The sequence below is a fragment of the Drosophila persimilis genome, unplaced genomic scaffold (assembly GCF_003286085.1).
Source record: "Drosophila persimilis strain 14011-0111.01,24,50 unplaced genomic scaffold, DperRS2 tig00000191-arrow-pilon, whole genome shotgun sequence".
NCBI lineage: Eukaryota > Metazoa > Arthropoda > Insecta > Diptera > Drosophilidae > Drosophila > Drosophila persimilis.
Genome location: NW_020825298.1, coordinates 2,287,149 through 2,352,449, shown reverse-complemented (window position 1 = coordinate 2,352,449; position 65,301 = coordinate 2,287,149). Strand labels below are relative to the sequence as shown.

Genomic DNA, 65,301 nt, shown 5'->3' with positions numbered 1-65,301 from the left:
CTTTTGGAAGGACTTTCCAGAGCAGAGGAAAAGCCATTAATGCCCGCAATAACAATTAAAATCATTTAAGCCTTGTACAGTCCCGCACATAAGCATATACACATGTATTTGCAACTGCAATAACCATAAACTATTTGCACAAAAGTTTTCTCGTCGCGGCATCGTTAAAGGGACAGTCCGTGGAGTGGATGTTCAAGTGTTTCCCCCTTCCCCCCAAACCCCCCTCGAACCGCACAAACTTTCAAAAGTCCTGCACTAATCGTCTGACACACACACACACACACACACACAAAGAGACAACTTTTTAGGTGTAGTTGAACACAAAATACAAAATACAAGTTTTGCTCCCCTTTTTTTATTGTTTGAGAATTATTTTTCGACTCCAAGTGCTCGGCGATGCCCTTCCCAAAAGGGGGGCTAGAGATCCCTAGAAGGAAGTCCTTCCAGGCCCCGAAAAGGTTTACCTTCGATCTGCAAGAGTATCCACTGCTTCGGTAGTGCCTGTCCCTGCCTCCTCCCTTTGTTCCCTTTTTTTGGCGCCATTCTGCGCATAACATCTCCAAGCCCCCTCCCCCCCCTTCCTGGCTTTTCTGTTGTTTATATCTGGAGTTTTTACGAGGGCTCCCAGCGAGCGCAAGACAACATTTTATTATTTTGTAGCATTTTATTTCCGTTTACACTCAGTTTTTTATGCCAAACTTTTTCTAAGTTTAAAAGAATTTAAAAATGTTTGTTTCTTTGGCTTTGCTTTGGCCCACGTTTCGTGCCTAAACGTTTTATTGTTCCATAAATACCTAAAATGTGTTGTAATTGCTTTTAAGGGTTTAATGGGGGGTCCTCCCTGGGATTCTCCTTCCCCCCTTGTGGCTGACCCAAACATATGTCTGGCGTGGCAACCAAAGTGTGAATTTAATTAGAATTCAACTGATGGCAGATTAGTTTTTGGGTCTCGGCCAACTTTCAAGTGGGTTAATAAGGTGGAAAAGGGGCTGCCATTGCCGGAGAAGGGGTTCCAAGGGGCGGGAGGAGGGTAAGCTCCCCAATACATCCCAAATCCCCTTCAATTACGACTTGTTCTCCCTTCAAAAAATATATATATATTCCTGTGCTGTGATGTGGCTATAAAGTTGCCATTTCATGGCCAAGGCAATTGTCGCAATCCCATAAACTCCCGCCCTACCACAACATACACATACATATATGTATCTAGAGTATATGTGCGACAAAAGATAGCCCCTGCAGGACATACCATGGCACGTACGTGGCTGTAGCTGGAGCTGGAGGGCAGTCTGCAGTAAGCTAACAATATACAAAAGGCGACAAATGCCAACAAGAGTAAAAAGTGGCCAAATAAAATCCATAAATCGCCAGACAATGCAACAGAAGAAGAGGCAAATGTACCCGGGGTTCGGGGGCGGAGGGGAGGGGAGGGGAGGGGAGGGGTGCCACAGTTTGGACTTCATTTTTACAATTGCCAGAGAACGTGGCGAGAAATGCATCTTGTTGTGGCAATTTTCGTACTATATTCCATGTCCATCCATCGTTCAGCTCGTTTTTAATAAAATGTTCCAACCTTCTCTCGGCTCTCTACTCTCAGCTCTCAGCTCTCGACGCTCAAAATCAAGTCAGGTCGTGTCGGCCAGGCTTAGATTCAAAGCCCAGTCAACTGTAGTTATTGCTATTCGAGAATGAGAGTGGAGGAGAGAGTGGGGTGGGGATTCTGGATTGTCCAGGGACAGGGCAATATCAAAAGCTGTCGAATCGTTCTGGTTTTGGTCCTGGCCCTGGCCCTGGCTCTGGTTCTGGCCACAGCTCTGGACACACATGCGGAGCCGGCTAAGAGGACAGCAGCAGCAGCAGCAGCACTTGACCACATTTGAAAAGAGTTATGAATATTACAGCCAAGGTCTAGATGGGGGTTTGGGGGATCCTCCCTCCCTCCCCCCCCTGCCAGTATTTATTGCACTATGTGCATGTGTGTGTGTGTGTGTGCGTGTGTGTGCTGTAGAAATTGTTATTTTCCTTATTTATTTCAATTTATGAGATCTTTTATATGCGCACTTTTGTGGCTTGAGCTCCGCATGCAGGTCTGCCGTGTGTATTGCCTTCCAAATAAAGAGCTTTTTCCTCTATCAAATTTGTTTGTTAATAACAATGGAGGGAGGGGCTGCTGGAGGGGGGTGCTGGCCCCCAGATATTGATCAAAGGTATGCGACCCGTTGAGACAATGTCCCACATTTCAGATGCTCGATAGAGAACCCTCTGAAATCTGGTTCTAACTTTTAATGAACTGGTTGCCAGCTGCTGCTGGGTTTTCGCAGCAAATTATCACATCCATTACTTGGCAGCCGGCTAAACCATTCGAAGATTAGGAAGCCCAACTGCCAATGCCACTAATTCAATTTCAAAGACAAAAAGGAGCAAAAAGGAAAGCACAGCGAAAATCGAGGACGAAGGAGAAATGCAACTCGGTCACGAACTGCCATAAAAAGCGCAGTGAAAATGGGCAAAAACCCGAGTATCCGAACGCGAATGTGGTCTGTGGGAGTCCTGCGAGTCCGGGGAGTCCTGCGAGTCCTGCGAGTCCTGCGAGTGTGTATTGGAGTTGATATTTGCGCATCAGTGCGCACATTGAACTGTCAATGACAGAAAGAAGCTCCAGCAAAAGAACTAGAATAAGTAGAAGTGGGGATGGGGATGGGAATGGGGATGGGAATGGAGCATCGCTCCTTGCCTCTCCATTGCCAATTTATCAATTGCACTTGGCAATTGACAAAGATGCAGCCATTGGCATTTGACCTGCGAAGAGGAGAGCGGGGAGCACGGAGGGCAGTCCCTTATCAAGTGCGTGTTGAAAAAGTAATTACATCGCTGACTTGCAACAATAAATAACCTTAAAACGGGTACACCGAAGACACTCGGGTTTTATTGCAACTTTAAAGTGTCACTTTTGGGGCATAAATTTCCCCACAAAAAGTATGCTCCCGGCTACAGGCTCCCGGCTACAGGCTCCCCGTTACAGGCTCCTCTTTCCACAGACTCTTTTCTCAGTCGGCATAAATCAACGTAAATGAATGCTATTTAGTTGATGGCACAGGCCAGGAAATGCGCCGCTTAGCCAAGACAGACACACACACACACACAGATACGCACGCACACTCCCACAGATACAGATACAGATACAGAGGGAGAGTTACAGTTACAGTTACAAATGCAGTCAGTGGCTGGCATTTTCCACATGCATTTCTCAAATGTGTACGGAAACCGAAGCCAAGTGCAGCCAAAGCGATGTTGCCAGCTCAAGCTCAAGATGTATGGCCCAAAGAACGAAAGAGATGCAGATACATGCCTGTCTCTGTCTCTGTGTGGTTGTGTTTGGCACTTCCGTTTGATATTAGCCCGGACTCTCTCTCTCACTCTCTTATATATGAATTTAGTCAACATCCACAAACATTGGCGAAAACTTAAGCTCCTCTTCTCTCTTCGCAACACTTTCTGGGGGGCGGGGGGGGGGGGCGTAATGCATTTCTGCGGTTTCTGCCAGACATGGGGCGGGGGCAAGATGTTTTGCCTGCCAGCAAAATGCCACAGCAGAGGCGGACCAAGAGGCAGGCCATGAATCCATTGCGGAAATGTATGATACACCGACCGACTGGCAGGTTCCATCGAATCGAAATGATTTGTGCCCCCCCCCCCGCGACGCTCAATTGCTGGCCGTGTTCGATCATAATGGCCCGGTGCTGGGTGCCAGGCAGAGCCTTTGGGCCGGGTCTGAACTAGTTGGACTTCCAGTTGTTTGTCTTGCGAAAATCTATGACATAATTCTGCATAAATCTGTATTCCGTATTTTCATTGAACGAAAGACAAACACGAATTTCATAATTAAATCTGTTTATCTGTATCTTTTTTTTTGCAGGTAAGTGGCATATCGTTGAATACAATATTCAGAGATTCGGGGAAGCGTAAGTAAAGGCAAAAACAATACAAGAAAAACCATTTCAGCATCTGCTTTTGTTTACACCGATTCAAAAAGCCAATGCAATGCGCAAAGCAAATAATCAACAAAAAAAAGGCAACCAATACGCACAAAATAAATAATTTTTATGGGATTACACACACTCTCGTGCACTATTTTTCGCTTTCGTTAAGTGAAAGCTTGTTTCTGACTTTCGACAGGCCTGCACAGCGATGGCCACGTTTTTTAAGGGCTCCGGCCGTATAATGCCTTTGACGGGGACAGCAGAAACACTCAGGTTGGGGCGTCGACAACATTGTTTTATTAAATACAAAGTAATGGCGAGTCCCAGGCACGCACACACCACACACACACACACCACACACCACACACACGTGCAGACAGGCCTGGACCTGGGACCCTGACTCCGGAACGGCTTAAATCATTTTCCAACTTTCCAGGCTTTTTTTACCTTTTTTGTTGTTGTTGTGCGGCACTTAAATTATGCAACAATCGTCACACACACACACACGTACGTACATGAGTTATGGGGACATTTTCCAAGTCGGCCTGGGCGTCAGGCGGCAGCCTTTAAGGCTTAAATCGCCAGCTTAAAAGTATAATTTTATTGAATAATATCCACTGCTGAAATAATTAAAAATTTCTTCACCCAAAAATACGTAGGTCGAAGATTTACTGAAAATAATTTAATTTACTTTTCTTGGAATTCTGAATTGGGCATTGGATTATACAGTAAATGCTAGCCGTTGAGCGGCTTAACAGCGAAAGTGAGGCTGTTAGAGAGAGTCATGACTGCGACTGTTAAAGAGATTACAGAGCCATAGCTATGCATAGGAGCTGCTTAACAGACGAGAGAATGGCAGCAGCTGTTAACAGGAGTAACAGCGGATGGCAGAATTAAGAGTGTAATGCTGTTAGGGATATTTTAAATGGGCAGCAATGTTAATGTTAGCAAACTTATGTTAAGCTTAACTTAACAGCAAACTGCTCTCTGCTTTGGCTGTTATACAAAAGGCATTACTTTATTCGACTAAGGCGATTATTTCTCAACGAAATACAAATTATTTCGAACTGAAATTTTTATAAGAAAATACTAGTATTTGTTAGCGAATTTTGGGAATATATTTTAACATTTTAGCCGTAATTTGTTACTTATGGTTTCCTTAGGACTGTTGTCGGTCTTTTTCTTAAGAAATATGTATCTTTCTTTTGTTCGTTGGACACACACATAAATCCTAGACCCCCCAAAGGCACTACAATTCCCACCAAATGTGTGAAGTACATGGACTTGTTGAGTGGACATCTCCGCCGTGGGAAGCAGTGCTACCAACTTCTGATTAACATCGCTGTGGGGGCGCTAACAGCAGCCGGCTTTCTCTGGCCAAGAGTAAATTTCCCTCCAGAGGCCGGCAGGCGGCAACCTACTAACCTACTGAAGAAGAGCCGTAAGAGACTGCACTGCTTGTTATCGCATTAGGAAGCGTAGCAGCGGCAGGGGCTGGGGCTTAGCAGTAACTGCTACTGTTAGAGCTACTGTTATGGCTACTGTTATGGCTACTGCTGTACTGTCCAGCATCCGTGGAGCCTTTGGATGGGCTGTGGATGTGGCAGTCAGTACTTTCTGAGTTGTTGACGGCGGAGTGCGCGTTCTCGGCATCCGTGTGTCGTGTATCGTGTGTGCTTGGGGCATGTCCAAGTGTATGTGTGTGTGTGTGTTCGTGTGCGTGTGCGTCTCTGTTCGTGCCTGAGAAATTACACCCGAAATGTAAAGTTAGACGAGGGCCAATCAAGAGTGTCCTCCTGGAGTGTCACACATCCACGGCACAGCTGTAACATCCACAAATAACGCAAGAAGATAAATTATTTTAATGTGATATGATAGCCGAGAATTTATGTGCTGCCTGCCGCCTGCTGCCTGCCGCTTGCTGCCTGATGCCCGATAGAGCACCCAACATTTTCACGGCAATCATTTTTGATCGAAATAAATAACGCAAAGAATTAAATTAAAAAAAAATAAAAAAAATAGAAACCAGATAAAGCTGTAATGTGTGTGTGTGTGTGCTGGTGTGTGTGTGTGTGTGTGTGGTGCCGCTTAAATGCCAGTTTATCATAATCAAAGTGTTCGTGCGAATGCTTTAATTAATATACAGCCCCCGCCCCCCACTCCACCCTCCCCCCCCACTGATTAATGGAATATGCAATCAATTAACTGAAAGCGATTGAAAAAGAATCGTGTCAAACTATCTATGGAATGTGCGTGCAAATTAATTAAGTAATGTTTTGCGGTGCGAAAAGTTGAAAGCGGAAAAAAAAGAGAATTTGGAACCTAATGGACTCGCTTGCCTGGCAGCAACGATGCGGAATACTATTTAAATTTTAATCAATTTATTGGAAAATAAACAGCATAACTGATTGCACGCTTGCCACGAAGCGTGGCATCCAAATAAAGATAAACGGGGCCCAAATTTAAAGCCCAATTCTAGCCCAAGAAACCCTCAAACAAAGGACTTTTATCGGGTTATTCGTATGAAAGGCATCCTGCCCCTGCCTTCGGGGGGGTGGGGGGTGTGTGTGGGGCCCAAACAAATTTAAGCACTAAATTGTGCGCATAAACCAGGAACAATTATTGACAATGCAATGCACTGTCGCCAAAGCAAAAGCCGCTTAAGTGCCGGCCATGTCGGACAATGTCAGTGCCCCAAATGCCCATCAGAAGCATGATTAATCTCCATTTATGACATCAGCAGCGGCCAGTGGGGGGGGGAAACTCTGAGCCTTTTTGTTTATTTTTGATTGCTCCTAACGATCAAACTAGCCGGCAATCAATCAATCAATCAATCAGTCAATTTATCAATCAACACTTTCGCGATAAACTTTGTGTTTGCTCTAAGCCCCAGCCAGAGCCCTAATTGACTTTTATGGGGCTGATGATCCACAGCCACAGACTCGTATGTGGAGGGGCACTGAGGGGGGGAGGGGGGGCAGGCTCTCATCATCATACATCAATAAAGACAATATGATTTATGCAGGACGATAATTAGTCGATGGCTGTGCTGGAGCTGGAGTACCCGTAGCATTGGCCGTGCCCCCCCCCCCTATGCTCGTGCCGCAAATCGCTTGATAAAATAATAATATTCACCGAAAATTATGCTTTAGCTAATTAGTTGCATAAATCAAGCCATAAACCGGATGGCCCCACGCTCCCTGCCCCCCTCCGCCCCCCTCTCTATGCTCATTTCCTGCCGCTGTCGCTGCTAATTGATTTGAGCTGTAATCGTACGAGTACTCCCGTTTTCCGGCTGGATAGACAGGACTTTTGCATTTGTATTTGCATAATTAACTGCCGCCGACATATGCCAAGTTTATTCGCAATAAACAGCAGCCCCCCCCGGCCCAATCCCTCCGCTCATGTCCAAGGAAAGTGACACCAAATCTCAGTTACTTCACACCTGAGCCACAGATTCTGCTCCCATTTGAACTTTCACTTCCGCTCCACTGGCGCCTGCAAGTGACTTGTTTGTTGGCGGCAGACCCCCCCCCTGTGTCCCTGCGCCCCTCTGGTGGCTCTTAATTTATCATTTGGGGTTCATTTGTTCCCCCTCCTCCCCCCCTCAGTGCTGTTTTGTGGCTCTCTTCTTGGGTTGCGGCACATAAAAAGTGATGCGTGGCATTATGATTAGGGTCCTACGTGTGTCGGCATTGTCGGGCATAATGGAGTCGCAGGCGCTGAGAGGCGGAAAATGTTAAGCCAGCTTTAACAAAGGGAAGCCCTCGGCCCGACAATAATCCTCGAGTAAATGGTAGTAAATCCATCTGCCCCCCACCCCCCTGCACTAGCATTAAACGGTGGCATGTGCGCCTCCCTGGGAGGTGGCCCTGCACCAGGGAGGGAGGGGGGCCCATATCCTCAAGTGGCGGCCCGCAGACCACTGCGAGACCCAACGAGATAAGCAGCCCTGATTTATTGCATCTAATTGCTCACGAGCCGATTCGCGAACGTGCCCCAATAACATTTTCGGGGGCATTCACACCTCAGCAGATTCATGGAGCATCCATGCTCAATGCTGGATGCCACAAATATCACAGAGAGCGCCATTCCGCCGCCGCCCTCTGCCGCACGCCAATCAATTTAAAGCCAAGAAGCGGCCTGGGCCACGCTTCATTAAAACCAATTTCGGCTGCACAGCCGCAGTTTGAGCCGCAGAAAAATATGGGATTTGATTTATGTTCAGAGAGCCAGAAAATGCTCCAAAAATATGGCAGAAATTGATTCGAACTCTTGGGAGTCGCCAACAAAGCGGATACTCGCCCAAATCCAAGGGGAAGACCTTCAAAATATGTCCAAAAAGATACCCTCCAAAAGGCAGTTCATTGTTCAAGTAATGAAAATTATCTTCCTCAGGGATTGGGAAATTCCTGCAAGTATTTCTCATTAAATTTCCATCAAGACACATGCTTCGAACTTTTTGCCAGAGACACAAGATTAATTATTCAGAAATGTTTGGCTAAAGCAAATGAATAAGCGATGACTTCGTGACAACAATTTAATCAACTGCGAAGGAATTTCAAACCTAATTAGCCGCCCCCTGGCACGCCCCTGTGAACTGTCGGCGAATGAATAACTTTACAACTTGTATAACTTATTTCGTGCCACTTGAACGCCTTGCACCTGCCCCGAATGCCCCCAATGAGCCCCACTCATCGATGGAGCCCCCGAAAACTTTCGTGGGAAAATATCAAACAGCTGGCTGAAATACTTTAATCTCTCTGAGATTTGTAGCCATTCCACCTGTCTGTCAATCATTTATAGCCCCCCCTCGCCGTCTATTGCCCCTGGCAACCTTTCAGGCTGTTGAAAAATGTCCATCGCGTGCCATCCTTCGTTTCTAATTAGGGAACCATCGAAAATTGACAGCCAGAAATCTAAGCAATTTTCCAGGGGGTTTTCATAAATGTTATAGTTCCAAAAAACAGAAATAGAAACAGAAACCCTGAAAGGACTCGAAAGTTTGCTCCCAACTTTTGGGCTGTTGTTCAAAAAACTTTGCAAAAAAACCATAAAAATGGCAGAAAACAGAAAACTCAAAAGAATGGATGGCTCGTTGTTTTTGTGGGGTCGACTAGGACCGACAGCGCGTATTATTTCTATGGTTCAAAATTTGCACCCCAAAAATAAAGTTGTAGAAAAAAACCGGAATTTAATTTCAACATTTTGGTCGTTGTCGTCGGACGAAAACAAAAGCAAAAAAGAACGAATTAAAGTGGGTCAATAAAATGCAAGTAATGCATAAATTTGTAACTGAAACAGAAATGGCAAAACTGTAACTGGAAAGTGGGAGAAAGTGGGGGGGAAATGGGAACTGTGCTATGCCCCCAGAGAGAGAGGGAGTGAAAGAGAGACCAGCATTAAAATAAATAAAAATTAATTGGTATGTTACCAGAGCCCTGGCGGAGAGGAGGAATAAATGCGAGAGGTGCTCGGTGCTCGGTGGTCGGTGCTCGGCAAAAGGTGCACAACACAATCCACGTCCTCGTCCTCGTCCACTGGGCAGCTGAGTCAACTGCTCTCGAGAGTATGCTATGGCCAGGGTCCATGCATATGCATGAGTGGGTCCTGGGCGTGGCTCTGGCCGTGGGTTATAGACAGACTGGTTGAGTGGCCTCCCCGCCGACTCTGCCGGGTGGCCGGCCAACACTTTCAAGTTTATTAACATGCCAAATAAAGCAAGAAAACATTACACGGAAATGGAGCGATGCGAGTGGAACCCTTTGCACCAATTTGGGGGCTAATTCGTGGGCCAGCTGCCACCCGGGAGTGTCCAAGGCCCAATGAAACGTGACGGGGCGAGCCCGGGGCGGAATATTCTATGGAATGGATTAATAAGTACAAAAGAGGCATATCTTAAGGTGGTATTGAGTGTCCCTTCGCCAGTTTCCTTCTTCCAAAGTCCCCTTTAAAGTCCCCCCTTTTGCCCTGCTTTTGCCACGAACTTTTGGGGCAACTTCTTGCCAATAATCTGCTGTACTTATGGGGCCATTCTTGGCTAGCTCTTCCTCGGTTTAAACCTGCTCAAAATGCAACTTCTGCTCAACCTTTGGGGCATATGAAATTGTGTGCTGGGAGCTCTTTCCTCAAATCATTTTATGCGAGGCAGATGCCTGCCACAAATAGTTGCAACTCATTTTTTTCCAGAAACTCGCAGAGATTGGGGGCAGGATGGGAGTGGGGATGGGGCGGTGACTTGGCTAAATGGGTCACACGGCTCAGTGCATTTTTGGGCGCGTCAAAGACGTCGACGTGCAGCAGGCAGGGAGAAAGGCAGGGAGAAAGGCACGGAGAAAGGCACGGAGAAAGGGAAAGGGTGGCCGCCTATGAAATATGCTAATGATCAACTTGAGACCTGTTCAAATTATTGCCGCCCCCCCGTCCGCCCCCTTGCTCGCTGGCCAACTTGTTGGACTCTTTTCGGGGTATCCTTGCCGGTGTCGTTACTCTTTAAAACTGCAAACTTTGGCCCCAAGTTTGGGCAACTTTTTGGAAACCACCCTGGGAAGAGGCCTCCAGACGGCTCTTTCTGCTAATTAAGTCGCTGGCTGCCTGCTTTATTACTGGCGTCACATTTTTACTTTTCCCTCATTTTCCTTCACTGTTTTCACTGTTTTCCCTGCTTTTCCTGCTCCACCGTTTCAATGTCGCGCTGTTTTCGCGCTTTCTGTATTTTTCTGTTTTTTCCCGTATTTTTCGCGCTGTTGCTGGTGGCAACGTTTTGGCACTTTTGTCTCTTGCCGCGCAAATTGCTCGCAAATTAATTCTTATAAATTTAATTAGCACTGCACGCCGGCCCATACAGCGGCTCGAGGCAATTTGATAAACTCGCAGACAATTGAGCCAGCGGCGGGGAGGGAGGAAGTATCTGGTGGGTCTCGAGACAAAAAGATATCCCCATCTATCCGCCGAAAACGAAACACACCGTGTTGGAGGCTGAATCCAGTGCCAGCCTCTTAAATCCTAGAAAATCCTAGACGGCAGACATGTGGGGGTGGGGGGGTGCCTCCAGCGCGTATCCGATTTTTGACTAATTGGCAAACAAATCTATGGCGTCCTAAAGAGCCATCAAATGGGAGACTGATATTCCCCAGAATTTAGTGGGGAAAGTGATACCGAATGCAGGATTCAGGGACCTCCACTGGCCACCATTGATAGACACTCGAATTGATGGGCATTTCCATCAATAATTGCAGGCGAGTGGATGCTTTTCCAGTCGACGGATTAGTCAAAGATTATTTATTTGCCAGAAATCTCTCAGAGCAATGTCCCCAATCTGTTGGTGTGCCCTTTTTAAAGCTTTCCTTTTGCTCCATTTTAATTTCCATGCTGTTGCTTTTGTGCTCGAGGTTTTCCTCGGGCTGTTGCTGTTGCTATTGTCCTGCTCCTCGCTCCTCGCTGCTCCTCGCTGGCGTTTCAGCCAACTAAGGCGCCACAGCGGAATGGATTTGGGGGTGGGGCGGGGGCGGGGTAGGGCGGAAAAGAAAAACAGAGCTGCACATTCACATTTTCCCCATTTGCCACTTGGCGAGCGCCGAAGGGGAGGAGGGAAGCCCTCCCCGGGTTCCAATGTGTGATTGTAGCCGCTGCAAGGACGAGTGCACAGGATCCTGCATTAGTTCCCCGCACGGTTCAGTGCTTCCAACTTAATCCCTGCCCCCCTCCGCCCCCCTCTGCCCCTGTCGCCCGCGTGTATGTGCGAATCGTTAGTATATAATTTTAAAGTTGGATTAAGCCAAGGGGCGGAGGGGGGAGCACGCAGGAGTGCGCTGTGCTGTGCTGCGGGGAAAATCAGGTCAACTGTATGTGTCACTTTTACAGCTTATTATGGCAAACGGAATGGCCTCCCTGCCACGCCCACCGCTGCACTATCAGTTTGTCACCCGGCAGCCTTTTATGGGGCAACATTATCGCATAATGTAATCATTGGCCCCAAATGATGGCATGTCCCCAAGACTAATTCTTTGTTATATTAGCCCGGCTCAAAGACAGCGGCACGTTCCTGTAGTTGGCCATAAAAAGGACACCGCAACGGAGGTTTCGTTTCCCCCGTTGGCAAGGAACAAGGAAGCCAATAAAATAATAAAACTAACTTTAGTTGAGCGCTGTCTCCGCTCTATCTGTGGACCATTAAATATCCTATTAATTGGATGCCCAGAGAGCCGCGAATCAAGTGAAAAGTCTCGACTCGGGATGGATGAATTTTTAATCCGTTTCTGCCTGGCAGGAAACATGACGAGGGTCCAGTCATCAAGTGCTTAACCCAATCACTTTTCGAGGAGGAGAAGAAAACTCCTCAGAAACAATGAAACGGAGTCCTTTTTTCATTTGCTGCTGAAGAAGGAAGAAACTAATGAGTTTCCGCAAAAGATTTGCACTTGTTCCGCGTCCGAGTCCAAGTGCCTTCCCCTCCAGCCCCGACGACGATGAGTGGTCAGCCCCCCTCCCCCCTCCCGCCTCTTCGAATCCCTCTCAAGTGTCCAATAATGCAGTTTTATGAGTTTTTCAGTTTTTATTTATTTGTATTCTTTTGACAGAGAGAGAGAGAGAATTATTTGTTTATTACTTTCTTTTATTTTTGTGGCGCAAAGGCGGAACAGAATTTGCATATTTATGGGTGAGTTTTGGTAAGTCGTGGAAATCGAGGCAAATAAATCCGCAAGGACATCATGTAAATAAGGTCCGGTCGTAAAAAGTAACCCCCCCCCCCCCCCACCCCCCCTCCACCACTCTCTCTCCCACTTGAGCTATCCGGCTTATTGATCTCTCTCTCTCTCTCTCTTTTCCTCTATTTTCCTCATATATTAAAAAATTTGTTTACTTTGCGACAGCAATTTGGCAATTTGATTTTGAGTCGCAGATACCAGCAGAAAACTGACAAATTTATGGATGTCTTTTGGCCGATAAGTGCCTGAAATCGCAGCAATCCTTTGTAACTTTTTAATGATCCCCATCGCCCCCCTCCCCTTCGCCCTCCCCCGCCACAAAAGTGCTCAACAAACAGCAATTTGTCAGGCAGCAATATAATGCGAAACTTTTGTTCCTTCCACCATAATTGATTTACTTGCGAGTCCTGCTCTGCCCTGCTCTGCTCTGCCCTCCCCCCATCTAGGGTCTGTCTGTGTCTCGGTGTCGCTCTGGTTCATGTCGTCAATCAATTGACGTTGCCAACACTCATACGCCACGTGGTGCCCACACAGCAGCCACAGTGCCACTCTCAGCTCCAATCCAAGTTCAAGCCCTGCTATAACGAGCAAACAACAGCAAAGGCACACTGGCAGAGGCAGAGGCATCGGCACCGCCATTACATGCTCCATTGCTGATAACGGGCGAGCATGAGGCACGATTGTGTGTGTGTGTGTGTGTGCACGAGTATCTGTGCGCGTATGAGTGGCTGAGTATGTGTGTGAACGCATTAGGGGCGTGGCATGGCGCATTGATTGATGTCACTTTAACTGTCAGCCCAGCAGCAGGAGCTCAACGATACTCTCCTTCGCGCTGGCATTACCACTCTGCCACCATCGATGGCGAAAGCTCTGAGCGCGATCTGCCGATTGAGTGATGGGGCAATGGAATTGGTTAAAGGGAAGAGGGGATATTCAGTCCAGAGATCACTCCAGTACGGCTCCTTTCCTTCTCTGCTCCGAAGCACTCCCAATTTCCCTCTCACTTTGCCATCTCTAAGCGGAAGTACAGTCTCCCCCAGATGAGTTTCTCTGTGGGAGGGGGGGAAAACTGTCGGCACGTGACAAAGGGCTGAGGGCTGAGGGCGTGGCTCCATCTTCCCTGTCGGCCGCAAAACTGGCAAGCAGAAATAATGACGCTTATATTTATGAAATTTATGCGTGACACCCACTTGAATGAGCGAATGAGACTGCGAATGAGGGAGTGCTTGGTGGCAGGGGAGTGGGGGGGGGGGGTGCTGTGTCCTTGACGCTTATCAGCAGGCCGCCAAAAAGCATGAACTCCAGCCCAAAGCCCCCCACCCTTCATATACTCCCGCCCCAATATTGCGCTTTTGTCATTTTTAATCTTAATAAAGGAAAACTTTCCTTTTTTTGGTGCAGGACGAGGGGTTTTTATTGCGCCTACCCTCCACTATCGGCGGGGGGGGGGCACGAAAATGTTTATGTCACATGACAAAATGCTGTAAGGGGCGCGTCATTATTATCAATGCATGCTGTTCGCGTAGGGCGTCTGGAAGGAAGGAAGGACCAAGTTTTCGGGCAAAACTTTCATATGAAATAAAATCAAAATATCATAAACACTTGAGCCAGCGAGGGTCCACGGTCCACGTCCTCCGCTCTGCAGATGGATATATTTATTTATTTTCTTATGCCCGACGACAAATGCCATTAGATAAATAATACCCAAAAAAGAAATGGCATCAAAAAAGTTTTCCACACTTGTAGACGTCCGCCTGCCCCTCCCCCTCCCCCTCCCCATCGTTTGCTTAGTGTCAGTTTTCGGATTTCACTTTCAGGATTCTGCCAACACAGAAATAAAGCCAATAAATGGCTTGAAAATTGATGAGGTTTCCCGTTGAAACGTTTTCCACGTTTTCCACACGTTGGCCTTGAAACCTTCAGGGCTTTGATGTGCGTCCAAAAATACGCCAATTAGGCAATTTTTAGGGCACTTATTTGGAGAAATACAAATAAATATATATTTGGTAATATTTCGTCTGGGGAATTTTGATGAAATCCGACGCTTTTAATTCCATTTGGCAGCCGTCACTCCGCCAGTCCAGGCCTGTCGAAATATTTCCCCGATATTCGATTGGCCTTTAACGTGTGTGAGAGGGGGGGGGGGGGGAAAAAAAGAACCCCCCGTAGAATATACACTGCAATTTTTATTGACTGTCGCAGGGCAAATGCAGTGCTGGCACACGCGAAAAAAAAGGGCAGCAGAAATCAGAAAGGAAATCAAATAAACATTGCGCATAAAATAAATTCTCAGGCCGGGCTGGGGTGCCACCGAAAAACGATTCTGAGCAAATACAATACAATTTTCATGTAGGTTTCATGTAGGGGGCGGGGGCGTGGCGGGGGGGATTGGATTGGATTGCTGCAATACGGCAAAAGAAAATGTTGGGCAGCGGTGGGGGGTGGGTGGTGTGGGGGGGGGGGGGGTTAAAGCAAATGCCGAAAATCAAATAAATCAAATGCTCGTAAATAAATCATTTGAATTTATTTTCATTTGGCCAGAAACGAGAGAAATGTTGACAAAATAAATGCACGATAAATACTCGACAAAAAAAAAAAAAAAAAAAACGTACCAACAACATTGCACAAGGAGCTCAAGTAGCAGCAAAAAAATATATTTATATATAAGATACCAAAGACCAGGACTCGGAGTGACAGGCGACAGGCAGATGAGAGTGGATGGGGATTGGGATGGGGAATGGCAACTCGTGAGCCTGTCACGAGTCCAGAGTCCTAGGAAAAGCTAAAATGTTATTTTCTCACTTACTGTTCCATTGTCGAGGGTCCTGCACGCCCCCCTCTAGCCTGTAGCCTCTAGTGTCCTGCCTGGAACCACTGTTTGTGTGTGCCTTCCACTTGTGGTTAGTTATTTGGTCGTTGCCCCCCCCAAAGCACCCCCAAAACGGAACCTCTATGGTATTTTCGCCATATAAATATATAGCCGCCTTTTTAGTATATTTTTTGTATTCTTTTTGAGGGACACGTCCCGTCGACACGTCGCTGTAATACGATACTCGATTACGGGTCACTCTATCAACGATCCGGCAAACGTTGGCAAATCATTTGATTGCTGCTGGGCATATAAATTGGAGTCTCTAAATTGGAGTCCTCTGTGGAAATTAATATCAATTCATTGATTGGCCAGAACAATGATATCCCTAACTGATTAATAAATTCATTAGAGCATGGCTTTTGGCTTTTGCCACAATTACGGAGAGGATTTCCGACTTTCGACAGAGTTTTAGACAAATTAACAAACGGAGCTGCCGCACTCGACAGAGATTGCACTTTTGAGCCTTTCAACAGGAGAATGTGGGGGGGAAATCCCCCTTAAGCCTGACCAATTTCAACAAATCGTTGCCACAGTTCCCTGCGGTCTGGCTGCAGGACGGCAGGAGCCTAAGCCCCGGGCTCTGGGCCAGCAGTTTAATATTGGTTTTCGGGCAACTTTCCGAAACTCTTGAGACGGCTCGAAAACGAAGACAAGCGAATGTAATTAATTACATTTTATTCGAGTCCTTGGATTCCCGATTGATTATTTGGTGTGCGCGCATATTTGGCGCTTCATTTGTTTTCCCGCGCTGCAAGTTCTGCAAAACTTTCCACTTTTCCCCGCTTTTCCTGCGGTAATCCGAGGCCGCAGGGACGGGGCGGGGGCGGGGTGCGGTGGTGTGCTCCATCCAGACTTTCTGCTCGTCTGGCACGTCTTACAATGTTTCGCTAATTGAATTGTTGAGCGCATTTGATGCGTTTGCCAAGTTGTTCTTAAGATGCAATTTTGTTGAAGATTTACCTCCCTTCGGCCCTTCGGCCCCTGCCAGCAGCTGCTGGAATCCAGCTTGATTTGCAAACATTTTGCAGCGTGAAGCACGTTGCCGTGGCAACACAACAAGCAGCAGCACAACGGAGTTGGGGCATGCCTCTTGAGGGTGCGCAAGGTAGCGCAGAGTGGGAGCCACCCAGAGATTATCCGCAAGGAAGCTTCTTCGGCGGGGATTTTAGATCGGAACCCATGGATCCTTCGACCCTTCGAGGAGTACCCATTGCCTGCTAGTCTGCTGGTTATAATTGTTTCCCCCCCCCCCCCCCCCTCTCCAGGCTCCAGGCTCCAGGATCCTTCAACAACAACAGGATATACATATGTTGCCTGCTTGTTTGGGGCCCGGGCTTCGCTCGTGTTTTTACAACTTGCTATTTTTCATGTTTCCCCCCCCCCCCTCCACCCTCCCCCCGGTTTGTAGCTGTTTGCCAGCTGTTGTGGGGCCGGCGATGTGGGTCACTCACTTTTTGCGCTGTTAACTCATTTGAATTGCACGTCAACAATTGTGAAAACAAAGCGAAAACTTTTGCCATTTGTTGGGGCAACAACTGCGAAACAAACAGGCAACACCCCCCCCACCCCCTCGCCCGCTCACGCCTTTCTCCGGAGAAAGCTGAGCAGGGCAGCGCTTAGGGACTCGAGCTTTATCTACTAATTCCTGGGATCATCCGCTGGATGGATGGAATAAAGATTGTCCAACAAAAGTTGGGAATTTGGCTGGGGAAAAAGATTTACCAAAGACTGGGAATCATTTGAAGGAAGGATTAAGGCAGATACGTGGCAAGAGCCTTCTCTGGGGCCCACCACTTTTCCTCTCCCTCGAGAAACAAGCGATCTACTTACGGTAAACGCTCTGTAGTTCTGTGGCGGCGCCCCAGGTGTCCAACTGATTTTCCAGCAACCATTTTCCCCAGATAAACATTGCGGCATCCCGCGCCGTGCCGCAGGACCCCGCCCCCCCGTGGCAGCCCCTCATAAAGTTGTCATCCAACTTACATTTGCGGATATCATATTTCGTTCTTTCTTTCATTTCATTTCGTTTCGTTTCGTTCCTTCTTTCATTTTCTTGGGAGTAAACTCAACTAATTTACTTGTTTCCTCCCCACACCCCTCCTCCTTTTGGGGGCTGCTTTTGTGGGGATCGAGCAAGTTTATATTCATTAAACTTCCGCCACATTTTGCGCTTTATATTTTGGCGCTTTCAAATGTCGGGGGGGGGCCGCCACTCGAGGCTCCACCCAAGAGGCTGCGGCGCGGCGCGGTTTCTTGGTTTCTTGGCCGGAAAGTTTATGCTTTTCCGTATTTCCGCCGGGGCTGGGCAACAGTTTCTCCTCCATCCTCCATCCTCCTTCCGTATAGTTTTTTCCTTTCCTTCCTTCGTTCTTTCTTTCTTTCTTATTCCGCAAGTCCTCATCTGTGGGCGGAAAAGTGCAATTTCAAAATTTGTGCCTGCATTGGGCCCGGCCGGGTCCGTCTTTGGCTCGACTCAAAGAAAGAACAAGTTAAGAAATGAGCATGTTTAACTTTCTGGCAGGCAAAAGGCACAAAACGCCGTTTGCCGACTTAAATTATCTCGAGTTACATGGATCAAGGCAGCAGCTGGCAGTCGTTGGCCAGAGTTGCATAAATTTGCATAAATTGCGTGGAAAGGGGGGCGGATTAGGGGGAGGGGGGACTGACGCTAATTTCTCTGACCTCGATTCCCCCTAAGCGCGGTATTCTTCTGCAGCAGCTCCTCCCTCCCTCGACATTTATTCATATCTGAAGACGCCAGTTGGCTGCCAATTGATTTGGCCAGCTTGTGCCGGGCTTGCGGGTCGGGTCGGGTCTATGGGTTGGGGTTGGGTTTATGACAAAACCACCAATAACCCATCAAAGTCGGAAGCAGGCCATTTGTATGCGCGGCTCTCAGCGCCAGAGCGAAGCAATTGAGTCACTAATTACTTGGCCGCGGCTTTAATCGTTTCGGCCACACAAAAGTACGCACTTCCGGCTCCACGGCCATCTCCGAGATGGAGACGGCTATGGCTGTCCATTAAAAAGTCTCTTCCCAAATTGTTTAAGTACACTTAGAGCGAGAGAGGGGGGCAGGGGGCAGGGGGGGGACTAAGCCATTACCCCTTATGGCATAAACAATTAAATATTTAGGGGGGCCACAGCCACGGCAACGGCAACGGCAACAAGGAGTTTGTCTACGCCTCCGGATAAAGGTCAAGGCTGTGGCCGCCCTACCGCCCTGCCGCCCTCTCCCCGTGTCGCCTTGGGCACAGCGGCGCTCGGGAGTCCCGAGGATCGCGAACTGTGTGCGTTAATTGGCGCTGCTTGGACAGCCTTTTGTTTGGGCCCGGTCCAAAGTTGCCTAATGGCTGTTAACTGTTGTAGCTGGGCCCACTTGACGGCCAACTGTTTGAAGAGCGTTTGAGAATTTCTAAATGGCCAACCAAAGGGGGGGCGGGGGCGCGGTGGAAGTTTGCATCTAATTGCTAAGATTTGGGCCCTACCTTGCCCGAGGCTCACTCAAAACTAGAGCAGGGCCTTGGTACCTGCTTAACAGGGATTTCATCTCTAAGCCAAATCCTTTTTGATTATATCACAAACAGACAGAGGAGGAGGCCTGCCGTCTCGACCAAAGGGATGTCCCAGGTGGTCTGTGGGGCGCATTATGGGTATCCTCGACTTCGTATCTCTGCCATCCCTTTACCCTTCCACCCTGCAAATAAACTGCATTTAATTGTAATCCCCAACAAAAGTGTTTACATAAAACTAAATCCAATTTAATGCCAGCCAAAAAGCATCAACTGCACACGCAATTAGTGCCTGGTCTGGGCCTGGTTTAGGGTCTCTGTTCTCTCTGTCACAAGTTTTTAATAACCCCCCGATTACGATCGCACAACCCCGATAATGATAATGATAGCGATAACGACGAAGTGCGTGTGCGCGTGTCCGCGTGTGTTTGTGACATAAATAAACGAAAAATTTTAATTACCATGCCACCAAAAGCGGAGACAAGGACGACGCCAAGAGCGATTTTAATTACCGAAAACAAAAACTCAAACAAAAACAGAAACAGAGGCGGACGTGGAGGCGGAGTGGCAGCTCTGTGTCAAGGGCGTGAAAGTGATGGAAAGTGAAGGAAAAGTTCGTTCAATTTGTATAATATTTTGTGGCTTTTGTAGTGAATTATGCAATGAGCAATGCGCAGTGTTCGGATTCAGATTTATGCAAATGCCGTAAAAGTGCACAACGAAAGATACCTCAAAGGCAAGGACCAAGGACCACCGCAGCAACTCATTAAAAATAGTGCAAATCAACAAAGGAAGGGAAAAGTAAACTGAAATATAAACTGGAGCTAGAAGAGCCCACAGCCGGAGGGAAGCCGAGGACTGCCTGGAAGAATCCTTGGAACATTGACAGCAGCTAAAGGAAATACAGCTACAGCTCTCCCTGCCTACTGCCTACTGCCGACCGCCTAGCCCTGGTCTGGTCTGCGTAGTTATGGTCGATCCATTAAAAATCTTTTGGGTTTTGACAAATAGCACCTATTTGGGTAAGTGTGTACAGCCGTACAGCCGCGTACGGCCATTTGCCTGTGCCTCTGCGTACGAACTAAGTAGTTAGATGTGCATATGATTATTTCCAGCCCCCTGAAGCCCCCCCCCTGGCTTTGCCTTTGCCTTCGCCTTCGCCTTCCGTCTTTATGCTTATGTAAATGGTCTTGTGAAAATTTCATGAAGTGTAATTTGTGGGGCTTCCACAAAGCAGTCGCTGGCTTCGCTGGCTGCGGGGGGGGGGGGGGGGGGGGGGGGGACTCGTGTGGGATCCAGGCTAACGACACCTTAGGGTTTTCGGGGTGCGCCTCCTCCTTCATGCATTTTAAATATGTTTGCATTTGTATTTCCGGTGCCGCCTTCTGCTGTAATTCTCTTAGTAGATTTCTTGAGGCCATAATGAAGAGGGTTGTCCTCCGCATTTGTCGAGAAAACAAAGGAAATCCCCCACAGTAGAGCTCAACAAATATTTACCGAAATGTTTACCCACTAAGAAGTGATATTTTCTTCTAGCAAGTCGCTGTTGATTGGCCACACCCCCCGCCCACCCAAAATTAATTCAATTTTCTGTGTAAATTAATTTCTAATTGCAGTGACTTTCTCTTTTTCACACACACATGGACTTGAACTGATAGAAATGCAATTTCTATGCGAGAGAAAGTTTTTAATTGCGGCCCAGCCCTGCCCCTCCGGCCCTCCGCCCTCCACCGGATGTAGGTCGTAATTAACACGCCACTGGACCAGCATCTAACCCTGAATATACCACCCCCCCCATCCCCCGTGCGCCCCTTGGTTAATGAACAGCAGCGAAACAGTCCCATAAACAAGGTCCTTGCCAGGGTCCAGGCCTCCCTCACCTTCTGTCGCCTTCGCACGGACTCATTATGACAGACAAAATATTTGTCAACTCATCAACGCCGTCGTCCCTCTCCCTGTCCCTGTCGCCATATTTTTTATATTGGTGCCCGAGCAGCATCTTGTTTCTCATTTTCCTACACTTTTCAGTGTTTTCAGTGCTTTTTGTGATGTGTTTTGTGATTTTGGGCTTTGTTTTGTGGCCCTGGCACACACTTTTTAATTAGTCGTGGGAGGCGCGGCGGTGGCCAGCGGCTGCAAGGGTGAATAAAAAACTACCTTTCTAAACATTTCATAAGTTTAATTAACAATTTTTTGTTTCGTTGTTGGAAAAGTTGAAGTGCAGGTCACTTCCGGCATCGGATGTTGGATTTACGCTAATGCCAAACGCCATCGCCAAAGCCAACACTAATGATGATGATGATGATCTTCTGTAATGAATACAAATATCCATAGGACTCGGACCGAGGGGTTTTAATTGAAATTTCTCTGCAAAAGTCCAAGTAGAACCCCGCACTCTTTGTGCATCATCAAAGTTAATGAGCTGCAAGGCTCAAAGGCCTCCCAAGTCCAAAGTCCGAAGTCCCGCGTTGAATACATGCCCGCGGCCCGAAAAGGTTATTATTTGGAATCCGTGGGGTTCAACGAGTTCATTAAATGGATTTAATTGTAATTTTTTCCTTCGGCTCACAGCGAACGGTAATGTGAGAAGGGTTCTTCCCCCCAGTGGGATTGGATTTGGGCTTATGCCGAATCAGAAAGGGATTTGGCCAATACCAATACCAGTTCATAAATCATGCCTCAAGTGCGGCAGGAATTATAAGTGGATTTCCTAGAATAGTAATCGGAGTCCAGGCATTTGTTTGCTTATTTATTCGCAATATTAAAGGTTGAACCCATAGATTGTATTACTTACCTATGTATAAAAACTCATGGCTCCTACGGATGTATCGAAACTAGTCAAATTCTGGCAATAAGAAGAGCCTCTGCTCTGTCCAATAGGACAATATTCCAGAGACTGCTCTTTCCAAGATAAATCCACTAAACTCCCGCCTTTAAAACCCATCGGACCAACGAGAGTCCCGCAATATTCTCGAAAGCGAACTCGCAAGTAAGCAAATTATTAGTGATACATTTTTGTGTCGCAAAACACCTGCAAATTTTCGCAAAAGAGAGAAAGAAATTCTCGAAAAAGTCTCGCAATAGTCTCGCAAGAGACCCGCAAAAGTCTCGCTAAATTCTCGCAGAAGGAATGCAGAAGTCTCGCTGTAGGCTCGTAAAAATTCTCGTAAATTCTCGTAAGTGTCGAAAAAGTCTCGCAAAAGTCTAGCTAAAGTCTCGCAAAGTCCACGCTGAAGTTTCGCTAAGGTCTCGCATCGGTTTCGCTAAAGCCTCGCTAAAGTCTCGCTATAGTCTCGCTGAAGTCTCGCGAAAGCCTCTCTAAAGTCTCGCTGAAGTCTCGCAAAAGTCTCACTGAGAGCTCGCTAAAGTCTCACTGCAGTCTCGCTAAGGTATCGCTGCAGTCTCGCGAAGGCCTCTCTAAAGTCTCGCTGAAGTCGCGCTAAGGTCTTGCAAATGTCTCGATAAAGTATCGCTAAAGTCTCGCCAGAGTCTCGATAAAGACTCGCTATAGTCTCGCTAAAGTCTCGCGAAGGCCTCTCTAAAGTCTCGCTAAAGTCGCGCCAAGGTGTCACCGAAGTCTCACTGAAGTCTCGCTAAGGTCTCACTGAAAGCTCGCTAAAGTCTCGCTGAGGTCCCGCTAAAGTCCCGCTAAAGTCTCGCTGAAGCCTCGCTAGCTCTACTTCCTGTGACAATCGCAAACAAAACCTTCACTGCCACAAACTGAATGACTAATGAATCCCATTTGTGTCTTTTTTGATCCCCATACGAGAGTTCTGTGGGTTTAAGTCTCTTTTTTCAGCAGCAATGTTTTTGATTCATTACCAGGTACCTCTTTGTCGTGTCATTTCCTTGTCATTCTCACATTTTGTTCATCTTTTTTGCACAACGAATGTCAAGTGTCAACAGCAGTTGTTGCTTGGGATCAAAGGACTGCCACCACAGCAATAAATTAACGGTAAAACTAATTATAACAGTCACATGCACACACACAGAGAGAGGCACTCATGAGAGGCTATGCCCGGGCCCTTCCGCATTTACCTAAATCATTTAAGGGCAAAGTCAAATGTGTTGCCATTATGTGAGTGACAAATTCAGCAGCGAAAGAACCCTTTGGCTTATGAATACATCAGTGCATGAGTGTGTGTGTGTGTGTGTGTGTGGATGTAAAACTATCTGACAGTTTCAACTTTTGCCACATGACATGTCACGCATACGCCCTGTGAGCCCATCGCGTGGCCCATTAAACTAATAATAACTTTCACACGCTTCCCAGTCGCCAGCTCCACTCGCCCACTCGATCATTACCCTGTCAATATTTGTCCCATGCCGGAAAGCAAAGTTTTCTTTTCTCTTTCTGGTTTTTTTTTTGCATGTTACACAGAAAACTAAAAGCGAAAACTTAATCCAAAATACATGAGTAAACACAACATGAGATTATCATAAACTTGCTGAAAATTTATTACGCAATGTGTTTTCTTTGTGTGGGTGTGTGGGCGTGGCCCTGTTAAGCCCCCGCTCAACGCCTTCAGGATTAAATTATTGCCAAAGGACAAGGACAACACAGCACAGCAGCCACAATCACATCCGGTTATTTATTTGCAATTCATTTATTTGGTTTCATTTATTTATCTGTTTGTTTGTTTGTTTGTTTTTGTGTCCCAAAACTCGCCCCGAACCCTGAAAACTAATTAGTAAATTAAAAGTTGTAATTTATTTATTTGCCATCAAAGTTGCGCCGTAAAACTTTCAAGGCTCGATTTTCGTAGCTCGATTTTTGTGCAAGGACCTAAGGAATGCCCGAGGTAGATTACGGGAAAATACTACTCGTATTTGAAATTTGGCAGCTAATTAGGTCATGTGTTGGGGCTCGGATTACACTTGCATCGGCTCCCAGGAGCTCCCAGCAAAAACATTATGCATTAATGCAGGAGCTAATTACCAAAAAAGTCACTGGAGATCGTATAACACAAATCACTCTTCAACTCTTCATAGAATCATAGGAATCAATGTACATTTTTTATAAAAAATTATTCATTGTATTTTATTACAATGGTAGTGCCATAAAAAGTCCTGCAATACATTAAATATGCATTTGAAAGGACTGCCAATTGAGTTTGAATTATGCTCTTGAAATAACACAAAGCAAAAAATTTGGAAAAGCCTCCACTTGCTAAAAGAATGTTGTGCAAAAACATAAATAAAATTCTACATTCATTGAAATCGGAAACAATTTAAAACAGAAAAAACAGAGCCCGAAAAAATATTGCAAATTTAATGCACACTTGGAAGAGGAATATAAAATATTATGACTAGAGACCGACAAAGGCGTTGAGAACTGGGATAAACTAAGGCGACAGACAGCAGAGACAAACCCCTTCGATCCCCGCCAGCCGGCTTCCCCTGTCCCCTGTCCACTATCCACTATCCCATCTTATCAAAGGGAATAGCATACCCCTTCTGCACCCCCCTTTACGCTGCCAGTTTTAATGTGATGCGCTTTGTTGCCTTTTGGAAAATGTTACTTCCGGCTGGCTCTTTGCCTTTGGAGCTCCACGAAACTTCCACTTTGACTATCGTCCCGTCCCGTCTCTGTTCTGTCTATATTTCGCTCTTCCTTCTCTCCCTCTCTGTCTGTGTGTGTGTGTGTGTGTGTGTGTGTGTGTGTGTGTGGCATGGATGATTTGAGCAGCTCTGACATTTGACGCCACTTTGCACACATTTTTCCCTTTACCATTTCACCCATTTCGTTTTTTATTTATTTAGCTTTGCACGAAAAAGAAAAGACAGACAAAAAAACTACACCAAAGAAAGGCTAGAAGCATAAACCGAAGCTTTAAATACCCTTTAGGATAGAGAGACAGATGCGGAGATAAAGAGAGGAGCGTTGTGTTCCTTGTTGTTCCGGTGGTAAAGCTTATACGATCGTCACCAATCGTTGGAGTCGAAATTTAGGATCTAAAACGCTTCCTTCCCCTCTTTGGTCTCCTAGCCACATCACCCTCTTGTAGAGCACCAAAACGAATTCTAAAGCTGCATATAAAATAGAGAAATGTGGGGCTGTGCTGATGTTTACTGGCTGTACAGAAAAAAAACAAACCAGAGAGAGGGCGAGGGCGAGAGAGAGCCAGCTGCCAGTCACTCATAGACTGACATATGGCACACTCGCAGCGGGGGGGCGGGTCTGGTTTCGTGGGGGGAGGGCGGGCCTGTTGGCTTGTTAGTGTGCCAGTTATGCGGCCATAAATAGCTGACGGCTGCTGGGGCTCTGGCGCTGACTCCCGACTCCCGACTCCTGTCCTCTGGCCCCACCTTTCACCTGCACGTTAATAGTTTAAAGTGAGCCCTTTTGACTGCCTCGCCAAGACAGCGTGAAGCACGGAGGGGTGGGGGCAGTTAGGGGAAGCTGGTGGCCTGATGGCAGGCTGATGACTGGGCGCAGTTCACTTTGCTGCTCAATTTAACACCAACAAAAAGTCGGCCACTTTGCCCAGGCAGAAGGCAAAGCAAAGGGGGGGGGGGGGGGGGGTGTACTCGTAGGTATGGGGGGGAGGAATATATTTATACACAATTTTAACGAGATTCTACAGTTTTAATTGCATTCTGCATAGAAATTACGATGCATTCGAAGGCTGGCACTTGCCAAAAGGAACTTCTTCCCCTCCACAACTCTCTCTATAGGGAGGCAGCACCCCCAAATAGTCCACATTTCTCTTTTTCCTTCCCGAAATTATGAGAGTGCCAAAAACAGAACTCAAGAATGTTGAAAAATATTTCTGCCCCCTTCAGTGCTTCATGATGAGTATTTTGTGTGGTATTTATTCAGTATTTATTCAGTTTATTGTAGCTACACGCACACTTGTGCACCTACTTTGAGGCTCTGCCATGTGTTGGGGCTTCTAAACGCTTTCCGCTCAAGCCGTTCTTCCCACATTTTCCTTTACCTTTGGCCCCTCTTCCGGGTCTTATTTATACGAGCTTTTTGCTTGAGCTGGTACTCGTCCTGGCACCCAAAAAAAACGAAAAAAGAGTGGCCTCTGTTTGTGTTTGTTTGTGTTTTTGTGTGTGTTTGTGTGCGTACAAGTGTGTGTACTTAGTTTTGCTCATTTCTCTTTCATTTTCGGGGCGCACAGGTGAAATGGGTGAAAAGGGGGAAAAGGAGGAGCATATTACGTGCTTAACTTGGCCCCAAACTAAATAAGAGGCAAAGAGCCAAGTTCTAAATTAGATTCCATTTGTCTTGCTCTGTAAACAGACGCTCTTATGAGGTGAATGAAGAGGTTTACGAATTCATTTTTCATTTAGTTTTTGGCCGAAAAGATGCTTCAAGTTTCGGCTCTAAGATGAGCAGATCTTGAGGGGTTTCAAACAAACAGAACGGCCCAGCCATCGATTAAAGTTTAATCGTTTTTCTTGATGAAATTTAAGCAACATTTTTGGCAATCGAATGTCGAAGGTTTGCACAACACTTCCACTCAGCTGACTGCAAACTAATTTTCCAAATTTATGTCATCTGCAATGCAAACATTTCCCATTGAATGCACGATAAATAAATCGCAAGGATCTCGGGGCTCAGGCAGCATTTTTCACCATTTAAAAGGGTCTCCTTTGAGCCGGATTAAAGCACCGAAAAGAAGGGAATTGCATTTATGCAACACAAATATTTTCCCACAGAAACTGTCGTCTTTTCAATATCACGCATACGCACCGAGAGCCATATTAATTTTTCGCCCCCAAACCCCCTTGGCCCCCAGCGTCTGGGGCTGCCCGGCTGCTAGAAAATATACTTTTTCTGTGATATTTACACACAAGTTCGGTTCTGAGGCTCTTTGTGTGGTTTGTGCTTTTGTGTTTTTGTTGAAAATTGTAACAGGAAAAACAGATTATTGCTTCCGTCCGTGTGGGAAAACGATACAGGGCCCCCGACAGGCCCCCGGGGACACAGGGGGACACACGGGGTGGCGTTTTCCGAGTGGACAAAAGGACACTTGCAGCCAGCCAAATGGAGTCTGATTTAATTATTTAAGGCATATTCCAGAGCTCACTAATGGAAGGCTGTGTCCTTTGAAGGGGATTTCATATTTTGATAAAAACTTTATCCCAAAACATAAGACGGTCTTTGGAAAGTTTCCCCCGGAGTTTTCACCAAAAATCAAATACCAAATGCCATTTGCCATGTGGAGTGCAGTGCAGTGCTGGGGCCCTACCTTGAGTCCCACCATTCCCCACCATCGGATGCTCGGATAAAACTCATTAACGCACGTTCGTTCGTTCCACACAAAAACTACAACTACAAAACTATTCAAAAAGTTTTGTTAGGCAAGACATTAGCTGGAAATAAGCAAATAAAATAACGGGAGAGGGGGGGAGGGGGGTGGAAAACCACTTCACTTCGCTGTGCACTTTGTGAAAAGTTGTTTTCCTTTGGCCCGAAAACGGGGCGCCCAACTTTTCACTTTGCACAAGTGTTTCAGAGTTTTCCGTTGGAAAGCGCCTCCCCCTCCCCCTCCCCCCCAAAAAACAGTCCAGTCGAGGGTTATTTGGACATCTGGACAGGGCCAGCATGTTAACAATTTACTTGTAGGCCGACAAATTAGAGAGGAGTCCCCCCCACCCGACCCCCACCCCACCGTCCGTTTTATGCCTGCCACGTTCCACGCATAAACCGAGCCACTTTACGACTTTCTCGACCGCAAAGGAGGCACGCGCACAATTTGTCAATCAATAAATTTTCTATAATTAATGCTGCTTATTGGCATTTCATACACTTCACACACACACATCCCTATACATACACATACATATATATATATAAAGTATCTATGTATCTAAGTCATGGCTTGTGCTTCTTTTTATTTGCAGTTACAAAATTTGTACGCATTGGTATTGCCGACAAAAACGATTCACCGCCATATTTCGATAGATTTCTGTACGAGACTGAGATCGATGAGAATGCCGATTTGCAGAGCACAGTCCTCACTGTCAACGCCAAGGATCACAATGAGTGTGAGTAATCAAAGTCGAAACATCTCGAGGAAGAGTAATCAATATTCGAACGGCAGAGGCTAGTAATTAATATTCCAAACCCCCCCAACCCCCCAACCATTCATGAGAATTATCCTTCATCAAGAAAAATAATAAACTCTTCATCTGTATCTGTATCTGTATCTGTATCTGTATCTGTATCTGTATCTGTATCTGTATCTGTGTCTGTGTCTCTGTCTCTGTGTGTGTGTCTCGGCTCCCATTTAATGTTCGTCTCAAATTGGATTTCTGCTTGAGAAAATGCCGGCGCAATCGAGCGATGCCCAGAAGAATATATTGCATAAATTGGCAATTGATTTAATTAAGTGTCTCTTTAATTGTAATTGTCGGGGCTGTACCGGTCACGAGGGGGCCCAGGATTTGCATTCCAAAGATATTAAGCCGTAGACACAGCTGCTCTGGGAATACTTAGACGCCCTGTTGCTAGGGGAAACCCAGGGGGAGGGGCAGGAGTCTATGAAACGTAAAGGATTGCAGCTGTGAAGCAAAGTAGAATGTAATTTCCAATGTAAGACTTAATATTTAAGATCCAGAGCTACGCAGGATTACGCTTAAGGAAACTTTCAAGAAAAGATACATTAAATAGGCTTAAATCTAAAAAGGAATTATTCATTGAAAAGGTTCACTTATTACAAAATATTTAAGTACTTGAGCTATAAATAAGTAATCCAGCTTCTATTTATTTCAAAGCGTATTTTTCTGTATTTAAGGAAGAAGAATATAATTCTTTGGGAAATCTAATGAAAATCGGACTCACCAGAGAAAGGGCAACTCTTTTGAGGCCAATGAAATGCCATTGAATTTACCTGAAATAAAATTGAAATGTAAACTTGAATTCAATTGAAAATGATAGTTTTGCTTGGAATAATTCATTTTCTTACTCTAAAGACGACTCTGGAAACCAACGGAGGGCTAGACAAGTGTTTTTTCTTCCTGTCCAGTCCAAAATCCCATGAGCCTTTAGCCGGCCACGTAAGATATCACAATGGTCTACCTGAGAGGTGGAAGTACCTCTCCAAAAAATCCCATATATTTAAGCACATTGATAAAATGCAGATTAATATATTGAGCAGCCTCTAGAAGGAAGTATCTGCAAGCTATTTCTTGCTTTTTCTTAATGATAAAAAATATATATTTTAGAATAAATTATCTCATACAAGAAAAAATACATTTTTATTGTGAATTGATATTTTTAAAGCAATTTATACAACAGTCTAGGAACAAACTCAGTTAGAAATATTTGAGTCCATACAATAAGATTGCATTAAAATAAAAAAGATTTTTGTTTTTTTTTTTTTTTTTTAATGAATGTATATACTAATTAAATATTATATTAAAATTAAGTTTCAATAACATGCATTTATTCGAATTAGCGTCGAAAAATGGGGTCGCTGGCCCTATGGCTATATACCTGAAAATATATCAAGACATTTTTCTATGATTTTTTAGGAAACAAATTCAAAGACTTTCAAAAAGCAAATGCGGGGCAAAGCATTTTCTGATTTATAAGGATATTTCAGTGCACATTCTAGTCCCTCAGAGATTGAGGAATTAAAGGATTTTTGAATTCAAAAAACTTAATATCTTTCTGGCGGACAGAAGCGATAGACAAAGCACATTAGTAAATATTAAGCTCATTTAATAGTAGTGGACATTCATGTTAAGCCAGCCTGAAGTGATGATTCGGCATTCCATGAAGGCCCAAAACAAGGGGAATTCCATGCCTCAAAGGCAGTGAAATTACTTTCCAAATTGACTGACAAAAACCTCCAGCAATTGTATGGATGTGGGAGAGTGAGAGAAAGGCCATACAAAAAGTATTTTTTCAAATGAAATTCTAATCGAAACACAGGATCATCGTGGAGTGATAGTCGAAAAATCGGGAAACGTTTCACCTTGGATCGAATCGAATCGAATTGAATTGTCATTACTTCAGAGAAGGGCAATAATAAAGTCATCTGGGGACAAATTCTTACATGATTTCTGCCAAATCATTTCACAGCGACATTCCGAAGTAATTTTCAAGGCAGTATATGGCCTCGAACTTCCTTCCTTCCTGCCGGCAAGGACGCAAAAAAAAGCAGCGAAAAATTATGCGAAAAGATGCCATAAACATTTAGAAAAAACCAATTTGGCGATTTCCCTCATGGGGACGCCCCCCACCCCCCACACCCCCTTGAATGTACGCATTTCTATGCATAAATATTAAAGCATCTCTGGTATGGTTCCGCCATAAAAATTTATTTATTTTAATACTGTTCGGGATTATTATTAGGCCCGGGCCATGTACCGCAAATATTTACGAAATATTAACAAATAAAGGCTCATTGAAGATGGAAAAAGATAGATAGATACAAGATACAAGCTACAATACAAGCCCATGCATAAATCCATAAAATACAAAGACAAACACAAATGGAAACCAAGTGAGCATCTAATATGCGTATTTGTATATTCGTCCATTGATTCCCAAGCGGAAATTATTATTGCTAATACGATGGGGAGGGGAATGGGAATCCATAGAACTACAGAGGGAGCACTGAAGGTCCCTCTTCGTATCTGCGGAAAATACAATTTGCAGCATGAAAAACATTCAAAATCTCATTGAAAGCATTTAACAACTTTGTAACCCTCCAAAGGGAGACCACGCTGTGGCTTTTTGGGGCTAGAACTTTGTCTTTCGAGTCCGCAGCACAACAGCAACAGCTCCAGGGAACCCAACTAGAGACAATGGTGGAAGACGGGACGTCGCCGTCGCCGTCGCGACGACTGCGAAAAGGCATTAACCCGAATCGGGGCACACAGCAACGTGGCACAGAAACGTGGCACAGAAACGACCATGGAAACAATAATCTGCCAAAGAGAGGGAATACGGCGGAGCGCCAGCAAACGGAAAAATAAATGTGCACACGAAAATTGTTGAACTACTCGCCGCAGGAGGAGAAGCGGATACATAGAAGAGGGCTTTCCATGCCCCACACCTCATGCCTCGTGCCTCGTACCTCGTGAGGAATACCCGTAGTATACTCGTATGAATGGGTCCTGACAAATCTTTTATGCGATTTCTTGTTGGCATGTTTGTGTCTACTTTCGAAATACTCTCCTACAAATGGAGCTGTAAAACTTTGTTGGGCACCACATTCCAAATTTATGACCAAAAAGATTATTTATTGAAGTGTTCCGCCGGCAGTTCCTATTCGGTGGCCAAATGTTGCCCCATTTTTCGATTACAACGGAATGGAGGGGGTTTCGTGGGAGTTTCAATCATTCCAGATCTATATAAATGAATCGATTGGCAACCTGGAGAGTTAGAATCTCCCCCACCCACATATAGTCCCCATATTCCACCTCTACAAAGACTAAAATCATCTCAAACTCGAAAGCTAGTGCCCCTGCTAGTCCTTTGGTGCTCCTTTAAGATGATATTCTGGGAAAAAACTTCTCAAATCACCACGCGGCTTATCTGGAGGACAGAATAAAACCCCAGAACCTTTCAGTGTTGGCCATAAAAACACTTTGGGGGCTGGAAACCCAAAAAAGATCAAAACAAGACGCAGAAGCAAATGTTTTTTCTACTTTTTAAAATGACTTTTCATGCTAAATAAGTACACAACGCCAGGGGGTGGCGTTTCGATGGGGGGCGGGGGCTGGATGTTTACTGCCTTGGCGGCTGCTCCCATGTGTGCCTCGTGTGCCTCGTGTGTCTCTGGGGTGCCCGTACCCACACCGAGACCCAGAGCGAGACCCAGAGCGAGACCCTGGTGTCTGTATATTAATTTATTATCATTATCAGTGATTTAAAAATGGCGTCATGACATCGTAAATTATAAACGTCATTGTCTAAGACTGGGGACCACTTAACACGACTTTGCCGGAGCAACACTTAATGTCCGTGTTGTTGCTTTTACGGCCAGCCAGTGCCAGCCGGAAATAGACTGGAGACTCGAGGCAGCCAAGGCGCACCATGTGGCAGGCACATTGTTTAAACTGGAGAATGTTTTATGGCGTATCTTTAAGATACTCGTACTAACTGGAGATGTAGTCAGGCATTTCGGTATCAGAGTAGGCCTTAAAAGAGCTGACGAAATATACGTTTTAGCTATCGTATTAAATTCAGTATTTCTGTGAAACTCGGAGGCGATACAGCAAAATTATCGGAATAAAAATAACTATATAAATTCAAAAAAATGTCCTGTTTAACCCTGAAACGTTCTCGTCGCCTTGAGGATGAATCCCCAGACGAATATACCCCCAAGAAAGCGCCAAGGCTCAAAACTGGCCGTGGAGTACCCAAGCGCAAGCAGGCCATGGATGTCGAGGCGCCAGACATCCATCCCGCCAAGCGGCAGTGCAAGTCTGGCATCGAAGCCCAGGCAGAGACCAGTGTAAGACTTTGTTGAGTGGGCACATCTTTAAGATACAATTGGCCTCCCCCTCAGCAGAGTCCAGCCAAGGGCGACCAGAAGCTTTTCACGTTCAACCAGTTGCAGGCCATGTGCTGCCGCATGATCAATCAAAAGGACGAGGAGCTGAGCGAGCACTACGAGTGCCAGCTGACCGAACAGCTGACGGCACAATACGACACGTTCATCAAGTTCACACACGATCAAATGCTGGGAGGGGGCTTGCTGAAGAACTCCAGCTATCTGTCGTAGAAAGCGTTCAAAAGTTTAAAGAGTTTGTGTTGGAATAAAGTTGATTTTCATTAATCTGGCGAACACTCCTCTCCGTTGTCTAGTGAAGCAGGTTAAGCGATTTACGCGTCGCTAATTTACGCTAATGTTTGCTCTCTCACATTTCCGCATAAATGCACAGACAATGTGGCAACACCATTTCCTCCCTGCGACTGGGTCTGGGTCTCGGTCTGGGGTCTGGGGTCTGGGATGTGTCACATGTGAGAGCATTTCCATATTCTCCCCAGTGTTGACAACACTTTTGCAGGCTGTTTAAACATTGAATAAGTAAATTAGACGAGTTGTTGTTGTTTTTCTGCCTCTTCGTGCCACATGGCAGCATTAGGGGGCATGTCTCTGGTTTCCTTTTGGTTGGAAAATGTTTTTTAATGAACTTAATTATTTTCTGCCGCCTACTGTCGTCTTTTGGGCGTCTTTTTTGATCTTCTGGGAGGAGGCTTTTCGGGCGAATGTGTGGCGCATACTTGGGGCTGAAAGTGCTCTAATTGGTGACTGATGATAGCCAAGGGAGTGCTCTTAGACAGTGTTCTGGGTGCAGAGATCTCCTCCCGAAAGGTACACAACATTAGATAATAATACTTACGAATAGAATAAAAGTTCCCCCATCTTTCGAGCCTGCCTTAAAGCCTTTTCAGCCCACCTTTTGATAGATTTAAGTGCCATATTTTCCACTCCCCCGTCGGGCATTACCTTAACCCTCTTGCATTCGCCCTTTGAGCTCTTAATTAAATTAAATTGAATGCATTTGTGCCTCGGCAATTTAATTAGCCAAGCGAGTGGAAAAATGAAATTAATTCTCTTCTCGTACCTTTTGCAGCGACGAATATTCGATACCAGATCACAGGCGGTAACATAGGCAATGCCTTTGCCGTGCAGAACACGACCGGTGTCATCTATGTGGCGAGTCCCCTGGACTACGAAACGCGGCCAAGGGTAAGTACCCCCCCCCCCCCCCACTCCCTTCCCCTTGGCGACACGGCTAAGGCCCTTGTCTACAAGTTGCTGCACATTTTCCTCTTTTTCTGCCTCATACGCATACATATGCGGGGGTTTTTTTTGTACCGGGTCTTAACTTTCTGTTGCATGCATAATTTATATATTTTTCCGCTCCAGTGATTCTACGCAAAGAACACAAAAAATATGTAAAACTATGCGAAACTTTTCTTCTATTTTTTTATATATATTTTTTTTGGGCACACAAAACTTTTGACAGTTGAGCAGCGGGGAAGGAAAACACGACACAGAGAGCGGGGGGAGGCTACAAAAAATTAATCCAACAAAACAGAGAAAAAAAAGGAAAATTCGCTTACATGCAGGAAAACATTGGCCAGGCAGGAGTCGGTGGAGGGGGGCAGGGGGCTGGGGGCTGGGGGCAGGGAGAGGAGACAGCTGTCGTTACATTTCCCAATGCGCATTTTTAACGTGATTGCCCCGACTCCCAGTCATCACCTACGCAATGTGTTTTGGCCCCCCCTTCCCCCGCCCCCTCTCCACCCCCGCCAAACGGTGCTGGGAAAATCCGTGTAGCTGTCAATGCCCAGCCATGCAACAAGCAGCCACACTGCTGCCACTGGGTGCCACCACTGTGCGCCGCCGTGCCAACAGCAGGAAGACAGCAGCAGCGAAAACAACAAGCCACAGCACACAGAACATGTGTTGCCAATTTCGTAGATTTTTTGTGTTTTTGTTTTATCCTTTGCGAAAAAGTTTTAGTGTCCATTCATGCGATTTTGGCTTTTGTTGTTCAAATTGAGCCTCGACAGCGGCGGCAACAGAGGCTCGGAGGCAGTGGCAGCTGCACTGTGGCATCAACAGCAGCAGCATTAAAAACGTTTGGGCCACATAAATCTCTTTAGCTGATGGCTTTGCTGCTCTTTTAAAAGTTTCGTTAAATTAAAATAATTGAATTTCATAATAAAATTGGCGCTATTTAAAATGTTTTTGCCAGGTTAAGTAGGAAATGGTAAAAGTATTTACACAAAGGACTCCCAGATAAACAGAGCGCTAAAACATTGATGTTTTTTGGGTGTTCTGTCAGCTATCATAATTGTCTTTTCTTTTGTAAGATTTAAAATATTTCCCATTCCTTCTGTTTCTCAGTTTGAACTGCGTTTGGAGGCCACCAGAAATCGCAAAAACAACTACACCACCGTTGTGATAAACGTGCGCGATGTCAACGATAATCCACCGGTATTCGATCGTCAAACATATCGAACACAAATCACAGAAGAAGACGATCGTAATCTGCCAAAACGCATACTGCAGGTGGGTTTAGCGAGAGATTCTATTAAACATAAATATATGTATTTATTTTTAGAGAAATATATGGGCACAAATTGTATTTAATATAAATTATTTATTATTATTATTATTTATTTCTTATTATTATTATTTATTTCTTATTATTATTATTATTTATTTCTTATTATTATTGTTTATTTCTTATTATTATTATTTATTTCTTATTATTATTATTTATTTCTTATTATTATTATTTTCTTGTATTTTTTATTATTACTATTTATTTATATAATAATTTATAATTATTTATTATTTAATAGTATTTTCTATCAGTATTATTTATTAATATTTATTATATATTATTATTATTTATAAATAAATTTATAAATTATTATAAATAGTAATAATAAATAAAAATAATAAATAATAATATTTTATTTAAATTTTATTTTATTTATTTTTTATTTAAATAAATAAACCTATTTTTTGTTCATTATTATTTTAAATTTGGAACAGAAATCGATGTATTTTTCGATAATTTGATTAATTTTTAACTCTATTTAGCGCTATATAAAACAAGATTAATGGCTGAATATTGAAGATATTCCACGAAATGTGCTCTTTGATCAGTACTTTCATAATCCACATTTATTTTTCGATTACATTATCCATACAATCCTTAGCATCCCTTCCCATCCCGAAGTGAATTCGTGAAACTCAATCAAAAGTGAGTGTTCTGGCCAACATTTATCGCCTTATTGGCTCAGAACAATTTAAATATTGACAGAAACAGCCAGAACAGCAGAACAACACAACAACAAAAGAGCAGAGCAGCGGAAGAGCTGAAGAACTGAAGAAAAAAAAACAGCCCACACACACAATACCCGATAATTTGCATAAAAAGCCAAAAACTTAAAAAGTAAAAAAAGGAGAATGGAAAAAAAAAGGGAAAACAAACATCATGCAGCGCCAGTCGGTGGCAGTCGGTGCTCAAGTGGCACCCAGAAAAGAGCAGAGTCCGGGAACCCCCCCCCCCCCCCCCTGGTAATGTCTGGTGAAAACATGGGGATTACGGTGCGAGAGTAAAAGTTCTGTGCCCGAGTGGCGGAGCCATTCAGCCGTAAATACAAATAAATACTCATTCATTAATAACGACGTGATAGTTGGGCAATGGCGGCCATATAGGCACAAATACCTACAAGCATGCATCATATATATATGTATATATATACTGTATATATGTATATGTATCTCCGAACAAGCAACTTTTATTCAAGCCATAATTTACGAAACATAAAGAACGGAGGAGCCGAGGAGCAAAGTGAAACATGTTTATGGCTCCATAAACATTTAAATACTCTTTAACGCATGCATTAAAGAAATTGCCTTGTAGATGCCACACGAGCGTAAGCATGTGACAATGTTCTATATCTAAAGGATAAAGGATAAACATCAAATGGATTGGCATAATGGCTGCTGTTTTTTATTGATTTAATTTGATATTTATCATAAGCTTCTGATGAAAAGAACAAGTATCTATCCGTCTTGTATCCCTCCACTGGGAGCCTGGAATTACTGGGAGAAACTGTCTCAAATCTCCTCCTTTTATAGAGCATCCCTGGGCCGCATCCTTGGCCTTCTCTGTCGGGTTTTTGCTTATTTTTGTATGAAATTTTAAATACAAATTAAAATTGCACAGCTCAGCACGCGACCGCCAGCCAGTGCGAATTTTTAATTACACATTTATGCATGTTGCATGTTGCAAGGAAAAGTGTGGCAGCAGCAGGAGCACCAGGAGCAGCAGGAGGAGGATTCCATTGTCATTGTACGCCCAATAATTGAGGAATATTCTCGAATGAAGCACATAGAAGGCGGAAGAGGCTGGCGACACCTTTTCGGTGCTCAAATTGATTTCCAGTGCTTGGAAAATGGAATGCAAATATTTTTAATGCTGGACACGGCACGAGAAAAAGGCATTTAAATGATGCACAGAAATGGTTGCCGCCAGAAAGTTGTTGAAAGGACAATGGCAGGACGAGGGCTCGTTTCCGCCTCCAACGAGCGGGCGATAATAATGGGCACAATGCCGGCACGTAGACAACTCTTTTGTCATATCAAATTGTGTTGAACATTTAACGTAAATTGTAGCACTCTGAATGGCAGTGGTGGGGGAGGGGGGAGCCGGGATGGGCTGGGAGGAATGGGCGAAATGGGAGGCACTTAACACGTGACGATGATATAATGGACCGAGGACCCAAAAGGATATTGCCACAAGTTTGTCTGTAATTGTCAACTGCAACTCCATGCACGAGCAGGAGGAGGCCTTTTTCCTCTTCTCCTCTACGAGTATTCTGTGTGTGTTTTTTAAATGGTCGGAATGTATAATAGAAATGGGCTACAGGACTCGTGCATAACTTTGTTTCCACAGCTCGAGATGGGCTGCATAACAGCAAAGCAGATACACGGAAATAATTGCTTTTAATTGCCATGACAACTGTTCGAGGGGTGGGAGGGGGAGGTGGAGGAGGAGTACTCCTAGTGCTTCCCAAAGATGAAAAACAAAGCCACCCACATGGTGTTCCTGTTCTGGTTGTTAAATGGAGATTAGAGACACTCTTCCGAGACGGAAAAGGGACTGCATTCGAGGGGGGCTTATAGAGCTTTTCCATCGGGCATGCATGGCCCACAAACTTTATGCCCAAGAAGCAAAACTAGTCACGTATTTATAAATCCCCTTCACTCAAGTCTCAAGGCCGTAAAAGTTGTGCAAACATCGAGTTTCCACAACGTTTTTCTTTCATTTAAGTTGCCCAAAAAATGTCCTTTATTTCTGCTTTGCTATTCATTTGATTTCATTCAATTACCAAACCCCCCCTTCGCTGACCCTCAACCAAAAGTCCAGTCGACAATTTGCCTATGCCCCAAAAAAGGCAGATAATATTCCGAAAAAAGTCTCCAAAATGCTGATTTCATTTACTAGCCGCAAAACGAAGAAAATACAAATAAAACAATGCACAAAAAATGGCCCCAATCCGATTGAATAATTACATAAATCTCTGTTGTATTAGCATTTTTTTTCGTCTGTGGCCGGGACAGGGAAAAAAATCGAAGCATAAATTTACAAGCAATCTGGCCGGGAAAGAAAAGCCACCGGGCACGCCCACTGAACAGATTTTCCGCCGAGAAAATCCCCCAATACCACTTTTTCTTTCTTTTTTTTTGCTTTCCATTTCAGGTTGCCCTTTATTGGACATTTAAAGCGTTTTGCTCATTTGCATATTTGATTTATAGACTTCCAGAGACCAGAGGAATCGCTTGACCCCCATAAGACCCCCCTTTATTCTGGTAATGCACTTTTTGTGACCCCCCCTCGAATCGTTTTGTTTCTTTCCAGGTTACCGCCACCGACGGCGATGTAGATAGACCAATAAATATTGTATATTTCCTGACTGGCCAGGGCATCGACCCCGACAATCCAGCGAATAGTAAATTTGATATAAATCGCACAACGGGCGATATTTTTGTACTCAAGGTAAGTGCCGCCATTCCCGCCACCCTCCCCACTTCCCCCTCCTTCCCACCTTTCAGCATTTAAACAGAATCCAATTTCGAGGGTCCCCTCGTAAAAAGGAGCGTAATGAAAGCCAAGGAGAGAGCTCCGCTCCATCCCGCCACCAAAAATGCGAGCCATGGGGGGCCCCTCGCTTTTGGCTGCTGACAATCGCGCCACAGTTTATGGCCAACAATGGAGCGCAGTTCATATTGTGTGACGAGTGGAGCAGCCCCAAACGGGGGCTCCTCTAACCAGGGGGAAACGGGCGCCTCAAATACTTGTGGGTGTTGAGAGGTTGAGAGCCTCGAAATCGTGTATCAAAAAGCCAAAAGCGAATACCCATATGGCCAGACGCCACGCCTTTGAATGTTTCATAACCGGGAAAACTCTGCGAAATGTTTTCAATATTTTAACACTTTTGACGGCCTTTGATTGCTATCATCGGGCCCTGCCCGGCCTCCATCCCTCCAGGGAGGGCGGCGTTCGTTTCGGTGGCGTATGATTAATTTAAAACTGTGTCAAACCGCACACCGTCCTATGCGCCCCGCTCCAGCCCCGCCCCCGCCCCGCCACCGCCGGAAAATAATGACATTTAGATGCATAAAAACTGTCACCGTCGGTTGTCAGACACACAGACTCCAATTAATTTCACACAAAGTCCATAAAAGCAAACGATTCAACGGCACAGCGAATGGGTGAAATGGAGTGGCTACTGGCTGACCCCTGACCCCTGACCCCCCCAAGGCTGATGCCGTTGCCGTTGCCGATTCTGCATAAAATGTTCAAATGTTGCTGCTGGCGGTTTGCTTTATTTGTTTTTTAGTTGTCGATGGGTTAGGGACTGGCTGTGGGGGGATGTGGGGGGCTGTGGGCCGTGGGGGAGAGCGACAGCATGTGGCATTTGTGGTTTTGACGCTCTACAACCGACCACATGTAAATGACGTTTCGTCGTTCGTTATTGGTGCGCGGTCGCCGCCTCCCATAAAATCAGCAGGAAAGCAGCAAAAGTTGGTGGCACATCCCCGGAATGGACCAGGACTGGGGTCACTGGGGCTGCCACTTGCCAGCTACGGCATGACGGCATTTAATTTTGTAATTGGAATTGCATTGCGTGCCACATGGTGGCGGGAAACCAATTCTTTTGCCCCACGCCTTAATTGAGCGATGGTTTAAGGTTTATTTACCGACATCCGAATGATTGCCATTTCATCGGGGATCGGGGATCCTCGGGGGGGGGGGGGGGGGGGGATTACCAATACTTTAAATAAATTAAACATGTGGTAGAGAAAGTCACAAGAATAGGGACTCATATTCCTCATTCAGTGCCAAATAAATCCATGGTCTCCTCCATTTTTGGTCAATCAAATATTCCCTTTCGTCGCTAAGCTTTCGTTTACTTCAAGGGGAATAAATTCAACATTTACTCGCCTGCCTAGGCCGGGTTTAAGGGCGGGCAAAGGCAGGCCCAGGCGGTGGCCAGACGGGCCTTGGATTGGCTCACATTTCAATTGATGTGATGGCTTTTATGTGTGTCATTGGCATGGCTGCAATTTGATGAGAAATCTAATAACAGGCCGGTGTCGGGGCAAAGCCACCATCAAAGCCAGAGCCACAGACTGAAGGACTCAAGGGCTTCGGAAATGTGGATTGTGGACTGCGGATTGGGGATTGGGGGGGAGCTCTGGGTCTCCAGTCAGTTACTGTTTACCGGCAGGCATAAAATAATTTGCAAACAAACAAACAGCTGCCAAATCAAACGCCTCTCTCTCTCTCTCTCTCTCTCTCTCTGTTTTGTATAGCCCCTGGACCGTGATCAACCGAATGGACGGCCACAATGGCGCTTCACCGTATTCGCACAGGACGAGGGCGGCGAGGGACTCGTGGGCTATGCGGACATCCAAGTTAATCTCAAGGACATCAACGACAATGCGCCCCAGTTCCCGCAGGGCGTTTACTTCGGCAACGTGACGGAGAACGGCACCGCCGGCAGTGCGGTGATGACAATGTCTGCCATTGACTACGACGATCCCAACGAGAGCACCAACGCGAAGCTAATCTACTCGATTGAGAAGAACGTCATCGAGGAGGAGACGGGCGCGCCCATCTTTGAAATCGAGACCGAAACGGGCGTCATCAAGACGGCCGTCTGCTGCCTCGACCGGGAGCGCACCCCGGACTATTCCATTCAGGTGGTGGCCATGGATGGTGGCGGACTGAAGGGTGAGTGGGGCCACGACCATACAGTGCACAGTGTATCTGTATCTGTATCTGTAATTGACGCAATTCTGTTGGGGCTTCCCTGCAGGCACTGGCACCGCCTCCATACGCGTCAAGGACCTCAACGATATGCCGCCGCAGTTCACCAAGGACGAGTGGTTCACGGAGGTGGACGAGACGAACGGCACCTACATACCCGAGACGCCCATCCTCACCGTCACCGTGCAGGACGAGGACGAGACGAACACGTTCCAGTACAAGGTGGTGCCGAACAGCGGCTTCGGCTCCGACAAGTTCGCGATGGTGCGCAACGCGGACGGCACGGGCTCCCTGAAGATCATCCAGCCGCTCGACTACGAGGACCCCCTGCAGAGCAGCGGCTTCCGGTTCCGCATTCAGGTGAACGACAAGGGCGAGGATGGGCCCAGTGGCGGCGCCAGCGACAAGTACCACGTGGCCTACTCCTGGGTGGTGGTCAAGCTGCGGGACATCAACGACAATGTGCCCAAGTTCGACCGGGAGCACGTCGAGGTGTCCATCTACGAGGACACCAAGGTGGGCACGGTGCTGGAGCAGTTCCGGGCCACCGACGCGGACCAGGGCGGCCACTCGAGGGTCTCCTACAAGATAGTGCGCGCCACCAACCGCCGGCGCCAGTTTGCGATCAGCGACAAGGGCGCCGTCAGCATCCAGAGGCCCCTGGACCGCGAGACCCTCGACAGGCACCACATCCAGGTCCTGGCCGTCGACGACGGCAGTCCCGAGCGCACGGCCACCGCCACGCTCACGGTGATCGTGAAGGACGTCAACGACAATGCCCCGACCTTTGCCCAGGACTACAGGCCCACGCTGCCGGAGAACGTCTCCGGCAAGAAGATCGTCGAGGTGGCCGCCCAGGACGCGGACGATCGGCAGCGGGGCAACGGCGGCCCCTTCACCTTCCGCCTGGATCCCCTGGCCAGCGACGAAATACGAGCGGGCTTCAAGGTGGAATACGATCGGAGTATGTATATACTCGTAATTATTGTAGTTTTTAATTAGCGACAAAACACTTAACATAATTAATGAAGCAGTAAAAAAGCATCTGTCACAAGTCCAGGGGGGGTCCAGAGGGGTCCTGGCATTTGAATATTACATCAAATGGAAACGCCGAACATATTTAATGCATTAGCCTGATTAAAAATGTACGAGTAGGCACCTGATGGGAGCGTTTTGCACTAATTACGCATCTCATTCAAGTAATTATGCAAATTAATATCTCTGTGGATCCGTGTACACCGCACAGTAGTGCCTTCTAATGTTTTTTCGAATATTTATTTGCTTGCGGCCGAATAATTAATTCGGCATTTCAAAATCAATTATTTATTTCTGTCGCAAAGGACACTCGACACAACCCCGGCCAGGGGTCGCCAGATCGCAGATAAAAACCCATCAATGGCCCCCAAACAAAACACCAGCCAAAGGGGGGACCCAAAACAAAGGCCCAGAATGCGACCTGAAATTCAAAGCTGGCCAACCAGCAACAAAAAAACACTCCTCGATGGGAAAAAAAGGAAAAACCGACTGTCAATGTCAGCGACAGCCAGCCAGTCGAGTGACACCTCAAAATCTTTCCCTCTTTCTTTCTCTCGATTTTATTTGGGACTCTTTGGACCAATTTGGTTGTTTCTCTGTGGGGCTCTCATTTCAAACAAGTCCTGAACAATGGCTACAAACTAAGTTTAGAGCAATTTCGGAGCAATACAGGGCCAAAAGCAACACAAATAAAAGTATTCGAGGAGGAGTACGGCAAAGGTCGATGCGGGAATACACTTATGGGAATTTATCAACATTTAAGCTTCTATATTGGGAAAAGTAGGGTTAATGATTTGTTGGGTAGAAATTACACGTGTGGGTTATAAGAAGGTTGTAACAGAACATCTAGATAATTCATTTTCATTGTAAAAGTGCTTCAAAACACAGGGTGTTCATGGCAAGTACCACATACAGTAATTACATCAGGGGTATTCTCTTTTTGGATACCGGAAGTATTGTCAAATCCCCCAAATATTATAGTCCTTTCTCCTTTTAATAGCACGAATAATTTGGCCCTTGATTTCAGGATAAAATTTGGTTTTCAAAGACATTATCCTAGGCAAAAATCTGAATAAGTTTTTTAAAAATGGAAAAACTTTTGTCAAAAAAGAAAGCCGCAGCTTGGCTAAATATATACGATTGTGTTTAGGATCTATTTATCAATTTAGTGACAGTTAAATACACAAAAGATTAAGTTTTGTTTCATAAAAGTTTTATAGACCAGAGAAATATATTTATTCTTTAATTAGACATTGAAAATGTGCCCGAAATAGACTCAAGAAAAAGGTAGCAATTCCTAAACGGACACTCTTTCCTTTTGAAAAATATTCTCCTTCAAAAATTATGTATCTACAGATCTACAGTCCAACTTATTGGCTGTCTGTCGAATCTGTCAAAGTTCCCTCCCTTTAAAGTGCATAAAAAAGGAATCATCCCAACTGTAGAGCATTTCAAAGTCCCACCTTGGGACTAACCGAAGGGACAACCCACAGAAACGCAATGAAGACAAAGGCCTGGCCTGGTCTGGGTCTGGGTCTGAGTCCTGGGTCCTGGGTCCTTGGTCGACTGCATCAAGAGTGATGATTCCTGCAGGCAGTGTTCTCCTGCAGTTCTTTTCTCTACTCTGCTCTGCTCTTTCGACATGCCTGTTCATCCAGTTGGCTTTTTTCTATGGTTCCTTGTTCCTGGTTCCTTGTTCCTTGCTTTTTTGGCTACCAACTTTGTGGCACAAACAATGCTGCTGATGATGCTGATTGTCTGAAACATAATTCAATCACCATTACTATGCAAACAGAGTCTGGTTTAGCGTTTGATTCGGACTTTGATTGTGCGGCAATTGCCTTGAATGAATCAAGTGTCCAAAAGGGGAAAGAGGGAGGAAGAGGGGGAGCCCATTGATGTGGTTTTCCTGTTGGGTTTTGGGTTTTTGAATTGCTAGTTGCTTGCTTTTATAGCTTTTGGGGCAGATTCAGTTACTGTTTGGAAATCAGGATGCAAGAGGTCCCTGCAAGGACTGTGTAGCACCAAAACCAACACAAATCTAATCATCCTTTGTTCTATCCACCTTTCCAGGAGGCGACAATGGCAACGGCGTGGCCATCGTCTCCTCGCTGCGGCCCTTCGATCGGGAGGCGCAGAAGTCCTATGCCATACCCATCGAGATCAAGGACAACGGAGCCCCGGCCATGACCGGCACGAGCACGCTGACCGTGACCATCGGCGACGTGAACGACAACAAAATGCAGCCGGGCAGCAAGTCCGTGCTGGTCTACAACTACCAGGGACAGTCGCAGGACACGCCCATAGGCAGGGTGTACGTGAACGACCCGGACGACTGGGACGTGCCGGACAAGAAGTACTACTGGGAGGTGCAGGAGCACCAGCGGTTCAAGCTGGACACGGACACGGGCATCCTGACGATGCGATCGGGCACGCGGCGGGGCCGCTACCAGCTGCGCTTCAAGGTGTACGACAGGGAGCACGGCCAGGAGGACATTCCGGCCAACCTGAGTGTCACGGTGCGGGACATCACGGCGGAGGCGGTGCAGCAGGCCGGCTCCATGCGCCTGGCCCACCTCAGCGACGAGGACTTCGTGCGCACCTGGAACCCGCTGAAGCAGCAGGTGGAGCCCTCGAAGCTGGAGCGATTCCGCAACAAGCTGGCCGAGCTGCTCTACACCGATCGGGACAACGTGGACGTGTTCAGCGTGCAGCTGCGGGAGGGCTCCCCCCACCCGCTCACGGACGTGCACTTCGCCGCCCGCTCGGCCACCCAGCAGCCGTACTTCAAGGCCGTGCGGCTCAACGGGGTCGTGCAGATGCACCGCGAGGAGATCGAGCAGGAGGTGGGCCTCAACATCACGATGGTCAACATCAACGAGTGCCTGCACGAGGGCAGGGGCAAGTGCGGCTCCGGCTCGTGCTCCTCGAGGGTGGAGCTGGGCAAGAAGCCCTACACGGTGAGCGTGAACCGCACGGCCCTCGTGGGCGTCCGGCTGGAGATCAGTGCCCAGTGCGGGTGTCGCGCCAGGAACTTCACCGGCACGGACCACAACTGCCGCTCGCATCTGTGCTACAACGGCGGGCGCTGCGTGGAGACGCGCAACGGGCCGCGCTGCGTGGCCTGCCCCGTGGGCTACGGCGGTCCGCGGTGCCAGCAGTCGACGCGGAGCTTTCGGGGCAACGGCTGGGCCTGGTATCCGCCGCTGCAGCTCTGCTCGGAGTCGCACCTGAGCCTGGAGTTCATAACGCGCGAGGGCGACGGCCTGATACTCTACAACGGGCCCATAGTGCCGCCCAAGCCCGGCGAGACGGTGATCAGCGACTTCGTGGCCATCGAGCTGGAGCAGGGCTACCCCCGGCTGCTGATCGACTTCGGCTCTGGGACCCTGGAGCTGCGGGTGAAGACCAAGAAGACCCTCGACGACGGGGTCTGGCACCGCCTGGACGTCTTCTGGGATGCGGAGAACGTCCGGATGGTGGTGGACTTCTGCCGCACGGCCCTGGTGTCGGAGATGGAGGACGGCAGTCCGCCGGAGTTCGACGACAACGCCTGCCAGGCCCGCGGCCAGATACCGCCGTTCGCCGAGGCCCTGAACCTCAACCAGCCGCTGCAGCTGGGCGGCCTCTACCGGCAGCACTTCGACCAGACGCTCTACAACTGGCAGTACGCGTTCAGCTCCAAGGGCTTCGACGGCTGCATACGCAACGTGGTGCACAACTCGGAGCACTACGACCTGGCCTTCCCGGCGCTGGCCCGCAACAGCTTCCCCGCCTGCCCGCAGACGGACGAGGTCTGCCTGAAGACCGAGCACACGGCCCGCTGCTGGGAGCACGGCAACTGCGTGGCCAGCCTGGTGCAGGCCAAGTGCCACTGCCAGCCCGGCTGGATGGGGCCCGGCTGCAACGTGCCCACCATCCCGACCACCTTCAAGGCCCAGAGCTACGTGAAGTTCGCCCTCAGCTTCGAGCCGGACCGCTTCAGCACGCAGCTGCAGCTGCGCTTCCGCACGCGGGAGCAGGGCGGCGAGCTGTTCCGCGTCAGCGATCAGCACCACCGCGAGTACGCCATCCTGGAGCTGCGCCGGGGCCAGCTGCAGTTCCGCTACAACCTGAACTCGCTGCGGAACGAGGAGCAGCTGCTGGCCCTCACGGCCATCGCCGTCAACGACGGACAGTGGCATGTGATTCGCATTAGCCGCTACGGCTCGGCGGCCCTCATGGAGCTCGACGGCGGCGAGTCCCGGCGCTACAACGAGTCCTTCCACTACACCGGCCACCAGTGGCTGAGCATCGACAAGCAGGAGGGCGTCTATGCGGGCGGCAAGGCCGAGTACACGGGCGTCAAGACCTTTGAGGTCCAGTCCGATTTTCAAAGGAGCTGCCTCGATGACATCAGGTGAGACGACCCCAAAATTGAGGCCTAATCTTTGGGCCAGCAGAAGGGTATTACGAAGAGGGGTTGCCCTTAACAGCAGGCAGTCTGAAGCGCTGGAAAAGGACCCATTAGGGGCCATTGTGTGACAGAGGCATGATCTTGGAGAAGGAATCAATGGATCAATCTCTCCAGGCCACTTTTAAGCACCAAATACCATATAATTGATACCTTTTCCCATCGAAATACCCATCCAATGAGGGTATTCCCGTCTTCGTTCCATCATTGCTTCTTGTTTTCCTCCTCGATTGCTGATAAGTGCTGCTTGGGCCCGGGCTTGTGCCTGGGTTTTCGTGTAACTCATGCATATTTTTCACTCTCCTGTTTTGCAGATTGGACGGCAAACACCTGCCCCTGCCGCCCGCCATGAACGGCACTCAGTGGGGCCAGGCGACGATGGCCCGCAATCTGGACCGCAACTGTCCCTCGAACAGGCCCTGTTCCAATGTCATCTGCCCGGATCCCTTTGACTGTGTCGATTTGTGGAACGAATACGAGTGCACGTGAGTACCCCCCCTGCCCTCCTGTGGGGCTAATTAAATTGAATTGCCAGTGTTGAGGAATTTATGGTTTTTCCCAGCTAATTACTAGAACTTTTCCTTTGAAACGAGACACCGAAGGGGCAATATGATTAATTGAATGAGAGTCCAGGCGGAAGGAAACAAATTATAACTTTTGTCAAAGGTGCTTTCGTCCTCCAAACAGCAGCTACAACTGCGAGCAGTGCTCCACAGTTTCCTTTTACCATTTCCCATTAAGGCAGGACATCGATTTGTGGGTGGGGGGGTGGAAAAACCCCTCCTGCCAGTCTCCACTCTCTACCCGACAATGGCAAACAGCAAATTGACTCCGAATGCAAAACAAATAATATCAATTGTCATCACATGTCCTCTCGGGCCCTGCCAGACGCCGCAGGAAGCCGTACATACATATATCTGGTATCTGGTATCTGGGGCATGCCCCTTGATCCTAAGGTTTCTAGCTGCTGCCATCTGCAACACCTCATCGATGATGGGCTCTCTGCTGCTCTCTGCCGAGCACATTTTCCACATCATTAGTTCTGCAGAGAGTGACTCCATCATCCAGTCCCACCTCCTGCCTCCACCCAATCTGGCACTGCATCATGTCGCTGTCGGTGTCGCTGTCGGTGTCCTGTCCTCCGCAACCGCACAGGACCTTCACTGCCAGAGCACCAGCAGCCACCCCCCGCACGGCCCCCGCAAGGCCCCCGCAGAGTAAGCTCCATTCTCGCTCCATTTGCTTTCGGGAACAGAAACATCTGGGGGCCTGGTATGATTTCCCCGACACGTGTTTGCCTTGCACCATTTTTTAAATAAATTTAAATAGTGGCCCAGGTTTCTAGCTGCCGCCCCCTTCAGGTGTCGACGTGTCATAAATTATGCTTACTTTAGCCCCAATTCCACTGCCAGTTGTGGGGCCCGCAGCCGTGAACGCAATGCCTCTGGAAATTGTGTCAGTCGGAGACACCAAGACGTGGCGACCACAGGGAATGCCCCGGGCTTAAATTCTAGAAATTTAAGCTTTAAATTTTCACCCTCTCTCCCCCCCTGGGACCACCACTTCACGCCCTTCGCCGCCCTTCGCAGTGGGCCACACAACTTTGGCTGCAAAAAAGTTGGAGCCCAGCGACCAGCCGGGGGATACTCTTCATCCTAGGGGATCTAGGCTCTCAGTTCCATCTTCCCCCACAAGCCCAATCCTTCCTCCGTGCCCTGCCTCTACAGGGTACCATGTTCCAGCTTCCAGTAATCGCCTCCAAAGTCCTAATCCCCCGTGCCTCTTTCCATTTCAGTTGCAGCGAGGGACGCATCATGTCGTCGGACACCAAGGGCTGTGTCGATCGCAACGAATGCCTGGATCTGCCCTGCCTCAATGGGGCCACGTGCATCAATCTGGAGCCCCGTCTGCGGTATCGCTGCATCTGCCCGGAGGGCTACTGGGGCGAGAACTGCGAGCTGGTGCAGGAGGGCCAGCGCCTGAAGCTAAGCATGGGGGCCCTCGGCGCCATATTCGTTTGCCTGATTATCATATTGAGTAAGTACGAAATGTGGCCACAATTGTGGGGCTCTCCCTTCTTCTTGGCGGCGCAAAGCGGCTTCCAAATTTCCCCGTTCGTGTGTGTGTCAATTAAGCGGCTTAAACAGCGGGCCTTCTTGGTCCCCCAGCGAGCGACTGTCCTGCCATTCGACTGTTCTTTGGCCGTGTTTCTGCTCTCCCCATGCTAATGCAATTTTCAGTGGGTTCCAGAGGCTCCACACAAAAAAAAAACACTCACATGAATGTGCAAAACCCCCTACGACACTGACATCTGTTTGGACAGTCGTCGGCTGGGTCTGTGTATGCATATGGAAGAAGGACCTCTCCCTCTCTCTCTCTCTAACGAGGGTTACGTGGCCGGGACCCCTTGCATTTTCAGCAACACAAAGTGCCAGCAGAGGCGACTATTTTTTTGCTGCTTTCAGACAAGGGCAATTTGTTGGATTAGCTTAAAAATAAATGGGGTGAACATATTTTTTAGCGGCTAATTAATGCCAGAGAAATGGCTGAAGCTTTTACACTGTGTTTTATCTTTTAATTTAAGCGAAAAAATGGCAAGCGACTCGTAGCTTCAAGAAGATACAAATACTCTCTTATATTTCAGGGAAATATATAGATAAATATTGTTAAAAATTCCACTTCTTGGCAGAGGAAGAAATAAATATATATTAAAATCACTTAAAAGACTTTTCCACAGATTAATAAAATTCAAGAAAAACCTATGAAATATTTTCTCCACTTCCTGGGACTTTCCCTCCAGTTAATTCCCAATTCGCAATCGGATTCCACGCTTTGGGTCTTTGGCCAGTGGGCGCTGCCATTTTGGCCATTTATAACCCCTGCCTAAGCCAATTTGCGCCATTTTATTGCTTACTTTTTCAAAACACACACACACAGAAAAAAATAGAATAAAATTTCAACAAAATTCTGGCACTTAATGGATTTCCCGAACGAGTGTTAAGTGGCTTTGGCCATTTGGTTATTTTTTGGTTTTTCTGTTTTTCAGCTTTGCTCCAGTCCAGGCCGCTCTCTGGGCCGCTCTCCTCTCCCCCTCTCCCCTTCTCTCTTCTCGTTTTGGCCATGCAAATGCGTTTTCTCGTACGCATTGCGCGACAATCTATTTTCGTTTCGCCGGCTCGTCTGGGATTTGAAAGGATTTTCAATTAGCGCGTACATTCCCCCCCGTCCCCTACCCTACTCACCCGATCTGTGCCCCGCTGTAGGCAATTTATTTTTGGCCATATTTAAAAGTGACGCTGATTTATCCGTATCCCTGTGCCTGTGCCTGTGCCTGTGCCCGGGCCCCACTCTAATGGGTCCAAAACGTAGTCCTGCTCTGAAATTGCAGTGTAACAAAAGCGGAACCTTAAGCTAATTAGACGCTGCTAAGCCAGATAATTATCCAGTTGCCTGCGGGGCCCACCAGAAGATGCTCCGCAAACAATGGGCGATGCCAGGGAGTGGCCATAAAACCGCTAAACCGCAAAATAGGCGCAATAAATAAGCGACGAGGCACAAAAATACACTCCACTCTCCACTCTCCACTCTGTTCTCTGGACTTTTCCCCCCACTTGTCCGCTTTATGATGTGCAAAATTTTTCAAGAACCCAAACCATAAATTCCTTCGAGAGGGTAATAGGAGCCCTTTTGCAGTCACAGCCCGGAACGCCTCTCTCTACCTATCTATCAGTCTTTCGGATGATTTCTGGGGTCCATAGTTCCCATAGTTCTCCCAGGGTATCGCAAGTTTCACTTCTCAAAGTCGTGGCTTGCTTTCTTGGTTCTTTGTTGTTGTTGAATTCCCATTTCGTGCCTTTAAGTGGCGTGAAGATGAAAAACAAACTAAATAATTATCCAACATTATTTACAGTCAACGCTTTTTCATGTCCTGTCCGCCTGTCCTTCTGTCCTCCTGTCCGCCTGTCACCCCGTGTACTTTGCTCCCTGCTCTTCTCCCGTTCCTGCAGCCGTGTAATCTGTGAATCGCTGAACTGTACTTTAGCATAAAGTTTCAAGTGGAAGAGCCACTACAAAAACCTGCTTGTTTGCACAAAACCCATCCCGATGGCACTTTTGATGAGCCCCCGCCCCCTCCCCCCTCCCCGCTCCCACCGGCCTGGTCAGCAGGTTCAGGGTTCAAGATACGAGTATTCCCTGCATTCCTTGGCTCCGTCCGTGGCTCCATAGTTGAGGGCAAACAAAGGCTGTTAAAGAGCTCTCCTTTCCGCTTTTGTTCCTGTTCAGTACAGGATATTCTTGCCTTTTGGCTTTTGTTTTTGTTTTTTTATATGTAGTTTTTCGGCTTGTGGGTATCTCTAATGTTGATTAAAGGTTGATGAATGAACAGTTGGCCCTGGCCCGCTTACCAAAAAAAAGAATATTGTGAAATTTGTGCAAGGGAATCAGCCATTAAAATCGGTTTTTGGGGCCAAGGGAAGTCCCCTTTTTAATTTGCCACAAAAATTGGATATTTTGAATAATTTAATGCTTTGAATTTTTGTGGGTATTGTTTGCAATGGAATTAAATTAGATTTAATGGCATTGGAAGGACATTAGGTTTTATTTATTGAGCAAATAAAAGCTGGGATTATCGCATATGTGTTGTAAAAAGAGTAAATACATTTGTATCTTTGTTTTTGTGTAAAACTCACCCTCCCCTGCCAAGCCGCACTGGAAGAGAGAGGGAGAGAGAGTCAGAGATTTAATTAAATTTCAAGAATATTTTTCCAACTCCCTTCGGCAGCTTCTGTTCGGTTATTTCTTAACTAATTAAAAACGGATTCAACTTATAATTAATCCCAAAGAATGACATTCCTTCGATTCGCATAACTTTCCAAACAGATTTGGTCAGCCTTTGGCTTTGGCTCCACCCCCCCCCTCGCTTTTAAGGCGAATCATTGATGGGGCTGGTGGGGAGGGGGAGGGGAACCCCCCCCATTAAAAGCAAAACTTGTGTGGCAAGATAATTTAGAAAGTTTTGTCGCTCCTTTCTGCGGTGGGAGGACACAATTTAATGCACTTCAAGCTTCACGGCCAAGAACTGGCAATGAACTATTTTCGGTTTTTGGGGTTTTCCGGGCGTGTTGCAACTTTATGTTGTAATTGTTGCATTAAACTTGGGACGACAGAAGCGCCCCAAGGGAAACGCCTCGGGCTCCGAAGTGGCCAAGACAAAAACGAGTCGAGAGGGGCGCACGGCCACACCCCCATTGACAGCCATTTGCCATCTAAGCGGATTACGCTTACAGGCCAAAAACATTCGACATTCCACATTCCACATTCCAAATGCACATTTCTAGTGCTGCCAGAAGTCCAACTTCAAGTCGTTCCACCATGAAAACTTGTTAAGTTCTGCCCTCAGCTCTCTCTCTCTTTGGCTCTCGGCTTGCCTTTTTCCTTGAGTTTCCTTAAGTAGCATAAAGTTATTAATAAGTTTCTCTCGGCTCCAGCCACTGGAACATATTCTCGGGACTGCGAATCCTCTGAACTGGGTCTCTTGAACCATCACTCTCTGTGTTTGTCGTGTAAACAGGACCAAAAAAAGAAAGCGAGTGGGGGGCAGGAAAGACGGTTTTGGGGCTTGGGTTCTGTTCTCTCGAGTCGACATGCATTTTATCATTTGCGCTTCAGTTGACAGGAATATTAACTTGGCTCTGGCTCTGGCTCTGGCACTGTGGGGTTAAGCAAACAGCCAAGTAAAAATAATTAAAACTCTGTCTCAAATGACAGGATGTTGCTTTTTCGTACCACATTTCTTCGAGGCTAAAAGGCTAAGACTGGATTCATTAGTTGCCAAATAACTGCCAACCGACGATCCCCAAAAACGACAAAAACTTATGCAACAAAGTTCATTTTTTAAAACTAAAATACTAGTATTTTTTTAAGCTTAATTCTTGGAATTGTTGAAGGAGCTTTGCTGTGATTTTCCTTTGAGTAAAGCTATTTCTCACAGCCAATTACACAGAAATGTACATTTCATAATGTCCAAAAACACCAAAAACATCAACAAAATATTAATTACATCACGAACTGGAGACCAATTAAATGCGTTCCCTCTCATATTTATCAGTTTAGAACCTGCTCTCCACCCTCCTCCCTCCTCCCTCTCCATTCTGTAAGTGTGCAAATGCAGGAAACGGCAAAAAGAATAACATTTTTCCCTACATTTAATTACCTTCATTAAATGTAAATGGAGTTGTTGTTATGGGGCTGACAGTTAACAGACACCCCCAACACGGACTGCCAGTCACAGCAGCAGTACCCACTGTACTGGGTATTTGCTTCACACTTTTTGCTCCTCTTTTTTCCGAAAGCAGCAACGTTGGAAAGAAAAATAGAGAGACTTTAATGAGGAGCAGACAGGAAGGTTGGCGGAGAGTAGATAATGTAAATTAAATGAGAACTGTAAAGAGCACGATAGTTATTAAATGGAAAGATACTTTTACTGCAGGTAGAGATTTCAAAGTGCAAGTTGCAAGTGGGAATAAGAGATGGATATTCTCTGTATTATTATATTTAAGTACAGGGGTCGTTTCTTTTCTCACTTACCCATAAACGCACGAAACGCACAAAATGATTTCCAATAAGAGCACAATTTTTAAGCATATTTATTTAAGGTGAGGCGTTAGTGGGCGGAAGTTCGTGTGAATACACCAAGCAAGAGAGAGTCAGATCAGCACTATTGGTAATGCCTCACCCTTTCATCAAACTTCACTTGGAACGAGAGCACTCTCTCCTTTTTGATTCTCTTCTTCACTGCATCCCACTACTACTCTCCATTGAAGGGAGTGGGAAAGGGACGAAACTTGACGATTTTTCAAGCACGCACACAAACACACACACATTGCTAGAACTCATGTGATCCAGCGAAAAAAAAAGGCGAGACAAGGAAAAAACACATTCCAGATTTTTACACATAAAAAAAAAACGAATTTAAGCAAAAGTATTATGTTTAACAACATACATACATATATATCAAACATTGCACATATAAAATACATATTTTTTGCACTTTTCCTTCGTAGATTTGCATTTTTGCCGCCATTTTGCCTCCTTCTGCGCCCCCGCCCTTTTCCAAACACTTTTCTTGCACTAAAACACATTTATTTTGTACATTTATATATGCACTGCACTGAACTTCATTTCACACACCAGCGCGACATTTTTCCCGATGGATTTTCACCATTTTCCGAATTTTCTCGAATTTAAACGCGGAGCCGACTTACAGAACGCGCGCTTTGACCGGTTGAAAAAATTTGAGTGAGAGCGCTGCAAATGCGTTCATTCTTTGATCTCTCATTCTGCTGCCAAGGGCGTACCCAGTATTTCGCAAAGGGGGCCCGTGATTGTTACGCGTTAGATGATGATATTACATGCATTTAGGAAGATTGGATGAGGGCAGCACAAACCTTTATATTTAAATTTGCATATGTTTTCCAATAATATGTATGCTGAAGGGGCGACCAGCGATCCCCCTTCTGGCACATGGGTACGCCCTTGACTGCTACTCTTCCTAATTGTCCTCTCTCCACCCACGCTCGGCAGCAACGCGCTCTCTTCTCACGACACCTTTTGCTCAGCGCAACAGCAAGCTTGGTGTTTCTCTCTCTCTCTCTCGCCAAGCAATCGCTCTCAGTTGTGCGGAGCGTAAATAGACCCGAACAGAGCTAGCGAAGCACCTTTAATAATTTCAACATGCTCCTTGTCGTTTGCCTCTGCTACTGAAAAGAGTGATCAAAAGAGTGTGAGAGTGGGAGTGAGATGGTGAGACTAGTGAGTGATTTACAGTGCGCGGTGAAGGTGCAGCGTATGGTGAAATGACTTAGTTTTATTAAATTAAATGATCTCTCCTTGCAGTAGCAGAGAAAGAAGTTTAAAAATCTAAAATCTGTTATTTTAGTTGTCCAAGCTTTTTTTTCGTTTCGTTTTTGCAAAAGAAGCTGGAGAGAGAGTAAGAGAGAGAGAGAGAGAGCAATAAGGAATAGAAGCAGGAGATCAAAGAAAAAACGCATTTATAGCGCTCTCACTTTCATTTTACCGTCGGCAAAGCGCGCGTTCTGTATGTTGGCTCCGCGCTTAAATTCGAGAAAATGCGGAAAATGGTGGAAATCCATCGGGAAAAATGTCGAGCAGGTGTGTGAAATGAAGTTCAGTGCAGTGCATATATAAATGTACAAATTAAATGTGTTTTAGCGCAAGAAAAGGGTTTGGAAAAGGGCGGGGGCGCAGAAGGAGGCAAAATGGCGGCAGAAATGCTGATCTAAGAAGGAAAAGTGCAGAAATTTCTGATATACAAATGTGTATATATTTAAGTATGTACATATGTATGTGCTATTTACATATGTGGATAAACATATTTTTTTTGCATAAATTGTTTTTTTTTTGTTCCGCTGCAGCGCGCTGTGTCGTTTCTTTTTTCTACATACATACGCTCAACGCGCGCTCTCTTCCTCTAGACCCTTTTGATCCTCTCTGAGCGAGTCGTTGCTCTCCCCACCCACTCTCTCACTCGCAATGCTAGAGGCAGGGGACAATAAAAAGCGGAAAACTGTAAAGAGGGCAACGGAAGGGAACACTGGGAACAATTTTGTAGAGCTTATCTCAGAATAAACCAAAAAAAATACTTGCAATTGATATACTTATAAATTGTTGCACCTCTCGCATGCACTTATGAAAACACGTAATATTAAATAATGTTTCGTTTGCTTTCAGTTCTGGCCCTGATCTTTGTACTGTACTCTCGGAAACGAAAAACGACCAAAAAGAAGAAGCGCTCTGGACCGGAGAAGGATGTGCGCGAAACGGTAATCAGCTACGAGGACGAGGGCGGCGGCGAGGATGATATGACGGCCTTCGATATAACGCCACTGCAAATACCAATCAGCGCCCAAGGTGGCGGCTCCATGCCGCCGGACATTGCCGCCTGCAAGATGCCCATCATCTGTGAGTAAACAGCCGCGATGTGGCGTGTGGCGTGTGTCGTCGTGTGGCACATGTGCCCTCGTGTGGGAAGTGCCCCAGTAATTGTGGTAATGTTTGTCTTGGGTGTAGATCCTGTGATGACACTGCTGCCGCCCGGCCAGGAGCTGAATGTGGCCTATCTGATGGAGGAGCGGAAGCAGCGCATCGACAAGGATCCCAATGCCCCGCCCTTCGATGACCTGCGGAATTTCACCTTCGAGGGGAGTGGCAGCATAGCAGAGTCCCTCAGCTCGTTGGCCTCAGGTACCGCGTGCCCCTGCCCCTGCCCCTGCCCCTCCATAAGGAGACCTCTAATGCAGCTCTTGTTCCCTCTGTTCTGCAGGCACTGATGATGAGAATCAAGACTTTAACTATTTACAAAATTGGGGTCCACGTTTCAATGCGCTCGCCGCCATGTACGTGCACGATAAGGCGAAAGCCAAGCAGCCCCCCACGGACGGGGCAGCAGCAGCAGCAACACCACCACCAACATCATCATCAAAAGGAGCAGCGGCAGCAGCTGCAGGAGGAGCAGTATCCTTGCCGGCGGACAGCGGTGTCCTCGCTGTGGTTGCAACGGGCAGCGGTGCCGGGCCCGGCGGTGGCTGCCCCAAGCCCGATGCCGACAAAGTTGTATTATAAAAATAAATAGTTAAGTTGTAGTTAAACCGATGTTTCAGCTGTAAGCATTATGGCCATATGCCATGCCATTATCCGGCAGGAGGGGGTGGCGAGGGGAGAGCACACTCTCCAACCGAAAATATGTTTTTGTGTATTCGTGTGTCTGGCTAGGATTACAATTGAATGTATTATATATATATATAAACGGATATATTTGTGGTTTAACTGTGGAATTTAAGACTAATATAAGCTGATAACTGTTCTAACGAATAAGCTATAGAAGGGTGTACATCCGATTTCTATTCCTACTAAAAGTATACTTCTTTCCCTCATTTCGATTTACTTCTTGGAAGCACTATGATTATAATAAATACCACTACTGAATGGCCTATCTTTCAGACTCTTCCACTTTAAGGACCAACTTGTATTGCATTTACAATTCTGGGTAATTCTATGGGCCAATTTTTAGTAGAACCTATATAACTTTCTTCAAGGTTCTACCCTCTTCTGTCTTGACTTTATTTCAACCCTTGGGATATCTGTTTAGGTCCCTCTGTCCTGTATCTTCCTCTCTGTACATTCCTTCCTTATTCTTCTCAATGATTTTCTATCGAACCAACTAAGAAATCAAAGAAATTCAAGCGAAAAACACTACGAATATATAAGTATATTAAGCCTACTAAAAGAGTTTATAAAACTTGAAAAATACTAGTTAAAGACCCTGTATAAATACGGCGTGGGCTCTCTAGCACGTAAGTCGAACCGAAAACCAGACCCCCGCCGTACGCCGGGGAAACAGTGCAACTTTGCGGTGCCACCGTTTGGGGAACGTGTCCGATTGCCTACCAGGTAGCACCTGAAGCTGTCGGTGCCACGGAGCCCACACCGGCGGACACCCACACGTGGCCGCAAAAGTTTCCGGAACAAAGGGGGAAAAAACGGATGCAACTTTTGGCTGGAATTTCAAAAACTAAATGAGGGGGGGGAAAAAAAACTGGGTGAATGTAACATAATTTTGTACATATTAAATTCTGTAATTGTATGATTAAATTAAATTCAAGGCAATTAAAGCGAAAACCAACTAATAGACTAATTAAACTACAATTAAACATAAATTTAATTACCCAAAAAACAGAAAAACTGAAAAAACAGAAAACGAGTGTTGATCAAACAAATTTCATATTTCTGCATTTACTAGCCAATACACTAGATAGATTCTATCCCCGAAAAGAAACAACAACAACAACAACGGAATCCAAAACAGAAACGGAACACACAAAAATATTGAATATAATAATATTGTAATATGTATTAAATTATGAGTCATATGCAACAACAACAAAAACGAAAAACAACAAAAAAAACAAAAAATAAAAGGGTTAATTAAATTTACGTTAGTTAATGGACAATTTGTTAGTAGTTAGCATTTAAGAATACTTTTTTAAAAATCAATAAAGCCCCAAAACAAAACAAAAATACCACAACGAATGGGTTGCTCTTTTCCATGAGTTTTCAATGCGTTTTCCATGAATTTTCCATCAATTTTGGATGTTGGCCAATCAGGCAATCCGCTTGTTGACACTGCCTAATGATCCTTGGTTGTGTTTTTCGCATTCTCTGTGCTTCCTGGGCAGACATTCTGGCATTCTTCGACCGTAATGCCCCGTTAAGTCCCCGGGAAAGGTGTCGGCATGGAAGAGCACCAACTTTCAACGCCTGAAGGACCAACGAAGCGTTTGACAGGGGAACAGGCATTGCCTTTTACAAAAACCAGAAGCTGTCGGAGGCTCGGAGGCTGCGGTGCGGACCAGAACCATTTCTTCTAGGCCATAAAATGGCTGAGCAACGACCTTTGAAATTTTTGTTCGGTTCAGGTTACTGCTGCCGGTGCTGGTGAAGCTCCTCCTACATAATAAATTATGCAGCTTTTGAGCCATCGATACCTAAACGAAGGAAAGCCTTGAATTAATGCCTGGTATTAGTTGAAGGCAGTTAAACAGGGTCCACAAGGGCCAAGCTAAATATTAGAGGGATTGAAATTGACGGCTAATAAGGCCCTATCCGCAATCGGCATTCAGGCAAACACGCGGCAAGTCAATTAGTGGCATTAACACCGATTCCCGACAAGCGGCCAAGGATGCCACACACGTACACACTCGTACATGCATGCCCCGCACAGATGGATGGGGCAACATGGCTACATGCCATAAGCATCGAATCATAACTCGAAGGACTGGCACGCACACTCCGGCCCACTCGATGCACTTGAAAGGGTGGGGGTTGGGGCTCCACAAAAGGAACTACTTTCAGGGCTGGCCAGAGAGTGGGAGAGAGAGAGAGAGAGCTGTTAATTTACTTTAACGACTAGTAGCTGCAACAACAGGAAAAAGTCAGAACAATGGAGACTGTCGGTACTGGGATTTATGCTCTGTTTGCTGGGGGACTTGAAGCTGATCTTTAGGTTTTGCTAATGAAGAACCTGTAATCTTTATGGGATAAAGAACGTTATATACTCGTTGCTTTCATACCAACGAGTAGCGTGTGGTGCTTGAAGCCTTCCTGACTGTCGACAGCCGAGAGAAGGGGACTCGAAGGCATTTTAAGGGAGCTGCCTAAAGCCCTAAGAAGTGCATTATGAGACATTGAATTTATCCGCATTAGACTGGGCTTATATTGTGACTGATAAACGCCTTAACTAGTGGCACTGAGAGGTATTTCCACCTCCTTCCTCCCTTCAGAGAACATTCAGAGAAACTCCCTTCCTACTTAGCTCCAAGGACACCCCTTTAGGCTGCCATATCCTCCTCCTAGTCACTCTACAAAGATCCGATTCTGATTGGGAAATAATTGGTGATTCCTTTCCCTTTAAACAGTATCCCGAAAATCAACATATAGCCCACACTTAAATATTAATATTCCCTACCGAAAATCCCCTGAAAAAGATACCTAATTTATGTTGGAATATTTTAATAATATTATTGACTTTCATGGCGGAAATGCAAATGCAGTTTTGGTATTGCCCTCCATCCGAACCGTTGGGTTCTCTGCTGTTGGCCTTCCACCCCACCCCACCCCGACCCATGACCTGCCATGCCCCCTTTCGACCAGCCCTCCAGCTAGTCAAATTTTATGCTAATTACAGAGATTCTCGCCCGATTTGCACCATGAGCTTGCAGTTCTCTAAATTATTAAAAATCATGCAATTTATTTAATTATTTCTATCCCCCACATTCTTCCGCTCCCGCTCTTTGTTTCGGAATACAAAATCTTCATGGATTAGTGCTGTCGCTTCCACGCAGATTCATTTTTCCAGCCTTTTTCATAGGCTCCACTCCACTCCTCTCCGCCCCGCTCCGATTTGCAATTGTTTTGTGAATTTTCCATTTTCATTCCCCGGGCCGTTACTTAGCGAAAATGGCCAACAACATTAGCCCCGATGTTTGTTATTATTTTTAATTGATTTTTGGTCTACTGAGGGGCGTTTTCCGCTCTACAATGGACTTATAGCGAGTGCATAGCAGGAAAATAGACACGGAAAATGCCCAAAAATGCGCAAGGCATTAAAATTAACACACGGAAATTAAAATTCATTGAAATTTTAAATAAACGATCACATTAGCATCAAGTTTTACTTGCACGTGGCTACTTTGGGGATCCACTTTTAGAAAAGGTGAGAGGAATGGAAATCAAATGATGGGCTTATCCAGGGGAAATAAATATTACAGAAAATGTAAGAAAAACCCCATTTTCTGTGGAGGAAAATTAACAGAAGATACAATGATATTTCAGAAAAGATTTATACTTTTGGAATAATTACTTAAATTGTATAGTTTTCTCATTTTCTAAATATTTTCCAAGTTCTATGACAGTGAGCCCACAGATGATTATGTGGAGCAGCGAGCATTACACAGAGAGCAAGTTTCTCAGTGGCGCCATCTACTCTACATGTTGTAAACTATGCTAGCACTCCTACTTAACATTCATCTAAAGTAAACTACGCCATTTCAGTGTGTACACGCTGCAATTCCCTGAATATTATTTGAAATGAATCGTTGCAGAAATCATTAGTTTATTTTTTGGAAACTTAACCTCTATAAATATCTACAGAGGAGCATGAGGAGGAGCCCCCTCCTCCATTTAGATACCAAAATATACAAGATTTTTATTAGAATTGTAAGCAAACGGCATCCAAATAATATTCTTATTTCTTAAGAGTTTTGAGCAAATAATCTTTTACACATTCGATCCCAATAACAGGACCCTGTATATGAAAATTCATAGGTCTCTGGTGTACCGATTGAATTTCCAAAATATCAAAATATTTTGATGCCAGAAATGCCAAAATATTATGAGGAATACCTGTTAATGATGGACAATTATCTAAAGGTCTCCGAAAATGTAAAACAATTATAGTTTATATTCCAAAAATGCATTAAATGAAAGATGTCAAACCTTTTTAAATATTTAGGTGGTCACTGGATGATGAGACAGCACTTTATTCAGCTAATCAAGTAATCGAATTGCGTGGCCCCATTAAAAAACTTAAGGTAGCAAAGGAGCTCGTTCCTAACATATATTTCGGATGACTTTTAAGTTTTGAAAGCTTCTCCCTGAAGACAAATTACATTTATATGGACAGCACGGCAACCCGAACTAATCAGCGCACTTCATTGAAGAAAACAATTGAGAAAAGAAGCGAGAAATAGGGGGATTCTCACGCCCAAATCGGAGACCTACAAAAAAGCTTCGCGCGGAGTATTTAGCTCCCCATGGAGACGCTCTCCATGCCACTGGCTGCTAATGCGAAACAAACGAAGTGGGGAATGTGGATTGAGGATTGAGGACTGTGGATGGGGGTGGGGGGGGAGTGGAGTGGGGTGGAGGAGACCACACGTTGTGCGAAACCATCAATCATACAATTAATAATTGAACGTGTCAGGTGGGAAGAGACGGAAGACATGGAAGACATGGCTGTCGGGGCTGTCAAAACTACCAGAAAACCAGAAACCCTGAAAACATGCCAACATCGAAATAAATGCCTTTAATCAAGGAGAAATTAAATTTAATTAGTGGCCCCAAAATAGTGTGCGGCTGACTGGAGAGTGTGCCAGAGATATTTATTTATTTCTAGTCGGATAAATCAATTTAAATTACTAAATTTTTGTCCGCTGCTGACAGCAGGAGATGTATGGAAAAGCCGAGCAGAAAAAAGCTATAGAAAGGCGGGAAGCTGACCGATAGATACCCTTAATGTGGGACGGAAAGATGGAAAAAGAAGTCGAAGGAATACCCTTTGAGAAACAGGTGAAAAGCTGCCGAGAAAAATAGAAAACTTTGGGTATTTGGAGATGGAATGACAAATTATAGAAATACTCTTCAAAAAAATCGAAATATCTCTAGAAAGAAAGGCGACTAAAAGCCCCGAGAATCGACATTTCAAAACCAGATGAATGAAGGAATAGCAGCTAAATCGAAATCGAAAATAGTTTGATTGACATTTGAAAATATGATGATAAATTCTGCAGAAATCTCCCATCAAAATGCCGTCGGACACTCTTCAGATAAAAGTCAAGCCCCCAAGCCGTTGAGTGTTAAAATTCATTTTTAATGACAAATGAAAAAAAAACGGCGTTAATTTGTTGTCAGAGATCGTGGTGGGGGGGGGGGGGGGGAACAAGCGGGGGGTAGATGTCATATGCCTCGATACATATTTAATTAATGAGGTTTTTAATCAACGCACAATTTGTTAATTATTAAAATAGACAACTCTAACAGGCAGTCGGCAAAATTTGCTGTTAATTGTAATAAATTTAAACACAATTTTGTTCAGCGTTTTTGCATTTTTCCATATTTTATGTTTCTGCGAGACTTTGACCAAAAATCAATAATGAGCTGTCGACTGGAGGCTGTTTTTGGGGAATGTTCTCTCCGGTTCTGCTCCCTTCTTCTCCGTTCTGTTCTGTTCTGGTTGTGTTCTGGTTCTCCTCTGGTTCTTGTGTGTTTTGTGGGGAGGCTTGTCGTTGACCTTTGCCAAAAGACCGCCGGTTTGCTCTTTGCTCTTGTTGAGTGCTGTTGATGTTGCGGCTGTGGCTGTGGCAGTGGCAGTGGCAGTGGCATGCTTTACAACCTGCCACTATACCCTAGCCAAAGGGTCACAAGTTTTTGATTTGAAAACTGATGAGAGAATGATAAATGAGAGAGGAGTCAGGATTTACATTAAGGAATGGAATAGCAGAGCTGGTCTTTAAATTTCTCAGGATTCAGGACTCAGGACTCAGGATACACAAAAACACATATAATTTAAAGAGTTAAAAGTCAGTAGAACGTACTTCAAGTTATTTGGAAGATCATTTGGACTAATGAAAATTTAAACCAATTTTATTTTAAACTATATTTTACTTACTTTCCACAAAAACTTTAAGAGCATTGAAAGCTTCAACAGAAATATGTAGGATATTTTTCAGTCTGTTTTACTCTGTTTTTATTTAAGAGCGGATATTTTTTTAATGAATTTTGAGGCTCTTTTTGTGCTACAAAAAGTTTAAAGCTAATTTAGTGAAAGACTTAGTGAGGAAGAGCTGTGCTTAATGCTGAAAAAGGCCCCTGCTATATATAGAGCTAATACATAGTTAGTACATACATAGTTAGTATGTATATTATGGGATCTATTATGGTTGAATAAACACCAACAAGCTGCTGTCAAAAGATGTATGGCATGCACTTTTTGCTGACGAAACAACAACTATTGTTTTATTATTCATTTCATATTTAATCTTATCTTTAATCTCTGCCGTTTTGTCCAAACGAGTGACAGAAATTCCAAAGGAATACTCCGCCTTCAGGGAATGCCACCCCTGGGGCTGGGCTCCATTCAAACAAAGTTTCAATCAACTTCAACCTTAAAATTGAAATTAATTTATTTGCTAATATTTGCACCCAATTCCAGGACTGACCTCGTTCCACGCCAGCCATTTGTCTCGTCTGTCCGCCCCCTTCGCCCCCTTTTCGCCCCCTTTTGCACTCTCAATCCTTTTAATCTTTTTTGTTGCCGGCCAAGCCACTGTTGTGGCAGCCAAACTTTTGGAGCTGACACTTTTATCGTGCTGCTGGCCAAAATGCAGGCAAAAGCATAATCTTTTTTTTATGCTGTTTTGTCAAAAAAGTTTTCTGTTTGAGAGCAGACGCGTCAGTTTTAATGACTGACGGAGCAGAGTGACTGCCTGACTGACGGACGCAATGAGAAGAGTCCCAAAGGGGTCCGAGACGGAGACGGAGACCGAACCGTGGCATGGCATGACCCGCTGCTCTTCTCGTGGGTCCAAAAGTGTCCGGAACACACCTTACGCACGTCTTTCTAACTAATTTCTGCGCTTCTCAACTTTCTCGCCGCGACCCAACGGCGGCCCCTGCCAGAAGTTTATGAACTGTCCCCGGAGCCGCTCCTTCTGCTCCTCCGCCAGCGATTCTAAACGGCCCTCATTCACATTAACTGGGGGCCGTGGGTTGGGGAAAGAAAGACAGCGGAATGGAATGGCGGTTGGAGTTGGAGGCAGCGACATCTTGGGAGCATTTTGAAACGCGTGGCACTGTGGCAGATTGGAGCTTACTGTTTCGAATTCCCTTCCAATGGATACTACGATTTTGTGGAGTATTTGGGGAAGCACTGAAAGGGTTTTCGACACCAGAGACCCTAGAGCGTATATATTGGAATAAAGGGAATTTATTTATGAATTGAATCCATTAAGTGGGAGCATTGGATCAAAAACCGAATTTGCATCAAAATCGTCTACCTTATGGTATGTAGATTAAAGGTATTATCAAAGGAAAAACTCTGAATATGCGGAATATTCCGAGTCGAAGTTAATTGGAATAAATTGTGTATATATTATAGGAATTACTACCAATCTTCAAGACCTTCTATCGTGTTTGTTCTCAAATATAATCCAAAAAAATACTGCTAGGTTCTAGGTGAATATCTAAAAATTAATTAAAAATCTAGCAATTATTTACAGATAGTTCTTGTAACTCTTAAATGTTCGGGTCCCAAAGGTACACCCGATTTCTCTTCTTTTTGTTTTGGGATCTGCTGCTACCAATTGTTGTCTTCGCTTCTGTGGCTGCTGCACTGCAGTTTTCTTCGCTCCAAGAACTTGTTCCTCCATCTCCATCGCCCTTTCTCTTTCTCGCATACTCCCTCCTTGTCTCTCTGGGTCTCCCCTTGTTAACAATCCATCATTCCACCCAATGGGTGTTACCTGTTAAGTGCGTTTATCACGTGCTGCGTTTGGCGGTTTTATGAGTTTTTCTTCCCATTTTTCTCTGCCTTCTCCTCTAGAACTGGTCCTAAAACATGGCCCTAAGCTGCTACTCGCTTTTAAGTTAATATATTTTGATTATTTCAATAAGAAACGTGCACTGTTTAAGAAATTAATTAGGTTCCAAGGGTAGAAGGAATGGGTAGAATTTAAGGGAATTTCCAGAAATGTAAGATTAAGATTTCATTAAAGCTGGAATGTCGGATATTGATCAGTGTTTTTGGCGCGAAAATCACTCAAAAATGCAGTAAAAACCAGGCCGAAAAGGAAGATATAATACATGTCTGGTAACTGGTAAATATTTAATCATCTTACCGCTTCCAGCCAGCCAAACAATGAGCAAATACCTCAATGATTAATGATTCAAGAGCCCCACCTTTCCCATAGCCCAGAAAGTGAACAAATGTTCGATATATTGTTCGCTTCTTCGTCTACTTTTTCGGATACTTGTCAAAGATTTACACATAATCCGTCATAAAGTGGAAAATCAAGTAACTAAGTGATTAAGCCGACAAAAATACAGACGAAGGCCATGGTGGGTGGGGAGGGAGGGAGGGAGGAGGGCAGAGGAGTAGGAAAAGTGTATTTATACAGCGTTTGTAGCGAAAATCAAATCGAATATTATTCAATAGGCTTTTGCCTTCAAAGTCTCGAGTGGCCATTGGAATCGGATTGGATTGGCTTGCCTGGGATTCGATTGGATTCGATTGGATTGGATTGGCTTGGATTGGATCGGTTTGCTCCACAAATGCATTTTAGTTGTTTGCCCACAGAGAGGGGGAGAGGGAGATGGAGAGAGAGAGACGACAGCGACAAGATTTACATAAATAAGTGCGCACCAAAAGTGGGATAAGAAATCGTTGATTTTTATACATTTCTCTATTTTTTTCTCCACTTCCCCTTTGGGGGTTTTCATGCTACGGTTTTTTGATTGCCTCTTTTTTTTGTGGAGCCCATTTAGACAAACCGCAACGAATTTTCTCACTTTTATCGCATTTTAATTAAAAGCTGCCGAACCT

General features: G+C 45.7%; 2 protein-coding genes across 3 annotated transcripts; both read left to right on the top strand.

Moving 5' to 3' along the window:
- Nucleotides 1–5,633: 5,633 nt before the first annotated feature.
- LOC6595736 (putative neural-cadherin 2) lies at nt 5,634–56,417 on the top strand. The gene is made up of 14 exons (XM_026988145.1): nt 5,634–5,674; nt 19,724–20,094; nt 27,932–28,075; nt 33,626–33,741; nt 34,909–35,073; nt 38,444–38,581; nt 40,402–40,822; nt 40,908–41,822; nt 43,967–46,292; nt 46,661–46,831; nt 48,142–48,383; nt 55,098–55,328; nt 55,437–55,610; nt 55,690–56,417. The coding sequence occupies exons 2-14, from the start codon at nt 20,043–20,045 to the stop codon at nt 55,986–55,988; spliced, it is 5,394 nt and encodes a 1,797-aa protein (XP_026843946.1). The 5' UTR covers nt 5,634–5,674; nt 19,724–20,042; the 3' UTR covers nt 55,989–56,417.
- On the top strand, nt 32,293–32,823 carry LOC113565626 (akirin-2). 2 transcript variants are annotated; one of them, XM_026988147.1, is made up of 2 exons: nt 32,293–32,499; nt 32,557–32,823. In XM_026988147.1, the coding sequence occupies exons 1-2, from the start codon at nt 32,302–32,304 to the stop codon at nt 32,767–32,769; spliced, it is 411 nt and encodes a 136-aa protein (XP_026843948.1). In that variant the 5' UTR covers nt 32,293–32,301; the 3' UTR covers nt 32,770–32,823. The 2 variants fall into 2 exon arrangements, with proteins under 2 accessions (XP_026843948.1, XP_026843947.1); XM_026988146.1 differs by having other exon boundaries at nt 32,554–32,823.
- Nucleotides 56,418–65,301: the final 8,884 nt, after the last annotated feature.

Excerpts from the sequence above, each read along its gene's own strand:
- LOC6595736 (XM_026988145.1), top strand. The coding sequence starts at position 20,043 with ATGGTCGATCCATTAAAAATCTTTTGGGTTTTGACAAATAGCACCTAT. Across the intron at positions 28,076-33,625 it reads CGCCAAGGATCACAATGAGT|CGACGAATATTCGATACCAG; the intron begins GTGAGTAATCAA and ends TACCTTTTGCAG. Across the intron at positions 55,329-55,436 it reads CTGCAAGATGCCCATCATCT|ATCCTGTGATGACACTGCTG; the intron begins GTGAGTAAACAG and ends TCTTGGGTGTAG.
- LOC113565626 (XM_026988146.1), top strand. The coding sequence starts at position 32,302 with ATGTCCTGTTTAACCCTGAAACGTTCTCGTCGCCTTGAGGATGAATCC. Across the intron at positions 32,500-32,553 it reads AAGCCCAGGCAGAGACCAGT|CAGAGTCCAGCCAAGGGCGA; the intron begins GTAAGACTTTGT and ends CCTCCCCCTCAG.